Consider the following 59,836-nt stretch of genomic DNA (forward strand, 5'->3'; position numbering starts at 1 on the left):
TTGATGGGACATCAGATCTCCTTTTCTGATGAATCTCTTCTGACAGTGGTCACAGCTGTATGGCCTCACTCCAGTGTGGATGTGTTGATGGGACATCAGTCCGCTTTTCCTGATGAATCTCTTCTCACAGAGGTCACAACTGTATGGCCTCTCTCCAGTGTGGATGCGTTGATGGGACATCAGATCGCCTTTTCTGATGAATCTTTTCTCACAGTGGTCACAGCTGTATGGCCTCTCTCTAGTGTGGATGCATTGATGGTCTTTGCTCATGCAGTCATCATGAGTTTCGTTCCTGTTGATGCTGCTATAGTTCTGTGGGACCAAATCAGGACAGACAGTGAAGGAAATATAGTAACATATTACATCATAATTGTACGACGACGACTCGACTTTTACCTTAAAAATATGAAGTCGTTCAACCCCTAATTTGTACATGCATATTTTGAAACTACAGAGAAATCGGCATTGGCTCGCCACTACCACTGTGCTGATGTCTGTAGAAGTGAGTATTTTCTCTAAACCAACTTAAACCACCAGTTTAGACCATCAGTGTGAACTCAAGTAAAAAAGAATCAAAAGGACTCACCTCTGGTAAAGACGACACCGAGCCGCTCATATGGCTCTTGTCTTCCGCCTCAATGTCCTCCATTTGTGATCTGGCTCTGGTTGAAGCACAACAAAGCAACAAAATCAGAGAGGATTACAACATGTTGCCAGAAAATGTATAAATAAATAAGTTTTCTTTTGAAAAGTCAACATACTTTGTTTCACAACCAGATTGACTGAAAAAGGAAAAAACAAAATTCAAAAACATAGACGCTTCTTCTGGTGGCGATGCGGCGAGGAGAAGACGCATGCTGAAGAGCTAGAGCTGATATCAACCAATTTTAAATTTCTACTTTCCGTCAGAGGGTTTAATACATGTGAAGACGGTGGAAACTAAGCAGCACAGAAGAATAGAGGAAAAAATTCAAGACTAAAGAACACTCCAGGACCCAAAATCAACCAAATGATGATGTCGAACTGACGAGCTAACGAAGCTAACACTAATACAAGCATGGAGACTCCAGCTGGTATAGGGACATACTCATTGATTATAAACGAGATTCGCATCATGAACCAAGATCTTCAGGACAAAATACAACAAATTGGGGCAGATATGACTGCAATTAAAGAGTGTCTGGACTCCCTGAAATGCGATGTTGTCGGCCTCTACAGCAGAATTGAGGAAGCCGAAAACATAGTATCGCAACTCAAAGATGAGAATGCAGTGCTCACTGCCAACACGGCTAAACTGATATAAAATCAATTATACACCCTGACCAAACAGGCTTTGTCAAGGGCAGAACCTCCACTGATAGCTTAAGGCGATTACTACATCTTATTTGGAAGGCCCAACAGTTAAATGTTCCGGTAGCGGCCCTGTCATTGGACGCGGAAAAGGCGTTCGACAAGGTCAGCTGGAATTATCTCTACTACACACTTACAAAACTTGGGTTTAAACAATCTTTTCTAGAAATAATAAAAATGATATACTCAGATTCAAAAGCGATGGTAACAACCAACGGATCGAGATCAACTCAATTCTTAATCGAACGCGGGACCAAACAGGTAAACCCATTGTCACCCCTGCTCTTTATTATAGCACTCCAACCGTTAACCCAAGCCATCAAACAAAATTAAACAAAAAAGTTATAACAATGGGCGGCAATAGACAACAAAATGTTGATTTTTGCAGACGATATACTGCTTCTACTGTCGAACTCTGAGGAATCTCTACCTCCTTTACTTGATTTGATAAATAATTACTCTGAATTATCCGGATACAAGATCAACTGGTCTAAATGTGAAGTAATGCCTCTATCTAAGTTTTGTTATAAAAGCCACATACAAAAGTGGAATTTTCAGTGGGTACCAAAAAAACTTAAATACCTAGGCGTACTGCTGAACCCGGGCCTAGAAAATATTATTCTAAATAACTTTGAACCAGTCATAAATTAGATAAACTTGCTTTTAAAAGGGTGGGACAAACTACAAATATCGCTGTGGGGTAGAGTCCAGGCCATTAAAATGATCATTACACCAAAATTAAATTACCTTTTTACTTTACTGCCACTTAAAATACCACACTCTTTATTTAAGACCCTGGACAAAATGATAAACAACTTTATTTGGGAGGGGATAAAGCCTAAAATGTCTGCCATAAAACTCCAAACTAAAATAGAATACGGAGGATTACGACTACCTAATATGCAACTTTATCAGAAAGCTTTTATAAGTGCACAAATAACATCACTTATGTTAAAGAACCATGATAGTCCTATCTAGGTAAACTTAGAAGGTGAAGTAACTGCTCCATTCAAAGCTTTTGATTATCTTTCACAGCATCCAAATGATGGAGTTAAATCCAATCCAATTATGATCCACACTAAAAACTTTTGGCAGCACTTACGTAAAAAAGTAAATGCTTGTCCCTTCATTCAAGGAAATGCTTCAGTGTGGAATAACCCAAAAATAAAAATAGAGGGGAAAACGATCTTTTGGAGGAGCTGGCATACAAAAGGGATTGATAGTATAAACTGCTTCTTCCAAAATGGTGACTTACTGTCATTGCAACAACTTCAAGAATTACACAATCTACACCGTAAAGATTTTTGGAAGTTCCTATAAATAAGGGACTGCCTCACAAAATTAAAGAAACTGGAGGGAAATATACCCATGGAATCATCAATATACAATATGTTAAATAAACTGAAAAACTTCCCAAGACGAGTAAGTCACATTTATAACTTCCTGATTGAGAAATATTGCAACATTAATACAGGACTTAAAAAGGTATGGGAATCAGAACTAAACAAAAAGTTCCCAGAGGAGCAGTGGAGAATAATAGTCAAACAAATGTTGAAACCCATGAGAGATGCGCGCTCCAAATTGATACAGTTCAAAATTCTGAATCGTTTGTATTGGACACCAGTCAAACTATTTAGAGCTAAGATAAGTAACTCTGATATTTGCTGGTGATGTAAACAAAGTCCAGGAAACTTGCCTCATATGTTCCTCACGTGTCCGATTCTAACTTCTTATTGGCAGAAGGTTATGGGAAAAATCAACAGCATCCTTAATTCAAACTTACTCCTGACACCTGCATTGGGACTCCTTAATTTCTTAGACTACAAGGTTCAAATAGAAACTGAAAAAACACAATGGTTAAAAATAGCACTCACCACAGCAAGACAAGTTATATTAAGACACTGGAAAGGCCAAAACATCCCTACCTATACAGAATGGTATACAGCACTTTCAGAGACCGCCCCTTACGAAAGACTCATTCACAAAATAAATGGCCAGTTTGAGGCATATCAGAGTATGTGGGAATCGTTCTTAAAACTAGAGAGGAAAGATTCGAATACCATGGGTCCAAAATAAATAGATACCATGTGTGTGTATTATTATTATTATTATTATTATTATTATTATTATTATTATTTTATTTTATTTTTTTCTTTGCTTTAGCTCTGACTGGTTGAGAGGGGTGGGGGGTTCGGGAGGATTGGGAGGGGTTCAGGGGAGAAAATGTTAAAAGTTAAGTCCTTCTCTGTATAATTACTTAATGTTGTATTCTTTACAGTGCTGATATTGTCAATATTGGTTTCACTGTATGTTTCATTGTCAAAGGATTTAATAAACATTGAAAAATGAAAAAAAAAAACAGACGCTAAAGTGAAATCGAATACACGTCCTGTACTTTCTTCACTGTGATTAATCAACTTTAATTGTGCAGTTACATGATTATTCATATCTTTAAAGCATGATAACATAAAACACAAAGCTGCCCCCAGATATTTCCTACTCTACAGAAAACAAATTCACCGTTCAACACTGACAGATGTCAAAAACGTCCTTACTGTTATGATCTGTGTTTTCTGTGTAGTTATTTTTGAGGTTTTTCTGTGTTTTAGTTCATTTTCCCCTGTGAGTCTGTCTTCCCTGTTGATTGCTTCCAGCTGTATCCAGTTCCCTGATTACCTTCCCTGTGTATTTAACCCCACCTGTTGTCTTTGTCTGTTGTTGGGTCCTCGTCGTTTGTCTTCGTACCAGCCTGTGTCAGTTAGCCATTCAGTAGAACTGTGAAGTCCTGAGTCGGTTAAACTATAGTAGTCGTCTTAGTAGAACTGTTAAGTCCTAAGTCGGCGTCAGCTCCCGTGTCCAGTCCCGCATCAGTTGCTACCGGTGTTAGCCGTGTGCTAGTTCTCCTGCCGTGCTGCCTGTGTTTGGACTGTCCAGAGTATATTCATTATTAAAATCATCTTCACCATACCTGGGTCTCGGCGTCAATCCTCACCACCACCAACCACTCCATTTGACACTTGCCTTGCAAGGTTGTTGTTTGTTTTGATTTGATTAGTCTGACCGGTGCTTTTGTTTTCCTGGGTAACCAATGACAAGTACAGTTTCAAAGATTCAAATCCGAGAAGTATTTTGGATACAAAAATGGAATCGGCATCGGCTTTATTCAAGTTTTTGCACACAAAAAAGGAATTTGACCTCAGTTCCACTTTGCTCGACATTTTAAATATCAATGTATAAAAGGCAAGAGTAAAATTATTTTTGCAAATACGTACAACTACAGTGGTTTTACAGTGCATGTTGAACTTCACTTCAAAACGTATTAATCCCAAAGGGAAATTAAATGTTGTAATGTTCGAATCTAATCAGGTGTTTTATTATTATTATTATTTTATTTATTTTATGAACATCTTTGTTTCCCTCCATTTGATAAACCAAGGCCTGCTGCGCGGAGCTGTGGGAGCTTCTTCTGGCGGCTTCTATCTGCTCATTAAAAATCCTCCAAACATCAACAAGCTCGTCATCACAGTTGAGAAGATCTGGAACAAGATGGCCGCCCTGAAGACGCCGCCGAGTGTCGGCGCCGCCTCTCGGATCTGACTGCCCGGAGCAGCGGCTGGAGCGTCAGAACGTGGGAATGAAATGAGCGGTGTCCACATTTAATTAGATTTTCATTAATCAATCCATCAATTCACTTTATTTTGGTAAATTGTCAACATTAAACACAGAAACAAAAATAATAATCCATAATTTACTGAAACTGAAGCTCATTCTTGTCTACCCTGTTCATAGCATCCTATATCTTCACAATACACACATTTGCATAACCAAAGATTTTACATTTTAAGGCTCGTTTAAAGGACATAATTTAAAATCATCATTCAATTCATTCCACAGTTTCACACCAATAGCTGAAACACATACCTGGCTCGTCTCTTTTGCACATTCAAATATCAACAAACCTCGCAAATGATATTTATTCTCTCTCAGCTTGGATAATACCAGAAGGAAGACTTTTGTTCACTGCTTTACACATTATTTCCGATATTTTTATTTATGCAATACCTTTAAATTTTAAGGTATTACTTTGAATACAGAGTTTATCAGTTGGTTCACGATATCTACAGCTTTTTCTTTGCAACTTAACTGGTATATTAATGGTTGTTTAACTTGCATTTCCACAGATTTCTGAGCAGTAAGACAAATAAGGCATAACCAAAGAGGAATACATAATATGCAACACTTTAACATTCATTAAATCTTTTATTTTAAACAATATTTCAATAGTTTTTGCAACTTTATTTCTAATATATTCAATATGAGGCTTCCAACTAAGTATATTGTCCATAATAATCCCTAAATATTTTATCTCATAAGCTAATATCAATTTCAACTCCATTCATGCATAACTTTACATTATTATAGATCCAATTACCAGAGAATACCATGAATTTAATTTTCCCTTCATTTGATGACAATTTATTGTAATCAAACCATGTTTTCAACTCAGATAACTCTTTTTCTACTGTTTTTATTATTTCATCCATATTTTTTCCAGGAAAAAAAGAAGTGTGTATAGTCATCAAACATTATGAACTTCAAAATATTGGATACTGCAAAAATATAATAATAAAAAAGGAATAAATAATTCAGGTCCTAGGACTGAACCTTGAGGAAGACCACATTTAACTATTTCAGTCTGTGACTTTGTGTTGTTAATTTGTACATATTGTAATCTATTACTCAAGTAACTAACCACTGATATGTAAATTCTGCACAAATGAAAATAAATCTATTACATGTGTTTTGATATTCATTAATTAATCATTGAATCACCAGATCAGTCATACACTGAATAAGCAGAAAGACCTGAGCTTTTCACATGTTTCAGTTAGAAATATTTTTTTAGCTACTGTTTATCTTTGCTACAAATAATCACTAAAGGAATTCTGTATTATTGAAATGTAGTCATTAAATTGTTTTTTTTATTATTAAAATCACAAATTTCATTACTTGTTTGCAGTGTATTTTAAATGTATTTATAACATTTTATAAATAAGCTTCATTTATTAAATAGAACGTTCAATAATCTCCACGAGATGTTTTTGTGCATCGTCAGCACTGCCGAACGCATCAGTGCATATCGCCTGCATATCGGCATATCGGAACTGCGCGAGAGCGTCTGCAATGACTGACGGTCAGCGTCGCTGGAGCTCCCGCGGTCGCCAGGAGGCCGGAGAGGCGCTGATGAATGTTTTCCATTTTCTCACCATTGAGTGGTTTGTGTTCTCAGACCTCTAGATTGTAAAGGCCAGCGTCCCGCAATTCAGTGCAAAAAGAATGGCCAGTGGCGCAACTACACATTATTCAGGTGGATGCGAAAACATAGATCGGCGCCCCCCACCACCCAACCTCCCGAGGGAAGGATCGTCAGGGTGAAGGAGCGACGCTCTCCTCCCCCCCCCTTACGAGGCAACCGCATAAACAAAACACAAAATTTATTTTTATAATATTTATTAGATTTTTATTTAAAATAAATTGATGAAAAATAAATTGAACTTTGCTTTAAAGTATGTGTACTTTCACATCTTACAAAATTGGGAATTTACTTATGATGAATAGAAAGTGAACACAAAACTAAATGTGAAAATAAAAATAAATAAATAAATAAATGTAATTCAACTTTCACTATGCATATCAGTCAATTCAATATTAACCATGTCAGATTTTCAAATTTAAAGTTGATGAAGACCTCCAACTTAATGCGGGTTTCTAATCCACATTTTGAATGTTAGATTTAGTGTTATAGATGTACTTTGGCACTTTTAGATTGAAATTTTAATTGTTGCTTAAGCTTTGTTGATATTAGCATCCTGAATTTTAAGATGCTATACTTTGACCTTCTTCCAGGTCAGGTTTTTTTCCCTTATGGAGCACTTTTGAAGCATTGTGCCCAAAGACATCAAGATCACCCTTTCAAGAACTTGGATGGCGAGCCCCAGCCCAGAGGACTGAGTGAACCGGTAGATGGTGACCCGACTGGTCACTATATGAAACATTGAAAAAATATTTCACAAACACATTGGAAAGACTAAACAAACTTTGAAAGAACATTTGACAGACATCAAAAAGACTGGGTTATTTCTTTTATTTTTATTTTTTTTTTAAAGCATGCAATTTTTATTTATTTGTACAATGTGGATCCACAAATGTTTATATTAAATTCTACATTTTTTTTATATACATTGTGTGCTCTCCTCTGTTGCTCACACCTAGACTCCCCCGAATTTAGAATCTCCTGATCATCCCCAACTTCCTTTATACTTCTGTAGAGTTGGTATTAGTAAATTAACTTAACTTGCCATCTACTACTAAGGGCATTTAAAGTAACCTTTCTTGTGTGTTACAAAAGCTTCTTTCTAAAATGTTTGGGGAACAAACACCTTCAGCAAATCTTTGAGGGCCACCTGAGGGTCCCATATTTGGCACGGGGAACTGGGAGAGGGGGGAGGGAGAAAAGGAAGCAGTCCACATTTCCTCAGACAGGATACCATGCTCCTCCAAGAGGCATGCATCCTGGAATCTACTGTCTCTAAGGTCCAGCCAAATTTTCCGTTCAAAACACAATGTGACTTTAAAGTCACATTTAAAGTCACATTGTGAAAAGGGAACACACAATGATGACTGGTCAACCTGCAAGAACTAAGTTCACTTGCAGCTATTGTTGCCACTGGCGAGTAATAAGTTGATTTCTAAGGCGATTTTGGCATAATCTGGACTGTGAGTAGATTAAGATGGCTAGTTGTAGTGGGGGATGTTCAGAAGATGAAAATATGGACACAGGTTGGGCTTTAGTAGAAAATAGAAAAGGGGGGGAGGGAAAGACAAGAGTAAAAAAGGACTAAATGTAGGCAAAAGATCTTTGGAAGATGAGGAAGAAAGTGTTGAGGTAAGGAAGAAAAAAATTGAAGAATTTAAAGTTATATTAAAATTTAGAACTGGACAAGATATGATTGGGGTGAATCCGATCAGTTTATCAAATGGACTAAAGAAAGTTATCGGAGATGTGGAACTAAAGTTTTAAGGGATGGGAGCCTTCTTATTATCTGTAAGAATGTTGAACAAAAGAATAAGGCATTAAAACTCCAAATGGTATGTAAAAAACAAGTGGTGGAAAGGAAGGTAGTGGGGGAAGAAAGAGGAACAAAAGGAGTAATATCAGTGATCCCAATTGGAGAAAACTTGGAAGAACTAAAGAAAACAATAAAAGGAGGAGAGATTTCAGGCATAAAACGATTGCAGGCTTTTGGAAATGGGGAAAGATGTGGAGGTGAACGTGGAGAGAATGCAGTTAAATGTTGTAATTGTGGAGGTAATCATGCTGCAGCTTATGCAGGATGTGTGGTAAGGAAAGAAGCAACTGAAGTTCAGAAAATTAAAACTGATTAAAAAAAAATTACTTATGCTGAGGCGGTGAAAGAGTTGAAAAGTACGGAAATGCTACCAAACCACAGTTAGAAAGGAAAAAGGAGACAGATAATACTCAAAATAATGTCACGTTATAAAAACTTATTCCATCCATCCATCCATCCATTTTCTTACACCCTTGTCCCTCAGTGGGGTCGGGAGGGTTGCTGGTAAAAACTTATTCCTTTTCTGGGATATATCATTAACTGTTCAGAGCAAGCAAGAACTAAAACTGAAAAAACAAAAATTATAGTAAAGGCAGCAGCAAAATTCTTTAATGTCAAAGATCTGTCATGGGAAAAAATTCAGGATGAACTTAGATATGGAGAAGGATCGTCTGAAAATGAAACTTCGCAAATCAATACATAATTCTAATACTACAATGGAACGCTCGAAGTTTAATAGCTAACCGACAGGAATTTAAAGGGTTCATTAACAAATTAAATACAAAACCAGACATAATATGTATTCAAGAAACATGGCTTAACTCATCATTGCAATTTAGTATTCATGGTTATGCAGTCTTACGTAAAGATAGAATAAATGGAAGTGGAGGAGGATGCGCTATATTTATAAAGGAAAACATAAAATTTATTCAAATGCAAAAAAATACGGATCTTGAATTTAATGCGGTTAAAGTTTGGACAAATAATGGAATTATTAAAATAATACTAGAGCTCAGAAGAAAACAACTAGCCATAAACTATTGAGCAAATGTTAAAGGACACAAAGAAAATTATCCTCCAAATGCTATGCTACAACCTTGTCAAGAAAAAGTAAAAAATAAGAGAATTAATAGTTTTGGATGGATTATAAATAATGATATAAGTAAGATAGGAATAAATCATTATTTAATTAGTCCTGTGAGTATTCCTGAGACTTCACCTTGGTTAAGTGGAAAACCTGAAGTTGATTTATGCTTATTGGGAAAAGGCAGACAAATAGAAAAAAAAAGGTGGAAAGGTATATAAATAAAGAATATGCTGAATATTTACCAGTATATACAGATGCTTCTAAAATGATAAATGATAAAATTGGAATAGCATTTATAATTCCGGACTTAAATATTATGAAAAATAAAAGAATAACAGATAGATTGACAGTTTATACAGGTGAGCTAATGGCTATATTAATGGCTCTAGAATGGAATGAGGAAACAAGAAAGAAATATTGATTTGTTCAGATTCAAGTAGTGCATTAAGAAGTATTTTAGAACAGAATTCAGAAACAAGACAAGATATCATATTGAATATTAATCAATCAATTTTTAGAATTAAAAAATATGGGTCCAGGGTTAAGTTAATTTGGATTCCTGCTCATATTGGAATAGTAGGAAATGAGTTGGCGGATAAATTTGCTAAGAGCGCAGCAAAAAGGGATAGTGTTGAGGTAAATATCAAAATAAGCAAAAATGAGATCAAAAGCATAAGCAAAATATATATTAAAAAGAAATGGCAGGAATTATGGGATAGAGAAGAAAAGGCAAGATTTTATTATAGCATTAAAAGAAAAGTAGAGGAATGTAGGGAAGGTAATAGGAATAAAAAAGAAGAGGATGTTATATCCAGATTAAGGTTTGGGCATACTGGGCAAAATAGTACTCTGAAAATAATTAATAAACATAGTACAGGTTTGTGTAGTTATTGTGGAGAGTCCGAAACAGTGCAGCATATTTTTCTAGAATGTAAAAAGTATAATCGGGAAAGAGAGGTGTTAATCAGAGAGTTAAATAGAAATAAAAATAATTTAGATATTAAAAATTTGCTGCAAAGATCGTCTGAGGATGTAGCATTTAACAGCATTTTTAGTTTTCTTAGGAAGTCAGGTATTATGGGAAGATTATATTGATAGGACATCTAATCTATACTCCAGTCTGCAGTGTTACTGTACTTAAGTACAATTTTCGTGTATCTGTACTTTACTTAAGTAGATTTAATAATGGATACTTTCTACTTTTACTCCACTACATTTTACAGTAAGTATCTGTACTTTCTACTTCACTACATTTCTACAAAACTGTCGCGTTACTCGTTACATCCAAGTCGCGTTGTGCTTTTTTCCGTTATAATGTGAAGTTCAGGGATTTAAGGTGGCGCCGTAAAATCCGAGCAATAACGTGACGTAGTGTCTGTTGTCACCCATCGGCTCCACCTTTACTCGCACGCGGAGCTCCAGACATGCGCAGTGGTTTCCTCTGAGCGTCAGTAATATAATAGCGCTGCATAAATCATACAATAAAATCAGCAGCGCTTCGCTTTCACAGACGGCGGGACTTTGTCCAATTTTTAACATCACTTGGAAGGAAAGCTTTAAGAAAGGTAAGCTCCGTGGACGTGATGCTAGCAAAGCTAGCTGTATTGACTGAGACGTGTTGCATCTGCGATGAAAAAAAGTTGTCACTCATGCACTGAATTACTGTGTGGAGGTGTTGACTGAGGTGTTGCATATATGGGACAACGCTGTGACCAAAGTGCAATATAGTAATATGACATTCATGGACGATCCGATTCTTCTGGACGGATCTTGACTAAGTCCTATAGTGCTGAAGCCTCACTGAGAGCCGTTCTTTGTTCTTGTAATGCTCTGCGTACACTGCAGTAGCTATTTTATTTCATTAAAATATCTTTATATTTAATTGGCAAATAAATAAAACAAGAACGCAGAGCATGCTCATTGCTCTTTGTTTTCGTCACCTGTCATGGTGGCAGACAGTCGCCTCCTTCTGCTTGGTTACTTCTTGCTTATTGGGCCTTGGACAGTGTTCATAGTTGAGTGTTGTTAATTGCTATGTTTAATGGTGCAGACAATTATTATTTCTGACATTGGCAATATGGGCAACCGCCCAGGGTTTTATTTTTTTAGGGATGGCAGGAGACCTCTGTGKATTGTGGCACAGAGATGAAAGCAAAACAGAATGAAGAAGAGTTTGAATTGTCACTGGTTAAATTTATTTCAGCTCTAAGTATTTAATATCTAGGTGTTTTTATGGGAAAGTGAATCTTTCAGATCAATTTGAGAAGCAATTTTGATAGGTGCACTTAGTGTTATTGTCATGTAGCGCAGGGTGCTGGTTTTGATTTGGTCTTGGGTTCGGTGGTCTAGACTAAAACTCTGCTACGAGGCTCCTTGGTTCCATGTCCTCCTCTGCCAGTTGGATTTCTTTCAAAATAAATGTGTGGCAAAAAAAGTGAAGTTCATGCTATGTTAGGACAGGAGACAAGATGTTTCCATCCCTGAAATTATGATGCATAGAATCACATATCTAAGTCTAAACTATGTTACAGAGTAAACTAAAAAAAAACATGCTTTATCTGTGGCATTGTTCATTAAAATGGCACATTACTGATGTATTAAAATTAAATACGATTGGTACACTTAATGATATTAGCGATTAGACAATGCATACAGCAAGTACTTTTACTTTTAATACTTAAGTATTTTTAAAAGCCAGTACTTTTTTACTTTTACTTAAGTAAAATGTTAATGTGGTACTTTGACTTTTACTTAAGTACATTTTTGTCTGTGTATTTGTACTTTTACTTAAGTAAATTTTTTGAGTACTTTCTCCACCACTGCCAGTCTGGAAGGTGGCGGTAATGCACCTATGAGTTGTTTGCCAACCGCCACAAAACAAAAAGAAGAAGAAGAAGAAGCTATTGTTGCCATGCATCCAAAAATGCAGAAATGCGTTTTCTGGACACCACTTATGGAAATCCATGCTTTGTTGCAAAGCTCTGTTTGCTGAAAACAAAACTGTATTTCCTATTAGCTTGACATGTTATGTAATTTTTTTTATCTGTATCATTTTCTTTCCACTTCACATACTTGCACTCATTTGTACATTCAGTTCCAATTAAATACACGGAAGTTTGAGGATGTAACGTGACAAAATATCAAAAAATTCAACATCTGATCAACACAGACAGAACGATAACCAAGAACGTGAACAAGGGCGCCCTCTGGAGTCACAAACTCGGAATTTTTATGTGACAGCGGAACCATTAACACGGTCAACCTTTTCCGGGGGTTTTTCTGCGCTGCACAAAACAATGTCCACAACCAGGTGAGCTCAAACATGACTTGGAGCTCCCTCGGCCTTAGCCTGATAGATAGTTGCTGGTTATTTCTGGCTCTGTGTTTCCTTGTAGCTTTTAGCGTTCACAAAGCCTCAGCCCAGCTACCGAGAGAGTACCGGAAGTCCAGTCTGTTCACACTGTTTCAGGATCTGATTCGTTACGGAAAAACCAAACAGAACCTGCACCGTGCAGAGTGGCTGCGAGTGTTTGACGTCCCGAAACGGTAACAAATTATCTACATAGATAGTTAGATAGATAGATAGATTTTTTTTAATTTAGAAAAAAAAGTGTGTTAATTGTTTATTTACTATAAATAACAGAACTGTTTGGGTTGACATTAGCTCAATGAAACCACTACCTAAACCTGATTCGTTCATACAGGTGGTTTTGGCACTTTTATGCCATCTCTGTTTGCTGGAATGTTTTCCTTCTCCTGTTGTCTTTCAACTTAATCTACCAGCTCCAGTCTTACCCACCATGGCTGACTGGGATGTTGGAGATTTTAACTGGTGTACCCAGTTCTTTTGGCCAAGGTAAACTAGCTCTTATCTGTTAGGAGTTTTTATTTCCTGTCCGATCCTCGCTGATGGGGGTGTGTTCTCTCTGCAGCTCCGCAGCTGTCCACGGTCCTGGTGCAGCTGCTGCTGTGTGTCCACTCCCTCAGGAGGCTGCTGGAGTGTCTGTTTGTCAGTGTGTTTTCTGATGGAGCCATGCATCTGGTGCAGTATTTGTTTGGCCTGGGCTATTACATTGTGCTGGGATTGACTGTGCTTTGCTCGGATCTCACGGCAAAAGGTTAGATTCTCTACTAATACTGTCATGTGCCTTTCTGCTATGGTGATGTAAATGCTTATGCTGCTTGTTTAGGTCATGGGACTCTCCTCTCTTGCTCGGATTGGATTCGTGCGGCCGGATTTGTTCTCTTCATCGCGGCCTCTCTCCTGCAGCATCACTCTATGGTCCTGCTGGCCGAGCTTCGCAAAGGAAAGTCAGGTCAGTTTATCAGCGACGGAGTTTATTTAACTCTACCAACTACTGACACATCTAAACAGACTGAAGAAACTTTAGGTGAGGGTAAAACACAATTATTATATTTACTTTGCCCTTTAATTAAAAATTTTCATCTCAATATCAATATCTTAATACATTTTCATTTCTTTTCAAATGTTCTCCAGCCTTCATTACACAAAGTGCTCATTGCAAAATATATTTTTAACTTATTGAAATATTGTTTACTTAAACAAAGAATAGTGAGGTACACATTTTCACTTCATGCTGTCAGCTATATCACAAAAATTGCTGCCTTGATACACACGGGTGAAAGTAAGGGGGTACGGCAGGGTACTGCGTACCCCTAAAATATTTAGTGGGGGTATGCAGTACCCTCAAGAGAGGAGCGGCTCTCTGCTGTAAAACATGAATGGATTCACTGTGCAGCCGTGAGTTCACCCACTAATCAGCCGTGACTGATTAGTTTTTCAAGAACAATCTGAAACAGACTTAATCAGTTAATGAATACCTTTTTTCTCATCTCATATTGTTTCTGAACTCTTCGTGCTTTGCTACAGCAGCGGTGCAATACGTCGATCGCGAAAGGTTTTGAGTCGATCTCGGAGGTAGGTGACAAACTGAACGCCGTCAGGACGCTGAGACCAGCACATCCTTCTCTGGATCACTTAAAACGTTCCTAACTTTATGAAAGAACAGCAACAAAAAAATCAACAAAACATGTTCAAATTAATGACCCAACGAACAAACTCAGTAATTATTGTTTCAACAAGGTGTTGCGCAATTCTGTGCATTTCGGTTCCATTATCAAAATAACTAGCAGAGCAAGAGTTTAAAATGAACTAATCAACCACCTCTGTGTTCATGAGAGGTTTATTAATGGTCGCAAAATAAATATCAAGCCTGCAAACCTAATATCGTAATGGACTGAATGTTATATTTTTAACGTAATCTCGGGTCGGCCTGTGGAGCGCAGGAGGTCGCCATGGCAACGGGTGTGCTTAAATGACAGAGACGGAGAGTAAAAAGGTAGGAGTGGTTTAGAGTTGATCACCTGATCAAGTTGCTTTACCTTTGTTTACCTTTGCTGTGGTGCATCACAGCCGCTGTAATTTCTAAACGTACAATAAACGACAAACTTGGACTAATTACCTCGTTCTTTGTGAGTATGTCATTTACAACAAACATCAAACATGGTATATTTTTCATTAAGTATTTAACAAACAAATGGCTTATACCGCAATAATTATGTGAAATTAAATTAATTGTCTAATATAAAAAAAATAGTTTGGTGCTTTGAGCTCAGAGTCTGAGAGGTTTTTCTTTTATCAAACAATTTTGTTTTTGCCTCTTATTTAGTGGAAATATTGATGTTGATTATACTTTCTCCAAAATTATAACCTTTTTCAACCTTTATAGCTTCACTGTTGAAAATGAGACGCTAACATTCACAAATGACATTGAAATAAAATCCAGACATGGAAAACTGGGATGCACTCCATGCCATAGTGTTCAGAATTTAGGTCTCATAGCATCTCAAGGTGTCAACATTGCAGCCAGTGGGCTGAGGGAAATGCAGCTTTATTTTGTAGCAATTCAAGAGCTACACAACTTTTATCGCTTTGCAAAAAATTAATCAGCACAGAAACTCCAAAGCACACAAAGAAGTTATATATATATGTATATATATATAAATCCTTTTTTTTGTCATAGTACCCCCAAGAATTTAAAACTACTTTCACCCCTGTTGATACATGTGAAATACAGACTAGTGGATTTCTTAGAGATAGCAGGATCAGTTTGTAAAGGGCGCATGTGAAGCACTTTTAAAGGTTCAATTACTTTAACGGTTTACATCGAAGGGTCAGAATCAGAAAAATCACCAGAAAATGCTGATCTAAGTCAATAAAAGTGCAAGAACGTTTAGCAAAAGAGACGCAGAATACTGTAGCGCTGAGAGAAAACGACTTTGGCAGAGGACACGATTATTAATGATTTAAGTGGGTTCGGGGAAAAAGCAAACAAAATATGTATTAAGATATTGATATTAAGATGAAAAATCTGAAATAAAATTTGATGAAAGGGCAAATAATAAAAAAGACAGAATTATTGAAGTTAAAATAGACACACGACTTAGTTGTCACAAAAAAGTGTAGAAAGCAGCAAAAAGAGCAGCGCAGCCACCATTACTAATACGAACGAGAAGAATGTTCTGCTGCAACTGCTGTGAAAAACCTAAATGCATTCTTTGACCTGTTTGCTTCTCCTTTTAGGACGAGTGGAGACTCTGGCTCACCGGGTCCCAGAGGGGGGCTGGTTCGAACTGGTTTCGTGTCCACATTACTTCGCCGAACTGCTCATTTACGTCTCGCTGGGCTTCGCTCTCGGCGGGTTCTCTTTCACCTGGTGGCTGGTGGTCCTTTACGTGCTCTTCAACCAGGCACTGTCTGGACAGCTTTGTCATGACCTTTACGTCAGCAAGTACGAGTCGTACCCAAAGCACAGAAGAGCATTTATACCGTTTGTGCTCTGAGCTCTGTGCAACTGTAAATAGACTGCAAATTGTGATACGAGATTCAAAAAATGGACCTTAAATTAGTGTTGTTGTAACTGTCAGAACTTGTTTTATGGTACGCCAACATGTCTTTGCTTGTTACAACATTCCATCTTGTTATAGTTGAAGTTCAAACTTATGTATAAAGATGTATAACAACTGCCATCGATGTGAAGTGTTTTACATTAACATAATAAAACACCAAAGAATGGTAAAATATTAAAATGACAGGGAAAAAAAAAATTCCTCTCATACATATATAGAAGCATGGGTTTGGATCCTCGCTGATGTGCTGGGAGAATTGATCCCATAGTTCTAGGGGGGACTATTGTGAAGTTTTTAGCACCAGTCTGGACAGCGGTACAGAGCTGACCACTAGAAACACCAATGAAAGTTTGCAAAATAGTTTTTAGGAGACATAATGGTTTGATTGTGTACAAAAATAAATAACCCAAAATATTACACAGTAACGAAGGCACTAAAATACACCACAAACAAAGAAGATGGGGTGTAGTCTGAAGCTGGCTGCTGTTGCTTTGGCACTGGGGGTAAATAAGTTTGCTTATTCTGAAGCACTTCCAGAAAGTTTTGTCCAGGTTGGCTGTCCAGTCGGAGGCCACTGAAAACCTCTTAGTGGCACAAAAATACCAAACGCCGTAAGAGAATTTCAAGAGTGCCGCTTATGCATGTTGATGAGGTGGAATTTTACATTTCAGATCGAACAAAGAAAGAACTGTTTAAATAAGAGTGATTTTAGAAAATAATGCAAAAGGATACAACAAAGTTATTTTCTAGAGGCGATTGAATGCTAACAGTGTCTTCAGACTCCTTGAAAATTACACCTACATCAGAGAGCTGTTGGCTCATTTTCGCCTGGCGTTCATGTGAAACTGGTGAGTAAACGGAGCTCTCCGTATCGCATGTCAGTGGCTACTGGAGCTGAACAAACATTTACGCAGTCATGGTAGTTTTGATCATTCTCAGACTAAAGCGTCAGACACTCGAAGGAGTCTTTACATTCATAAGGGGTGGACCATGTGCACTTCAAATTATATCAGATTATTGTGTTTTTTTATTTTACTTTTGCTGTGGCTATGAAAGTATTTAGGATTGCATCAGAGTCATTTACCTACAAATCTGACAGTACCTACAATCAGAGAATTTTATAGCAAGACAGTTATCAAAAGGATATTTCACTGGAATATTCAGTAGTCCAACTGTCCATTAACAATTCCTAAATATTCATTGGATACCACTGATGATATGCTTTGAAAATTGTTCCAGTGCTATTTTAAAGGTAAATAATGAAACTTTTAATGCAAAGCTGACGGTTTTAATTGACTTTTAGTGCAGGTTTTAAAGCAACTTTGCATTCTAATGTCATTATCCACAGAATAACGCATAATTTACACTTTTAATGCAACTTTGAATTAAGTGTCATTATTTATAGAATGCCACTTCATGGCACCAGTCATAAACATTCATAAGACTCTTTCATGTTCATGACAGGTGCTATGTCAGTCTTATGAACACCCCTTCAAATAAAGTGCTATCAAATAAACACTGATATAATTTAAGATGACTTCAATTGCTCTTTTTCCCTCAATCGTATGTACTACAAATATAAGTAACAGAAACGGTAAGAAAAAATTTCAAATTAAGTAAGTAAAACATACTTTTTCCAGTACCTCTATGCTTTTCTTTATTATTTTTTTTTCTTTACTGAGACGTAGGGCTAATTTCCACCCCTCTGTTTTCATTGTTGCAGCTAAAGTGGAACTAGTTGAAAGTTTTAGTTTTTTATTCTAACCTAAGATACCAGACGCCGTCACAAGACGAGGCCTGTTTCGGACAGGAAGGCTGTTCAGCAGGTGATTACAACTACGGAGAGTGTCAGTGGTCCCGGCAAACATCAATGATATTGTCAGACCTTTTGCCCAGAACAAAAACAAAAGACTCTCCTGTCCTTCAGCTGCAACTGTTAATCTTTCTTCTATCTAGCTAAAAGTATAGAAGTAGCCACACCCCTTCCAACTGACTCAAGGAACAGTTTTTCAGCTCAGACGTTAAACAACTGAACTGACTATGATGCACTTTATCAAAACTTAACACAATTTAATTTGCTACACTTACCAATGATTTGTTACAGTTGGTAAATAAAAAACATTATTTAGTATTACGTGATTAGATCAAGTTGGCCCAGACCTTGCTCAGGAATAGCAGTTTCAAGGTGTGAGTGTTTTTAATAGTAACACACCTTGAGTGTTACAGAGAGGCCGAGACTTTTGGAGACTGGGTTAGGTTCTTTTTCAAAGAAAACATTCACGTACAGGCTAAATTATGCATGAAGTACCATTATTGGATATCACTGGACTGTTCAACCTTCCACCAGACTGAATGGGCCATCTTGAAAAAAGAACTGTGCAGAGAAGTGTTATGAAAGAGACCACAAACAGTCCTGGGTCACGCTGACCGTAAAGTGTGCTAAAGTTATGCATGTGGCAGGGTTGCTTCTCGTTCAATGTAGTGGGCTCATATGTAGAATATTGACTTTGTTACTAATATTGTTAGCCAGCCGACACTAATTAATACGTAGCTTTTATTTGAACTTAGATTCACTAAATTTCCACGACAAATCCCCTTTAACTTTGAGCTAATGCCGACAATTAAACTGTCCAATCGCCGAATTCTCCACTCAGGTCGTCATCACATACGTAGAGCGTCATTATTTTTCGCTGTCCAATCAGGTGTTGGCTCTGTTAACTCAATGCTGGAGCGACATTACAACTTCTCTCTTGAGTTGGCCCAGTTGGTTTCATCGTGACGTGTAACACCGGGTACTGAATAGTTTGTAAAAATGAAGTTTGCTTGTTTTGTTTAGGGCAAAATGAAGTGAATTCGGGGTAGAAGATAGTCTTACAGCTCGTGTTGGGTCGCTTCCGGTAGCAATAATGCCTGTGTTGTTGGGAAGAGGAGATGGAGGAGCTAACAGAAGTCTGCTGTTTCCGCTCGCCGCCGTGTTGCTGCTGTCGGTCGGAGTTGCTGCCATTCAGGAGGAGCAGAAAGCGGTGCAGGAACAGCCGCAAAATGAGGTAAAAATGTACATTATAACGCCCAGTTAGACATTTTTGTCGTGATAGGCGGAGAGCTTCTCTGAAACAGATAGCTCCTGTGAGTTAGCGCGTGCTAACCAATAAACACCAGCGTTTTCCGGGTGTTGTGCTTCCGGAGTGACCAATTTGATATAGTTTTTGACTGCTTTTATGTCAACAAAGCTGTCAAAGTGCTTATAAACTGGGGTTATGGTCGGTTTAATATACTTCCACCGGTACCGACAGTTTCGCGAGTTTTGTTTCCCCATTCATGTTGTCATGTGACCTGGTTTGGGAAGCAGTGTGGATTTTTTTCTATAAGCGCTGTAACCTGACTGCTGTGTTTTGTTTCACAGAAAGCCACTAGTCCCCATCCAGTGGGGCCGATCGTTACTGAGAATGGCTCCATCAAAGGAAACCTGGGTTTCATCCACGCCTTCGTGGCCTCTTTCTCCGTCATCATCGTCTCAGAGTTGGGAGACAAGACGTTTTTCATCGCAGCCATCATGGCCATGCGTTACAACCGCCTCACCGTGCTGGCAGGGGCAATGCTGGCTCTGGGGGTTATGACTTGTCTGTCAGGTTTGCATCAGCCTCTTTTTTTGTTTTCTTTTTTTGTTTTGTTTTGTCTTTCCCCACCTGGACAACTATTTCATATTGCTTTCTGAAATGTAATAAAATTCTTCCTTCCTCCTCTCTTCAGTGTTGTTCGGCTACGCCACCACAATCATCCCTCGAATCTACACCTACTACGTGTCCACTGCACTGTTTGCCATCTTTGGGGTGCGCATGTTGAGAGAGGGGCTGAAAATGAGTCCAGATGAAGGGCAGGAAGAGCTCGAGGAGGTCCAAGCAGAGATCAAGAAGAAAGACGAGGAAGTGGGTCCCATTTGCCTATTCAAAGAGCATGCAAATTTTTCCTGAATTATCCACGTTCTGTCGAAAATGATGTTCCCGGAAAAGTGCCTTGTTTTCTCCTTTGTGACTCAACCTTAATTTAGAAGCTTTGCATATCATAAAGATAATTTCTTTCTGCCGTCCATGAGATTCCAGAGCAAAGAGAACAGAGCAGACATTGCACCATTGTGTGAAAGCACAGCGGCAGCAAAAACAGGGTCTTGATAATATTTCACAACAAAAAGAAAATAATTGGAGTTACCCATTAAAACAATCTGTAGTTCCTTTATATTACTGACTGGCACAATCAGTAATGCGCATCTGGAATCTGCTTCTGCGTGCGGCCCTTTACTGCTGTTTTGATCTCAGCTCAGGCAGCACATGAAACCAGAAATTTACTATTGACTCCGGTGCAGATGTGGAGCAACAACAGTGTTCACATGCTCCAAAAAATGGAACTGAATTTCTCATGTTTTTTTTCCGCTGTGTGTGTGTGCGTGTGTGTGTTCTCTAATTTCTTTATTTCCATCTGCAGCTCCAGCGCTCCAAGCTGGCCAACGGCGCTCCGGACGTGGAGGCAGGAGCAGGAACCACCCAACCTCAGTCGAAGTGGCACAGACTGATCTCACCGATCTTCATCCAAGCTTTCACCCTCACCTTCCTGGCAGAATGGGGGGACCGCTCACAGCTGGCCACCATCATTCTAGCTGCCAGAGAGGTTTGTTACGCTGCAGTAGGTGACCGATTACTGCTTTGATTCCCCATTTCATTTTTTATTCTTCTTTTTTTTTATGCTTAATTGCTAGGATCCATTTGGAATTGCAGTAGGTGGGACAATCGGCCACTGTTTGTGTACAGGACTGGCTGTGCTTGGAGGGCGAATGATTGCTCAGAAGATTTCTGTGAGGACAGGTGAGATGTTTTGTGTTAACTTTTATCCTGTTGGAAATGCCTAAAAGGGTGCGAGGAATCAATTTATTATTTTTAAAAAATCTTCAAATGGTTTGTGTCCAATTTCCTCACTTATATCATTCTATTAAACGAAAAACACAAATCTGGGAATTGAAAAAAAAAATTTTTTTTAATGTAGATTATGTCATCAATTAACTAATTAATTCACCCTTGGATATTAAGAATTAACCTCGTTTTGAGTTTTTGTTCGCTGCTCATTTACTTTATTTGGATTAAAAAAAAATTAAAAGAACCAAATTGCAGCGCTTCAGCTTTTTGATGCATCCAACTCTAGATTCTCAGAAGTGAATGAGAACCTGGGTCCATAAAAAAAAAAAAAGAAAAAAATCTTATGGTGTATAGTTTCAATTCATTGTTGATTTCTGTTTTAAAAACTGTCGGCCTGAAACTGTTTTTTTTTTTTGTTTCCACAGTTACCATCATCGGAGGGATTGTATTTCTGGCGTTCGCCTTGTCTGCCCTTTTCATCAAGCCAGAATCTGGATTGTAATTGGTGGACAAAAACTGTTCATTCTGTAAATGCGTGTAAGATATGGCCAACTCGCTGGAAAGAGACTTTAATTCAGATTCAGTATTTGGAGTCTATTTCTGAGTCCCAGCAGCTTTTTGTCCATGTTGACTTTTGAGGTTATTTCCGTCGTAGACGTCCAAGAATCATTTAACGGTAGAAAAGCGGACTTTCTAATAAAAACGGAAAACGTCCATCTTAGCACCTCGTACAGCCTGCTTTTCCTAGGAAAGCATTTGTTCCGCTTCTGTTCGTGACTCGGGTGAATTAGGAAACTAGGAGTGCATTCCTCCACAAGTTCAAACACGTACACATCACGGCAACGGGAAGAGCAGCTGCTCGCTTTCTGCGAGACGTTCTACCTTTCATCAAAGAGCTTCGGATCAATCTCGGAACAGGAACCCCTATTTTAATGTTTTTTGTTTTTTTTGGAGCAACAGAATCATTGAGTTACTGCGGCTGCAGCCTGAAGAGGAACTGTAGTTGCTCGCTCTTAAGAGCTTCATTCACTTCTGAAGGAGTGTTGAAGAAACCCTACACTTGACCTGATAGCGGACCTCTTAACTTTACACAAAGTTAAACTGAACCTGACATGCAGTCCTTTTCTCAACTTTGCAGGCTCGTTGTAGGCACTTTCAGTTTGCATGGTACAGTACTGACCTAGTGGACCTCCTTTACTCTGATCAGTAAAAATAAAGTCATGGAGTATCGGGGTCAGTGGTTCTCATCTAGATATCAAAGCTTTACTGTACCATGTTATGCAAAAAAAAAAAACAACATTGTTGGAGAAACAGTTTGGTTGCTTTTAAATGTTTAGTTTTTATTTTTTTGTTCTAACCTGTTCTCTTATTTTTGACTTCCACTAAGATGATGCGTTTTTTCTCTCTCTATGCTTTACACCACATTAGAATTGGACACAGTGCAAAGAGTAACAGCGGCAGTAGTGGCAAATGCTAGTATTGATGCCTGCTCCAGTTTAAGACGTTTTAATTCGTACAGTCAGAGTATTTTCCATTGTACTGTAGAGAGAGACCGACCCAAACCACTTTAATACCTCTTTTATCTAAGCACAGTTTTTGTACGGTTTTTACATGTTTGGTTTTATTTCTAAACAAACAAAAAAGCTTCACTGTTTCTTAAGGTACATTGTTTTCTGAATAGTTCAGTGGAGATGAACAGGTTGAGTTATTCATGCTGAAGAATGGCCAGTCGGCTTTTCTTGTGTCATGAAGTCCGTGTAACGGAGGAGAAACACAAACTCATCAGGTAAAGAATCAGCGACTCACATCTTGGACACCTACAAATCATATGAAGCTCAACATCGAGGTGTTGCTTCATCAACACCATGTAGTTTTACCCCTTTTCATTTAAAGTTGTGTATTTATTTAGCTTCATTTACTTTAGTTGTGTGGGCTGTACACTAAGTGGGAGAAATTTCTGTATGTGGGGTGTGATGCTTTTTCTTCTTTTTTTTCGTTTAACTGAACGGGTTTAAGTTGTGCTGTCAATATTTGACAGGCTTTGACCCAGCTGTGAAACACTTCAGTTTGATTTGATGAAATGTCTATAAACTTGGGATTAATAAAAAAAGTGTCTTGTTTCTGGGTGGTAGAACCACCTCTGGAAAAATCTCAAAATTTCACAAAAGGTGTTCAAGGCTTTGTGATGGGGCCAGTACTTATATATATATATATATATACATATATACAACACACATAAACCATGTAAATGGTGCAATAATGCTCACCTGTTCTTATACTGAATACAAATGTCATTGCCCAATTGTTGCTAGGTTGAGTTTGATATAATTTAACCTCATGATCCTGAGTCCTGAAAGAAACCATTTCTAATATTCTTACATCTACATAACTTCATTTACAAACCAATAATAGGTTTGTGGTGCTCAGAACAACACAGCTGAAACCTGGACTCAAAGACTTGATACATTTCCCATCTAACCTTTGTTACTTTAGTTGGATACTTTGTGTCCCTGTAGAGTTGCAGAAAAGTGTGGAAAAAATGGCTTTCATTATAATGATCTGTCCACTGATTAGCCTGACTACCAGCTTTGCTTATAATGGTACCCATTCTAGGAATATTTCAGATCGAGACAAAAAAGAAAAATACACAAATATGTCTAAATGCTTTTCTCTGCAATAATTTGGAATGATGAAGTGCACACTTTAACCAGTTCCAGAGTTTCACCCTTTTAGATATCAGCTAAATTACAGCCATCTTTTTGTTCACCCAGTTGTGCCAATCAGAGCTGCTAAAGCAATACTGAATAGAAGTTCTTGTTTATGAAGGTTTATTTACTAGTTTATTACAAATGTCTTATTTTTAAAATGTCCCAATAATCTTTTCTAAATTAGATATTTTACAGTTTTTTATTAATCCGGCTATTGGGGAGCAAAAGAAGGGATACAAGTGATAAGTAATATAAATATAAAGCAGATAAAGTGTTTTGTTTAGAAAATAAAAATACAAACGTTACAAGTTACAGGCAGCTAATTGAAAGACTGCATACAGATAGATGACCTGGTTTTACTATTTTATTTCAGACAATTATTCAATATAATTATAAGGAGACAAAATGTAATAAATCTGTACAGATTGTTAAACCCCATGGTGAACAGCAGGTGGCAGTAGTGTCCCAGTAGAAAGTTGTTTGCTGTAAGTAATCTTTTTTGTAACGAGACAAAATGTTTTTTGCATCATAGTAGACTGGTAAGCAACTGGTAAAATGGGGAGTTGTGAAAAAGGCCATTTACAAATTCAGTTTTGTAATAATGTCGGCCTCTTGAATGTAGAGAGAAACAAACAGGTTATGCAATTTAATTGTGGTATTTTAACTCAGGAAAATTCATGGAAAAAAAAAAACTTATGAGGCACAAGGCCTTGAAAAACATTCCTGCCCTTTAGTCACATCGCAACCACAAATTTAAATCTTTACTGTCAGGATTTGATATGATGGACCCAAACTAAGTAGTCTGTAACTGGACACGTACGTAGTCCTCTGACTTTTACAACAAACAAAACTGAAAAGTGTGGCATGCATTTGTATTTTATCTTTAAACTGTTGCTTTTTTGGAAAGCTTGTCCTGCTAAGAAAACACCGACAAGCAGTACAGTGGTCTTCATTTAGTGACGTAATGCATCCAGATAAACATAAGGTAAGGTAAAGTAATTTTATTTATATAGCACATTTTCAGCAACAAGGCAATTCAAAGTGCTTTACATGAGTTAAAAGGAAATACAGACAAAATAACAAACCAAAGGAAAGAAAAAAGAGGAAAGAAAACTAATCTAATGTTCTAAAGTATGTTAAAGTGCTCCAGTTCAGGGTTGCCAAGTATCTAATTCCATTTCTAAATAGTGAGGACTCTACAGTTTCTGATAAAATGAGCAAAAGAGTGACTGATCCAATTACTTTTCTGGGTTAAAGTGAGTACTCCACAATTCTGTGTTCTAAATCCTTTTCTGGAATAAAAGAACTATAAAGCAACACTTTCTAAAACGGGTGTGACGTTCAACTTGACTGAACCGAGCTGGGCGTTCACAGCCAACATCAGTGTCTGACCTCACGCATACAAGTGTTGAAGAACGGTCGAAACTAAATCCTATATGGTAAGAAAATGGCTCTCAATTATGTTTAAATCTGCATAAAGTTGGACCAGAAAAATTAGCTTTGCCGTTTTAACGTATATAGTAGGACTTCAGGAGATGCTTTGTGGTTCCAAATGAAATGTTGGAAGAGAGGTTAAGCACTTTGTAGCCATTTACCTCAACGCTCCGGATGGCAGAAGAGGCCGCAGAGCTGTGAGTTTCACACCATCTGCTAGTGAATAAGATCAGATGGTGAGGAGGTTGTCGGGATCAAGCCAACACAGTCAGAGCGATTCCGGGAACCCGGGAGGGAGGAGTCAGCGAAGGAGTTTGATCCGTCCCTGCAGCGTGAGTCGAGTCCACATGTCTTCTCCGGTCCCCGATGACGACTCGCCCCGAGCTGAACGCGTTCCAAACGCTGACCACACCGCGAACGAAACCACGATATCCTGGGGGGAAAAGACACCGATGCCAACGACAAAGCAGAAGTGGGTCTTTGTGTTTGTTGTGTAAAGAAAAAAGATTTGGTAGTTGGGAGGGAAAAAGCAATGTGGATAAAGTTAAAATGCTTGGCTGCCTCTGGAAAACTACAGCGCAAAAGGACCAGGGCAAGTTAAGAGGTTAAGGCACATAAATAATTTATGATTTTTATGCCCTGGTGAGTGTTTCTGTGTGTGTGCCAACGCAAGCTTCGAATCCGTTCCGACCCAAAACGTTGAGTCTAATGTTGCATGGTCGGAAAAGTCATGTCTCACACCAACAGTTGAAGAAATGTTGGCTTTATTTTCTTTGAAGGCTTGATTTTTGACAGCAATGCTGTACATCTGAAAGATATATGAAGAATTGTCGAATTGAATTGCCATTTAAAATTGGATCCATCCATTTCTCCACAGAGCAGCTGCCTGCTGAAATGAAGCATCCCCACAGTATTTGTAAAAATAATGAACAAAGATCACAAGGCAGATTTCCCTTTTAGATATATAGATATATATGTATATATTTTTCTTTTTCTTATATAGATATATATTTTTTTAAAGATATGTAGAACAGAACATGTTGAAGAATTACACAGCCTGAGATGAGAGATTGAAAGATCTTCAGAAAAGAGGCAAGACAAATAAATTAAGCTATGAATGAGGACAAATCTCACTGCTGCTTTCATTGAGCTTCATTGTGGTAGTAGGTAGTTTCCATTTCATGAGCAACATCTCACAAATTTGCAGTCTTCACTGTTTGGATGTTAAACATAACTTAAAAAAAAGAAAAAAAAAAGACAAATGTGACTCAGACGGTTGAAGGAAACTGTGTGGAAAGTAAAGGTCAAAGATTGAAAAAACTTTAAAAACAAGAAACAAAATCCAAACAGCAACGGCACTGTCTGCTATGCAGACGCACAAACATCCCCGCGGGAGAGAGCAAGTTGGGAAACATCAGCCACTGAGCATTTAAGAGCTTTTTTTTGTCTTAGACTTCTTGGGGGGAAAAAAAACCCCCAGTATATTCAAAGCTGCAAAGAACAACTATGCATTTCATGCATCATATAAAATATCAGGTCTTTCTTTTTCTGTATATTTACATCATATATTACACGATATTCTGTACAGTTAAACTGCCATCTACACCACATTCATAAAAATATTTTCTGACCCATAATTATTTTGACACAGAAAAACAAAAAGAGCAAAAATAATAATACAATATATTCAAACTGCCTGATCTGTTTGAAGATGCAGACAGTAAAATCTTTAACTCCAGTTAGTCGCAGCGAGTCCAGTCCTGGTTCTCTGCTGAACTCATCCCATCTGGAGGTTTTTCTTCTTTGTTGGTTTTTTTTTTTACAAACAGAAGAGATCCTTGTGAGAGGCCAGGCTGCAAAGTCAGTCTCTTCTCTGACTCAGAGGCAGGATCCTCCTCAGTGTTTTCTGCAGAACTTAAAATGACACTTGTGTCAAAAGACCTGCGTGTCTTAGTTTGGCTGATCTTACGTCAGTCAGCTACTGAGGCTGAGTGGACGGGCGGTCAGACAGACCGTCTGACCGGTGAGCAGCCAGCTGCTGCTGCTGTTTCTGTTGCTGCTGCGCCGCAGCAGCGAAGGTGCTGTGCTGCTGCAGAGGGAACGCCGCCTGGAGGATGAGCTGGGCCGACTGGTTCCCATGAAGGAGCCGAGGAGCCTGCAGAGCAACATTTAGATCAGTGAGAGAGGAAACTTTTTGTCAACATTGAATGCAAGAAACAAAATTATTCTTACGCCTTAAAGAATGACGGTGTTAAGCATGTTCCTAAACCTGAAGTTTAGGGAAGTTTATGACCATAAAATGTAATGTTTTGGCTTTTTCTTCCTACAAAGAGAAAGTAGGAAATGATAGTGACATTTTACTTAAATTTTCTAAAAGTGAAGTTTATATCAGTCCCCTTTCTTCTGATATCCCTAATCATAAATCAGTGCAACCAGTGGCCTTCAGAAGTCACCTAATTAGTGAAAACAATTCACCAACTGAACCATATTTACATTTCACAAGCTGAAATATCTGTAAAAAAATAAATAAAATTGGGCAACACATACATTGTATAGAGTAATCAATAGCTTTTTTGCTTTTGAAGACTGAGTTTTTTGAAAATCAGGATTTTTGTTTTAACAATACACAACTTTTGTTGCCATGTTTCAGAGTGATGTCGACACGCCTAGGGCCGCCATCTTGTTTTGACGAACGTGTTTTACAGGTTTGAATTATTTGGACTCTGAACTCTGGTCAACTCACAGGAGGAATGATTGAAATAAAAGCCAATTTATGAAAATATTTTCTCTCATTTGTATTGTTAAGACCTTATACATCAACAATTAAAATCTGAAATCAAATTAGGTATAAAAAAATCTTAATCTTTTCAAAGAAAAATTCTAAACTACCCTCCAACATTCTGAGGTTATGAATAGTTTGGCACAAGATTCTCTATTTCTGAGATAATTTAAAACACAAATATAGGTGCAGCCCTCTGTTCATGTCATCCGAGCTAAAGTGTGAAATTAGCCCCTGAAAGAGAAACTGCCAGTGATTCCGGTGGTGCTGCAGTGTGTACCTGCAGAAACTGTGGCTGCTGCGTGGCCAGAGGAGCCTGACCTGCCTGCAGCGCTGAAACCTGGTTCTGCACCTGAACCTGCTGCTGCTGCTCCTGCTGCTGAGAAATGCTGATGGTCTGAGTTTGGCCCTGCTGGGGAGCGAAGGCCGTCACCACCTGACCCATGAACATGGATGTGGGGACCATGACCGCCCCCATTGGGATCTGTCCTGTGACCAGCTTAGTCAGCAGCTGAGGAGCTGTGGGAAACCTGTGAGGTGAGAGCACATCAGCTAGCGTTAGCTACAAGAAAACAGAGTCAGAATGATGCTCCTTGGCTGTCGCCACAGCAGCTAGACACGATCGTGACGACTGAGCTCTGAAGAAGCACCTTATTTGAGCAGAACGGTCCTGTGCAAATGTTGCCACGGTAGGGTTGCTGGGTCCGGTGTTTTGCGCCAGGCTTGTGGAAATCTGAACCATGTTAGCTGGACTCTGCTGTGGTATCATCATAGTGTTGTAGATGGAGCCGGGGAGAGGATTCTGTTGAGGCTGCAGAGTTAGTGTTGAGCGCTGAGACAGAAAAAAAACAAAAAGAAAAAGCAATCAAATCAGTGATGAGGTAGAAATAAGTTGATGGAAAATTCTTCAACGGTCATGGAAAGAGAACAGGATATCTGCAAATTTAAGACTTTTAATGCCAACTTAAAATGTATTTAAGACCAATAAAAAAATCTATAAATATGGGGGATTTCATGAGGTACTTGCTGCATTACAATCAAGCAAAAACTGTGAACCCGGCTCAGTGCTTCTCACACTTCATGTAGCTCTCCACAGCTTTAACCCCCACAGTGCCTGCCTTAAAAGCTTCTTTGCACCTATTCTCGTATGGCTGACTTCTGCTGCCTATCCAGAGTCAAAAACAAACATCATCCAGTCAGCTGCTGCTAAGTTTAAGTTTACACATTTAATTACTAAAATTTCTTAGTGTATCTGACCTGTGACAGCACTGTGCTCTGGTCCCTCAGAAGTGTCTGCTGCTGGGACTGGGTTTGGGTTTGGACCGCCTGCTGCTGTGCCAAGTTGTTCTGTAGAGCTGCTGGAGGGACCACCTGGCCTTGCATGCTCAGTGTCGCCCCCTGCTGGCCAGCAGTGCCATGAGGCGTATGAGCCGAGCTGAGGTTCAGTCCTTCATCCCCTTTCTGTTGGAACATCTGACACAAACATTTCAAATTCAGATAGAAAAGTGAAAATAAAAAGTGAAACAATAATTCCACACATCCAAACAGAAACGGAAACAATGACGTCGTATTTAATACAACTTGAAAACAGCAGCTGAGCAGCACCTGCAGACTCTGCCCCTGGACCCGCTCTAGCTCCACCTGTATCTGCCGCAGCTCATCCAGCTGCCGCTGAATGTTGTCCTCGATCATCCTGGTCTTCTTCTCCAGCTGCTCCTTCAGGTGCTGCATGGCTTCCAGCTGGTTGGAGTACTGCACCGACTGTCAAAGAGAAAACCCACGTAAATATGGCATAGAGACTACGCTACTAGCTGTCCACTGGGGACGCAGGAAGTTTGTGGTCACAGTTGTTAAAAAAAATGCTGTACATATCAAGTATGACTTAAAAGAAATTTGATTTCGCAATGTGATGCCTTGAATTTGGGTCTCTGTCTCTTTAAAAAACTCCTGCTCTTTCCGAAACTCCACCTTCAGGAAGTCATCACACTGAACCTGCTGCTGCTGCTCCTGCTGCTGAGAAATGCTGATGGTCTGAGTTTGGCCCTGCTGGGGAGCGAAGGCCGTCACCACCTGACCCATGAACATGGATGTGGGGACCATCCATGTTCGGTTAACCCTTTTATGTTTTTACCAGCCACATAGTGACATTTTGTAGCACAATCAAATAGCTTGTTATAAAAATGCTGTACATATCAAGTATGACTTAAAAGAAATTTGATTTCGCAATGTGATGCCTTGAATTTGGGTCTCTGTCTCTTTAAAAAACTCCTGCTCTTTCCGAAACTCCACCTTCAGGAAGTCATCACACTGAACCTGCTGCTGCTGCTCCTGCTGCTGAGAAATGCTGATGGTCTGAGTTTGGCCCTGCTGGGGAGCGAAGGCCGTCACCACCTGACCCATGAACATGGATGTGGGGACCATCCATGTTCGGTTAACCCTTTTATGTTTTTACCAGCGTTGCTCAGAGAAGACGCTCACATAATGAGCTCAGCAGATGTGCAGTTCCACCCGATGTTTGCTAATTGCTGCTGGCTAGTCTGAAGGAGCTGAGTGGGGGAAACAGGAGGGAAGAGCTGCTCTGTGAGGTCGAAGCTTAAGAGCAGTGCCTCGAAGGCGGAGCTAGATCCACTCCGGCGTTTTGCACAGCTGAATGGTTGCCATGGGAGATTAAAGGATTTCTCAAACAGAATCAAAGCAACACTCCATGTATGTTTATGACAAGGGATTAACATTATAACATGATGTAAATCTAAAAAAAAATAATTTTTACATAATCCTGCCCCTTTCTAATTTCAACAAAGTCCCACCATTAGTATCAATACTTTTTCAAGGCACTAACTCATTTAATTCACACACTTTTCATTGGCAACAAATTGTGATGTGAGAAGCTGACAGAGCGCTGATGGACCAGAAGGAATATTCATCAGTCTGACGAACAGCAGCAAGGAGCGCTTAAGTCCTGAGAAGTTTCTTACTTGGTTGTTTTGTAGCTGTTGCTGAGGCTGCTGTTGAGACTGTTGTGAAATCATGGAGGGGGCCCCGTTCTGGCCCGTGTTTTGGGAGCTCATCGACTGCTGGAGAAACGACACGAGACAATTCGAAAAGATAAAAGTCTTGGCACTCAGGTCAGAGGAAGGCCAAGCTAACAGCGAACCCATGCACCAGAGTGTTGGCTATCCTTCCTGCTGACCTGGCTGCTGACTGATGATCTCCGCTGCGATGTCATTTCCACGGCAGAGACAGACTGTCGGCCTGGTGTACTTCTATCTCCCTGCATCTTCATCTGCGAAGCTGAGGCAGAAATATGATCAGGATAAAACCGAAAACGACCCCTGTGGGTATCTTCATCGATGATAAAAGAAAAGGCGTACAGGCCGGGTCGGAGACGGCAGTGTGGGAGGATTTGCGCGAGCTGCGCGACGAGGCCGATGGGGTCCGGCTGCGGTTGAAACGCTCCAGAGCTTCTTTTAGGCTGGAGGCGTTGAGCTGCGACTCGGAGCCTGAGTCCTGGGACTGGCGAGTCGAGGAGTCACCAGAGGTTAAATACTCAACTTTTATTATTTAAAGAATAATGAAGAAACACGTCGAGCAAACGTCTCACCTTGTCAGCTGTGACCTCAGGGGGAGAGTCTTCGATTCCGAGCTCTCGCCGTTGTTCTGCTCGTACTTCAGCGTAGCTGCAGAGGAGAGACGCTGGATGAAATGAATGTATTCATAACCGCTCAACTTATTCAGTTTTTGCCACGTCACAGCCACAAATGTTATCGTTTTATTTGACAACATAGTGAATAATTGTGGAGGGGAAAGAAAAATGATGCGTATTCTCTTTTTTCCACCCCAAATAAAAATATGAAAAGTTGTTATTTAGGGTCATTGTTCTGCTGGAATATTGTATAACAAAAAGTACAAGTTCCACTGGCAGATTATTTCACTTTTAGTAAGACATTTTTCTCATGTTGTAAGTGAAATAATCTGTCAGTGGATTAAGGAATTATTGACTTAAAACAAGCTCCTACATCTTGTTAAAAAGTTACCTGTAAGTTTTATTACTAATTTATTTGAAACTAGACCAAAAATATTTTGGATTGCGTTGTTTTAAATTTAATCTGTGGGTTTTATAAAGTGCCTTTTAACATTATTTGTTGTGAATGGGAGCAACATAGACTAATTACACGTATTTTATTAAAATATATTTTTATATATTTTTCTCATTGTTATTTTCTAATTGTTGTTGCAAATCATCAATTCAGATACTTCAAAGAGTTACTGAAGATGGTGACGGCTGTTGGCCAGAGAGGTCTCCTGCAGCAGTCTGTACTGCACTGAATCTGAAGACGCCTCTGACTGAAGATGCTCTGCCTTCCCAAGGCAGTCTTGTGAAGAGGTTTAATTAATTTTATAAGTAAAAATACTTTAAAAAACATTCCACTTCACAATTACGCAGTAAATTTCTGATTATAACTTCACAAAACAGGATAAACGTTGAGCTGCGCTACTGTTGCAAGTTACCATATTAAGCATATTAATAAACCATTATGCACCGACACATATATACCTGACAACAGTGTGTGTGCAGACGATAAACTCAGGCCTGGAGTTCCACTGATGGTATGTGATGTAGTAATGGGTCTGCAGCCAAATCCACTGCTGCCCTTTGGTGAGGAACCTGTAGTAGCACGACTTGCCTTTCCCATATTGCATCACTGAATGGAAACAGAGAGATGAAATTTGATGACAGGAAGTGATCAGGATACTTCGGTGATTGGATGCAGCGGAGCGCTTACAGTGTTCGTGACATTTGGCCAGCGTCTCCAGGTCGTCTACGTGGTAGTAGTCGTAACCTGAAGTACCCAGGACTTCGAATGGGAGGTATCCGATGATGGGCGGGGCTCTGGGCAAACCAATGCAGCAGAAGTGTTAATGGGAATTTAACCTAAATACAGCAAAACCAAACACTCGGTCCAACAACTCACTATTGTCAGAGGTCATTATTCACCAACAAACGTTTGTGGAAGCTGAGGTACACTAGAGAGTGTTGCATTTCATTTTGGCCTTCAAGAAGCTGTGAAATTATTCAAAACTAACAAAGTTTTACAAGAACACACAACAGATCAGGGGGCTGTCATTATTTGCTGAACAAAGAAGTCCAAATGGAGAAACTGCGAGACAAAATGAAGATGTTGTGAACCTTTTTTGACGGGTAATAAATCCCTTATAACGAGATATCATAAATGAACCGTTCCTCCTAAATGTAAGGACATCTATTTTAAACATTTATCCTTCAAATCATTTTACTCATTTATTTCACGTAGACCAAGGCAACGTGTGTAAAACAGAAAAGGAGTTTAGCAGAAAACTAAATTGAATACTATAGCTAGATTCAAACTCAAATGTTGAGCTGTAGATCCATGAATAAGTGAGGTAGAACTGGGTAAACATCACTTTGTAGCAATATGCATTTGTGACTCAACCTCTATAACTAGGATGACTTAACATTATTTCAAGTATTTTGTAAATAATTTCTTCCTCCTTTTCAAAGTTGATACTACAAATAACTATGTAAAAATTTAATCTCAGCTTTTATCTCTCACATAGCATGGGGTATATGGTCAATTGTGACTGCAGCCTGTGTTTCTTTTTTTTATTTAATTTACTTCAAATAAACTAAAACATCACTGCATGTTTACCATTTGCTGATGTGCAATTCTGATGTGCAACAGTTGGCTTTAGTTGGTTCAAAAAGCATCTTTCAACCACATTGTTGGGTTAAGACAAACATGAATGCTTTTGGGCAGCAATCTGCCAGAAACCCTCCACAGAAGGGTTCACACTTACTGACCATCATTCCATCAAGTGCAGTAGATGAGAAGCACCTGGCTGTATGGAGTTTTCCCCACAGGGCTCCTATATTTTGTCTCTAAACTGAATGAATAATGAGAGTCTGGGATCTGTTCTGTGTTTTTGTACATTTGAGGACAGATTTAAATAATGTTAGCAGCTTTTAAGGACAGGATCTTCTTTATTATAAAGCTCGTTTTTTGGCAAACAGACCAAGAGGAGCCAGCATGAGGTCACACAGCCTGAATTGTGAGCAGTTGCGGTGAGGCTTTTGTGCATCATCGGAACTGCGTGAATCACTCTGGGAAAATACTCGTGACTGATTGAAGGTCAGGCTGTCCCTACTGTTCTTTTACAGATTTAATTGCGTTCTCTGGAAACACAACATGTGCATTATATATATTAAAAGATGGAGGCCAGAGTTTGTAAGCTAGGGTGTAAAAGTACCCCATGCATGTGATAAACAATGACAAAACAACAAAAACTAGGTTAAAACTAGTTTGAACATAAATAAAAATAAAAAAAAGTTTAAATATTTATACCTGTGGTCCAAGAAGAGAAATTTCCACTCTAAGCTATGCCTGGAGGTGAATTCTTCATTAGGCTCCTCAACAGTGCACATCTCCTGTTAGAGTGAAGAATAAATCAGCGCGTTCAGAGCCTTTCATAAGCACAAGTAGGTCAGAACATATCCAAGATTTAAAATAAATTTATGGTGGAAATAATACAAAAAAAGAGGAACACCCAATAAAACATGAGGATGCTCCAATTAGTCTTAAAAAGCTTTTTGTTAAAACATTTTTTCTTGAATTGGACTGTAGCTGTGGCTAAATGTCATTATAGTCAGAGCTCCACAAACAGTAAGCAGAGCTCTTACAAAAATAATAAGGCGCCAATTATGAAATGGGCTATTTTAGGAAACGAGACAGGCAATAACTGCACTTAGTCATGTTTTGAAATCAAATACGTCGAAATGTAATGATGCTCTCCTAAAACAACTGTGGAAAAACTAAAAAGTCGTCATGTCAACAATAAATCACTTTTTTATCCTGCAAAAAAAATCTTTTCACAATAACAATAAACAATACTGTAATTGTTCATCTCTACTACCGTCCACAACAAAGGGACAAAACTTGATGTTACACTAACTGTGCTTAATTTCCTCACATTTACACCCATGCTGTGTTTCCATCACATCAAAACAGACAGGAAGTTAAAGAAAATAATAAAAAAAATAGACAAGCTGTGAAAAGAGCTTTCAAAACATTGTTAAATAACTAATGCGCAACCCGTTGTTACTACAACAAGAAACCATTTCAAAAGTCTGAATCATTTTAGTTTTTCAAACATCGTTTAAAAAAAAAATTGAAGAAAACCTTTAAAAAAAATGTAGGAGCTTGTTGTAGTTTTAACAAGAGAGGAATGTGCATAAACTAAAAAGACATAAGCACAGGTGCAGTTGAGCATCGGTTTTCCTGCACGGCAGATGCTAAACTGTTCCCTACAGAAACGCTCAATAAAATCACACACATCTCAGACTTCTTCTGGATTCCCCTGCAGTGACTAAAGCAATAATCTGAATGTGGGTCAAGCAGAAGAAACGACAACAATCTTCACCTTGAGGAACTGTGGTTTGGCCAGCCTTACAGTCGCAATCAGGCACACTCTGTCCTCAAATGTAGCGTGAAGCGATCGCTGGATCACCCCGTCAAAACCGTTCCTGTTACAGTTAGGCACTGTTTACAAAAGGAGGAAAAAGTTCAAAGCAAAAGAAAAATTTAATTGGAAGAAAAAAAAAAAAAAAAACAGACACTGACTGTAAGCAACGCATTTTACCATTATTCAGGGATTTGAAGTTTCCTATGAATTTGACAAATTCATACACGGGAGGCTCCTTGGGGTCGATTGTCCCTCGAAGCATATGGCAACAGAACTCAAGCTGATTCTTTGCTGTGAAAAAAAAAAAACAAACAAAAAAAAAACAATATTTTAAAAACTATACTTTTCCAAGTAAAATGAAGAATACTGAAAGCTAAATCTGCTAGCTTACTTTTCAGATACTCTGGCGTTAGAGTCTCTCCCTCTGTGACATGTGAGGACAGAGCCTTGTACACGTCGGAGTGCTCCCCAGAGGGCAGAAAGTTTAAAAGGTTCTGATCCACAAGATCAGACTGAAACACACAACACGCGACTTTGTAAAAATGTGTGACGAAGCAACCGAGTGTGATCAAGTGAGGAGCTTAAAAGCTATTTGAGTGTGTAAAGAGACGGAACTCACAGGTAAGTGTTCGAGAAGAGATGTTACGTTCTCCGAAACGTAGATTATGTTCCCGTCAGTCATTATAGCGAGGAAAAACCCATCCAGGGCCTGGAGGATAAAGTGTTCCTTTATTTAACAAATGCCTTTTTTATTGCAAGGAAAGTTAAACAAGCAGGGGGGGGAAAAAAAGAGAGAAAAAAAAAAATCAGCTTCACCTCCAGCATCAGCTGAGTGAACTCTTCATTACTAAGAAACGGAGGCTTCCAGTCTTGTCTGATCTCTGTTGATTCTGACTGAGCAGCGATTTCTGTTCAGGAGACAAAAAAACCACAAAACTTAGCGAAAGCGCCCGGCTCAAGAGTTTTTTTTTTTCCCTCTCTCACCGTTTCTTACCTTTGTGTTTGTGCAGGAAGTCGATGCTTTTCTGCAAGATAGTGGACTTGTCCATCTTGCGGGTGTTGCCTGGCAACATGGTGCCCAGCTCCTTAATGAGGACATTGAACTGGTCTCTGCGCTTCTTCTCGGACTTGTTACGGGACTCACTGTTGGATTGAGACGAATGACAGATGTTGGATTCATTTGACTGCTGTTTAGAATAAGAGTCAACTCTGGTTATGTAGTTGTGATCTGTACTATATGCTAAATAACGCTGTGTCTAAGACGATTTATCGTAAAATCCGAGTTAAAAAGTTAGAAATCACACTCCTACATTGTTCATTAGACCTCAACTCTTATTAGACAGGATCATCTGTTTTATTGTTTCAGAGAGCTAATCTCTCCTGATCTTGATTCAGTTTTGCATGCAACTGTCACAGCAGGTTCCACTGTCAGGGATTTTTTTTTCTTAACTTGAGGGATAAAAAAAAAAAAAAAAAAGTAAAATCACAAAAGCTACATTGTGTGTTCAGTCAAAATGATATTTAACATCAGAAGCAGCATGAGTGTGTTGGTGAGAATGACAAAATGAACTCCATAACAACTACTAGTAAAAATATTTTTCTATGCCAATAGAAAAATATTTGGGGAATTTGCTCAACTATCACCATAAAAATGTTTTATACTGTTACTCACATGTAGACCTGTCACGATAACAAATTTTGCTGGACGATTAATTGTCTAAAAAATTATTGCGATAAACGCTAATATTGTTTCAAGACCTTCTGACACTGATTTAATGGAAATGACTAATAATGTATGCGATTTCCTGCCATAGATATACACTTTATTTTCAAAATAACAAGTAACACTGGAACTGATAAACTAAATAAACAAAACAACCAAAAACAAAAATAAAATGGATTCTCAGTTTCCATTAACAAAAAACGCACTTGAATAAAAACTAAACAACATAAAGCCAAAGTGGAAATAAATACTGCATTCAACCAAAAGAGTGCAGATTATGAAGTCTGTATACTATATTGCCCTTCAGTAATCACTACATTTAAATAGAGAAGATGAGCACATCCGACTACCTAATGCAATAGTTCACACTACACGATTTTTTAACTCTATTTTTCCCTTACGACAATCTTAGATCGTTGGCCGATCTAAGATCGTCGCTGGTGATTTGTAACTGATCATCCTGCAGTGTGTGGTGTGTTATGGTAGATCGTCGTGGCCGCTCCAATCTAAATCACGGGTTTTCCCTGACTGGGAGCTTAACACTGAATGCGACAGGTAGCCAATCAGAAAGCGCAGATTCTCCTCCGTGCTTTCTGGGGGGAAATTAAGGAGGGAAATCCCAAACAACTGACACGGCGCAACCCGAAGTCCAGCGGACATTGGAGATGATATGTGGAAACAACATTAATATTTATTCAACATTTCGTGCAAAGAATATAGAAATGACAAGGAGAGGAGTTGGAGCCAAATTGCTACCGCAGTTGATAAACCCGGTAAGTTTTCAGCTGTTCTTCGTTAACGTGACAAATAGGTTATAACGATTTTCATTCAGTCAGGACTTAACGCTGAATCTAGCCACATGCATCACAGGTAGATTCTAGTAAAGCATTGATTAATGCCTGGTTTTAAAATTAGTTAACTGGACTTGTAGCCATTATTTTGTGCCCATGTGGCTGGACACCACACGGCACGACGAACCCGATCGAACCGTTATACCTGGGATTTCTGTCTCTCAGGTTTTGAAAATGGGCTGACAACTCTTGTAGTGTGCGCTGGACATTACACTAAGGAAATGAGGAATGGAGGGTCAGTGGAGAGCACCGGAGCTGAGCCTTTTTTCATTCAGTGTCATCAATAGAAAGAAAAAAAGGCAGGAAGAGATGATAAAGCCGATAATTAAAATGAGGTCGATAGGTTTAATTTATCGTGCGATTAATTGATTTATCGTTTATCGCGACAGGCCTATTCACATGTAGCAAAGATAGGTGTGGGCTATTCCACTATTTTCGTGGTGCCATTTATTTTATTTTTGTAAACTAAAATGTTTTTACACAAGCAAGATAGTTTTAGGCAATGCCCTTCCAATCTTTAGTATGCCGATGTATTTATGAAATGTCAATCGTGTTTGAGCAAGGTCGCCAAAACACTTTATGTTTATTGTTCTCTGTACTTAGCTATGTTTCTTTTCTTTAACCGCTATGCTTTTAAGTTCAAAATTGTGATAGCAATTTTATTGTTAAAATAAATAAATAAATTTTAAAAAAAGGGTGACCCCTCTCCAACAGAAGGCTGAGGCAACTATAGTGAGTCCAGGGTTTCCCCCAGAAAACTTGCTAAGCCCAATTGTCGGGGTGCTGAGGCGGTCCACCGTGTTTTTGTATTAAAGGATTTTAAGTTAACAGGACATGTAAAATATGTCCTGTTGAATGATTACTGAGCTGATTCATTTGAGCTCAGTAATCATTGAGTTATTGTATGTCTTCCAATAACTATGTTATTGGAAGACATAACATAGTTATCGTCTTCCAATAACATAGTTATTGGAAGACATACACTAATGCACCAGGTAACCAAGGAACACATACATAAACTTTATCAGCACAGACACAGAGCCACACGCTGGGCAGCGTGTTCGGATATAGACACATATGTCGCACATAATTCTTTGTTCACAAAGATATATCATCCTCACTGCACAGAGCACGCTCAACGTGCACCTCGAGAAGCACAGCTATGGGTTACATTAGCGGTTCTCATTGGGCTAAGAAGAGCTAATGTGGTGGCTTTTAAACTTGACTCATACCTTGATGAAGAATTCTCCAAAAAACCCGAGTCCTCACAGGATGTTGATATAAATGTCTATACGTGTAAGCCTGTGTCCCGTTTGAGTGAAATCAGGCGCGCGTGATCTGCGCCAAGGTAAACTTCAGAGATCAAATGCCGGCAGCCCGCTAGGCACCCAATGCGCTGAGGTGCCAGTGGTGTGATTGGTTCGCTTCCTGCCCTGTTCAATGCATCATCTATAAACCGATCTTTCAGGAACGATTCAACCAGTGAATCACTCAGACAATATATATATATNAGTGCTCTTTTGTTTTGGACATGTTTCTGACCCCAAAGTGAGGCCAGTTGTTACCCTTTTTTTTAAATAAAAAAAAACAAAAAAAAACAAGCAACGCTTAGCCTGGCAGGGGAGAGGGCAAGTATAGCCTGGCGGCCCGCCAGGCTTATAATACACTGGGGGAAACCCTGTTGTGATAGAGGTTATTACCGTTTGGCTTTGTCCTTTTCATCTTCTTCCATTAACCCATCAAAAATGCTGCTGTCATCTCTAAACAGAGGACAACAAAACAGCACTATTTACAAACAACAGGAACCTACATAACAAGAAGGGGCGCACCGATTGAGGTTTTCCGGTCGATCTCCGATCTTTCAAAAGCCAGACCTGCAGATTTTTTTTGTCAAAAACGTTGCTAAATATAACAAAGTTTCTAAGTTGGTAACATAGTGGAGACATTTTTTTTAACCGTTCACGGAGAGACGTGACCTGCTGGGCGGGTCTGTGAGTCAGCAGTCTCTCATGGTAGAGCTACGGGGGACGGTGGCTGACAGCAGTGGCTGACTTTCAGACCTCAGCTAAGATGTGTAAGATTGGTGGACGATCAGCAGAGCTCCCAAAATTAAGGAAGTCTGGGCCAATTTATCAACCAACCGATTTATCGGTGCACCCCCTTTAAATTACAGTGGAGGCACAACAACGCAAAAGTATCATCATTAATAAGATTTTAGTTTTCCACTGTAGATATAGGATAACTGAATATGTCTGAGAATTACACGCATTAATGACAAAAAATACATAAGTAGAAAAAATACTCATCTTCACAAGGCAGGTGGAGATCAGAGTTTATGAACAAAATGATTAGATTTAAACACTTGTTTTTTTTACTAATAACTAGAAGAGAGCTACACAGCACAAAGTTGATACAAGCCATCCACAAAGCCTGCAGCACAAAAAGATTTTTTGTAAAATGAATCAGCTCAGTAATCATTCGACACAGATAAACACTTAAGTCACAATCAGGTATTCTGATGACACAAAAAGCATGTGGATCTCAGTACGGTTTAGGAGGCAACTATCTGTAACACCAGCTGGGAAAATCAGCATATTTTTATATAATCAACAGGGAAATAAAATATTTTTTGAAGAACTTGACGTGTTTTCATCTGTTCGAGTTGGCACAGTTTGAAACTGCAGTACTGCAGACATCTAGAGTTTCATCCTCTCCCCTCCCTTGGCGACGATACCGCATTGATGATTCAATATAACGTGTAGCTTTAACTTTTACCAAGTGCCAACTTGTTCCTTCCAATTATTTTTCTCCCTTATTTAGATCATAATAAGGAGTTCTAAAATCCAGTTTGTGACGCCACAGTGTACCATGTCTGGACTGCTCATTAGTAAAGAAACAAATGTATAGAATATCCATCTCACCGGTTAATGCTTGAGGTCATTTTGTAACCTGTTCAGGGTTGCAGATTCGGCGTGTAGTCTTTTAATCGTGAGGTAGACATTTGTGAATGAACCTTTAAAACAAAATGAGAGAGAAATAACCTTTTAAACACCAAAACCATTAGGAAATATAGCACGGTTAGGCAAAGCAGAATCCAATCCTCACCAAAAATAAAGCCAGTCGTGCGAGAGGCAAGTGTGTCTGGATGAGTGGAGGATCTCGGTGGGTGGGCTGCAGCAGCGGTTGATGTTGGACTTGAGTCTTGGAGGCGAGCTGAAAGTTGGTAAAAGGTCTTCAGTCAAATGGGTTTCTGGTCTCCTTTGGATGCAAGTGTTGTACATGGCAGCAACATCTGTGTCTGTGAGACAAACGGAGAACAACGGAGGATCAGGTATGAGCTTCAGGACACCTCAGCTGGCGACAATCTACCTTCACTGATACATTACAGTAGAAGGTTGAATGCGACAACTGGAAGAAATATACGCAATTTATAAACAGTTTCACACTAAAATTAATTCTGAAAGCGAGCTGAATGATTTGAGACCTTGATTAAATGACGTGTAGGCTACAGCAATACACCTTAACTCGACTCCCAAAGATTAATGAATTTTTGCTGTAACGCAGCAGCAATCAGTAATGTTGGGTTTGTAACATTACCGATTTACAGAGGCAGTAACAAATAAAATTCCACTGGCTGACTTACTACTTCCTCATATTTGTTAATAGATATTTGAAAGTAATATGAGAATGGAGTTGCTACCATGAAAGCAAGCAAAAATAACACGATCAGGGAAAATATATTACAAAAACAATCCAAGTTTTCATAGAGGAAGAGATTTTTTTGAGGCATAAAGTTGAGTAAAGTTTCTATTTGATTAAAAATGGCATTAAAAATGTATATATAATTTTCAAGAATATATACATTATATTGAGCAGWGCTTTTACTTTACAGCTCTACGTCATAAGGGAATAGTATGAGCAGTAACATAATGTAGGTCTTGGTATGAAATTCTTTAGATTGACAGAAGCAGCAGTTTTCTGTTGACAACCAAGATGTTAGGTTGACCTTTGACCTTCTAAACACCTAAAACCTGTCGATTTCTGCATGTTGCGTTTACACCAAGCATTGAGAAGTATTTTAAATGTGTATATGAATAGTTTTGTGTGTTTTCCAGCTGTTTCACTTTAATAATTATTTGGTCAGCAAATAATTGCTGACCAGATAATTAGTCAGCAATTATTTAAAAGCATTTGATTGGTGTAATGTCAGTAAAGAGTTTTCTGCTGATTATTCAGATATATAAATGCTTAACATGACTTTATTTGGTAACACTTTATTTGAAGGGGGGTGAAAAAGACAATAAATCATTACTGTTTAAACTTCACCTTTAATAATATAAAGTTATATAATTTTTAAAGTGCAATCAGCAATACTTTTATAACAAATTTATATTAGTAATGATTTCTTGGTTAATGTCAAGTTGTCATAAAGACATTTTGAATAATGTCAACTTTGTATTAAAAGTGTCATAATTTACCAAATGACGCTTTATGACAACAGTCATAAATATTCATAAAGGCTTATTCATGTTCATGACAGGTGCTATGTCATGTTTATGAAAGTGTCATGTCAGTCTTATTCACCGGCCTTCAAATAAAGTGTTACCCTTTATTTTTATTCAAGTGTAAAGAGAAACATACAAAATATCATTTTTAAAATTGTTTAATAATTTTTCAAGAGGTGCCTGTCATGTCCTATGAAAAACATAATTCTTTGTTGAATCAAAAATAATCCTAAATCTAAATTAGCAATATATTGCAATTCTTGTATAAAAGCAGAAGATGTGACGTTGGTCCTTAAAAGTTGGTGGAAAACAGAGAAGTTTACCAAGAGTGCAGCCATGAGTTTATGGAGGCCATACATGACACAGAAATAAAAACATGTATGACTCATACATCAACCAGGCTGCTGGCCATTAGGTTACTCCATGTTTTTATCTGCAGAGCAATGCTTTAATAGCAGGAACTAATTCTGTCCATGACTCATGAGGAGGCTGTGGCTAAAAGAAATGATTTTTAACAACTATGCATTAGTAAGCTGCAGAAGAGTCCCAACAATCCACTTTTGAACCATTTTAGCTTTTAAAAAAATATTTAAAAAATCTTGAATTGACTCTCACAGCATTCAACAATTTTTAATTATAAAATGTTTTTGTTCAAGAATCAGTGAGAGTAAGTAATCACAAAGGAAAACAGCAATGAGCAATGTATTTTGTGGTATTTCTGTTTAAATGATGATATGTGTCACGATAAGTTATACCAGCTGATTCTTAAGATTATTTTTCTAGTCAAATAATTTACATATTTTTTCCCCCATTCTAATAAATTTTGATTGGCTGAATTAATAAATGGACATAAAATGTAGCATCTACAGTACTTTCTATCTTGCTTTAATAGAAACTAAAATGTTTGATTTCATGCAGTAGTTCATAAAATCAAAAATCGTTTCACACCCTTGCAGGTTTAAATTTGAAAGTGAAATTTAAAAAGTGAATTTATGAATTAACAAGAGGGGATTTTTTCCCCCCCTTAATCCTTTAACTGACATGAAACCGTGTTTGATGATCTGAAACATTTAAGTACTAACAAAATAAATCTATAAGGGAATTTTCCAGATCACTGTAAAAGAAGGAAAAGTGACAAGGGAAGGCAAGTGCGTAATCACAAGCTTCAGCTATGCAGAGGTATTTTACTGCACACGCCATGACTCTTGGCACAGATCGCAAGAGTCTTATCTCGGATAACTGCTTTGTCAACACAAATGGCCAACTACACTTCAGTACAACTATAACAAGAAGTGAAGAGTGGTAGTAAAAGCTTTTTATAAACTTCGGTTCTCCTGACAAACAAAAGCAGGCAGCTGTTTGCTCTCAACTCCACAGAGTCAAGATTATAGATCACAAGAGATTAGGGGGGGGGGGGGGAATCAGAAAAATACCACATGTGGGAAAATTATATAAAATCAGCATTATGAGAAAAAATTAAGTGAATGTTAAAACATTTTCACAGCAATATCTTCACTGCCAAGTGAGTGTTGTGCAACCGGGAGAGCGAGGCTTGTATAACCATGACGTCATCTGTGATTCACTGACCTGCTGGCCCATTGACCTACTTTCCTCCTCCTCCTCTTCCTCCTCCGAACTAACTTAATTACAGCTCCACAGGCAACACCTTCTACTTTTCAGCAAAGAAAATAAATAAATAAAAAATCCTGGCACGCTGTCAACACAAAAGCCTTAGAAGTGCAACACATTACCTTGCGAGTACCTCAGGCATTCTGCATCGCGTGCCGTCGTTAAAACCGTACGACATACAAAAGGACTTCCTGGTGCCTCACCACTAGCAGATGGTCAGGTAAGTGATGTAGATGTGCTGACTGATAACACATCGACGATCAAGTGATTCCAAGATAAAGAGAAGAATGTAAAGTATTCATCACCCTGAAACACAATGACTGGTTTATCTTTTTTGTCCCTTTTTTTTTGGTGCTTATAGAGCGATGTGGGATGCTTCAAGTGTGTTTGCGCATATGTGGGTGTGTGCAAGCCTGCTCCGATTTAGGGCAGCAGAGCTCTAAGGATATGAGTCACTGAAGTGGATCTATGGTGCCTCTCGTCACGCACCGCACCACACCCAGCGCCAGCAACCGTGCCAACGGGCAACACCACGGCAACCGAGTAAAAATATCATGGATGAATGCCTCTGCAGCTGATACTCCCTCTGTCATGCAACAAAAACATGAACAGAACGCAGGGATCCACTCTGTCACCGACTTGAGTCACTAGATGTGAAACACTGGGACAAGTCCTGCAAACACATGCTTCTGTTCGGACACGGAGCAAGTCATTCTGCATCTTTTAGTAGAAACAAATCATTTTTACCAATATTGTTACAAAGTGTCTTTCTCTGCAAGAGGAAGTGGAGTCAATGTCAATGGCGTACATTACAAAGAAGTTATAACTTTAACAGATGAGAAATGTTTTCAAAATTCAAAACGGCTCTCTCCCAAAACACCACATTATTTTCACTTTTGTTTACAAATCAGCATTTGAGGGTTATTGAGATGCGTCTTTCATGTAATTCCAATATTCAGAAAAATCTGTAATGCCAAAAGGTAACTTCAAAATCATTAAATAATTGTTAACGTGTATCAAAAATTAAACAGGACATAAAGGTATTAAATTTAAACCCTATTGGAATTGGTCAGTAATTCATTAAATGCATATTTATAAATAGATGAAGATGTCTAAAATGCATTTGAAGTCACGTATACTAGTTATTTAAGGATTTAATAAATTACTTCATGATTTTGAGAATTGAAATTAACTATCAAACAATTGGTTTGTCAAATAGTCAGTAGCATCTGATTGGATAAACCTTTACAATAACTTCACTTTAGACAAATAATCTATAGCAGCTTTAGCTTTGGTCACCAACTCTGTAAGGCAGCCTGATGGATACAGTGATATTGAGCACATTACTATGAATAATTAAATAGTGACATAAATACGTTTTTTGTAAAGCATAACATTTTATGTAGCTACATCTTTCCAACTAATTTATTTACAGTATGCATTTGTTTCATAGTCAAGAAACATTTTGATGCAGTATTAAAGTATTACTTTAAATGTCTAATTAAATCAATTGTTGAATTTTTAAACCTAAAAAAGAAATAAAAAAATAGAATGTTTTTAAGTTAAAAGTTGAATTTCAGAAAGACCTGTTTTTTTTAGTAGCACAGGAACTCATCTCTATGATCAATGTCACTCGACGATACCCGAGACCCGGGCTTTGTGGACCATCAGTGAACCCAGAAATAATTGAAAAACAGTCCAGCTCCTAAAACGCAAAAACCCGACACGTGCTGATAAACATCTTCCTCCAAACAGTTGTATTAGGCCCTAACATGGATGATGGATGGATAATTAACATGGATAATTAACCATGAGAATTCACGATTACGAAAACATTTTACTAATACAATACTTTACTAATGTGGTTATCCCTATTATCTCTACAAGTCCACATATCACTATTTTAACCAGATAACTAAAGATGTGATTCCCTCACTCTTTGGGAATACATCCAACAATACTTTGATAAGGCTTTTTTTTCTTGCTTTATGAGCAAACAAATACACAACTTTACCCACTGTCCTGCTGAATTGTGACACTAGCCTACATGTTAACACAGGGCAGCCAGCTGTGTTTACACTCACTGCACACACCTCCACAAAATACAAGAGCAGGCTTTGTTTTACGTTTTGACTCAGCAACACACAGACAAGAATGGTTCAGGAGCCAGCAGTGGTGGCTGGCGAACGCCCCTCGACTGCTGCTGGCTGCCAGTCTCCAAGGAGCGGGGGCCTCCGCCAGGGGCCTCATCCTGATGCCAAGTAGGTCAGTGGGGTTCAGAAAGATGACAGGCTCCAGGGAGGGGGAGGCGATTATGACTGCAGGTTGAGGACCACATGACACTATAATCAGAATAAAACTTCATTTTTAACCACCAAGCTAAAGCAGACAAACACAGACGGATCCCGACCAGAGAAGTAATCAGTACGGCGTAAACATGAGGAGCTTTTCAATCAATAAACACCTTCGTCTTTATTTTCCCCGCGTGAATAGATATTCCTCTGTGGTTTCCCACAAAGCACGTAACAACATTTTATTAGTCTCAGTGTATTAGGGTTCCAGGTCATGCTCACACTCACCCGTTTATAGACTGCAGCTCAAAGTAGAACATGTAGTGTTACACAGTGTTCCGTCTTAAAGTCAACATCATTCATACTTTAAATGATTTGTTGCCGTCACTGTGGAAACTTTTTTAAAAGACATAAGGAAAAACAAAATTTTGATTTTTAAATTACGACTTACTATAACTAGTCATGTATTTTCTAAACTTAGTATTGTATTGCTTTTATATTGTTACAGGGTTCTCCTCAGTGTATTATAAGCCTGGCTGGCCACCAGGCTTTACTTCTGCCCCCACCAGGCTAAACACTGCTTATTTATTTAATCTTTGCATTTTTAAGACTTTATAGTTGGTGTACAGGTGTTAATCTTCCAATAACACATAATTATCAAGTGATATTTTATAATTTCTTGTCAACTTTAAACGTTTTTTAACTCACATTTAATCAATATAGTCAGAATGTAATTATTGAGTAAAAAAAGAAAAGTTGGAATGTTTAACGGTTCAAACAAATTTTTGCAACAATAACCAAACTATATTTCATTTTAGCCCAATTTAGCAGTATGTTGACTCAGTGGATCTCTTAGGAAACGTTCGCATGTCATTACCTTGCAAAAATAATGGCACAATTCATTTTTTATTTATTTATTTTTGCCTAAATAATTTTTAGCAAAAAATGACTTAGGCCATTATTTTTTGAAACGTGGTGATGTGCTGGTTGATTGGGTCTTACTTGTACTACATTTACCCAGACTGCCACCATGTGAATCATTATCCTCCTCATGTAGTATGCATACTTTGCAGTTTTGTGGCAAATTTCCACTTTGGTCGAATTTGTATTTATTACAGAACGTGTAGCCTGATATTAGATTACCTAAATCATGTCCCATGACAGATGGAGTCCTAAATCTCAAAACAACAGAACAACTTGCTGTTGTCTGGTGAAATCAGCTAGCTTCTTCACCAACTCGAGAAAATGCCCATACAACGAACCTTTAAGACACACACAAACTAAAACTGCAAAAGAATAAAATGTGCAGGACAAAAATGACCAGCACCACCTGAAGTCTAGCTCTTTTTTTAGTAGCCTGACAAACTTTTTTTTAAATAGCTTTTTACATATTTTTGCACTTCATGCGACTTTATTTTAGAGACATTGTCACTTACACTAAAAACAGCCAACTTTAAATCTTCTTCACAAACACTGTAATACATGCGGCTTAATAATACCAGAAAAAAATGACCAAGAAAAGATTTTTGAGTTTTCAGCCAGGCTAAGTCAAGCTGAAAGTTTTTTGTTTTTTTTTACTTTTATTATTAAATTGTAAATTTTAAATTACAAACTAATTTCACAGTACAATACTAACATTTACTCATAAGTACAGAGATTACTGCTGTTGAAAGCAGCTCCTCTTGAAGTTTTAGCTAGTAAGAAGAAGACTTCCCTGTACCAAGCATTTTGTAAAAGGTAAGCAGCCAATCTGATATGTAGGAAGACTGAAATAAATTAATCAAATCTCTTCTGATCAGGGACTGTTGAGCTCAAGTATTCAAAACCACTTCATTTAACTGTAAAAGAAACACATTGTCCAAAGTCCTGGCTTGAATTTGAAGGAAAATCTTATGACGGAAGCTAAAGATTAGGGTGATGGAAAAGAGGCATTCCACTCTTAAAGACTTAAGAGCTCATTGGAAAAGATGAGATGTCATAAATACCAGAGGAAACGTGCAGGAAGCTCATCGAGAATCATAAAAAGCGCTTGATCTCAGTAGCGGCTTTCCCACTGATCATGAAAAGGATTATTGACGTCTTTTTTTTTTCTTCCTAAAAATCATACTTTTCAACATTTTGTTTCTCATCAGAAAAACTTCTTGCCTGAATGAAAATAACTTTAAATGTAAAGCCCTTTAAATTGACTCACACCCTGGCGAAAGGTGATTGTTGTTTACTGTAAACACAAAAAGTCTGCGTCCTTCACCCTTCAAGTTTAATATCTCTCAGTTAGACAAGAAATCCTACGAATTAATACAAATAAATAAATAATGCTGCATAAACTTATCTGACCAATATGAGCAAAAGTTAGCAAACGCTTGACTGGGATTGACAAGATCAGGGTGACATTTGGTGGGATGCATTATAGACATCTGAGGAATAATTTCTATTAAGAGTAAAAAAAATTAATAAAATGTCCGCACACAATCCGACCTCTGGAAAAGTCTGTTTTTAAATTCATTGTTATCAAAAACGCTGCTGACTTTTTCCTGCCCTTTTATTAATATTTTGAATAAAGTTCAATGTAAAAGATCTGTTATCAGTGTCACGCCTCAAAGTTCAAGGTCAAGCTCACTTTGTTGGCTAGAATGAATGTAGCTATAACACAAAGAAAGCACAGTGCATGGACTTTTGCTAAAACATTGTCAGAAAGTGTAGCTAATGCTTTTTAAGTTAGTTTCGCTTCTGGCATTAAAACTTTATTCTAAAAGGCACTTTGCATTATTTCAGAAAGATATTGATTTATGATTCAGCTCTAAAGCAGGACATGTGACCCTGAAGCATAAATGATCAACTCTGACATACTTTAAAGGTAGACGTGTCACAATACATTTTGATGGATGACACATTTATTGTTGTAATGGAAAGTGTATGTTTTTAGATTATTTTCAAGTAATCTATTGATAATAATGACATAATTATAATAATGTATCTCAAAAACAAACTTTACTTCTGTATAGAACACTTAATACTGGATCTGGAAGATATTTTAAATGTATATATAAACAACAACCAAAAACAACGAAAAAGGACACACGCACAATCAAAACTATGAATAAAAATTGCCCTTCAACACATGTACTAATCATCAGAAAGTAAATGATTATGCTCATTTTAATTTATTACAACAGGCTTACATTAAAGTATTGGAACCGTCTTTGTCTGAACTTTATGAGAGGATAGCGAAAGCAAAACTTGTCAACAGCTGAAACAGAGAGGCGATTCTAGTTAAACACGATCGTCCGCATTATTTCAGCATAATGCGCGATCACAGAACACCGATCCATTTTCCTGCTTCATTTCACGACCAAACATTTGGAGCTCTGGTGACTCAGGCAACATCGCTCTCGGATTCATATTCATCAATTTCGCGACGACAGATTGTGGAGCAAAAATAGAACACAATGAAACATGGATGAAGAGCAACTCTGTCACAAGCGCTTGACAGATTGCAGTTCAAACAGCTTAATTAGCTCAGGCTGAGGGTCTCTGGAAATAAACTCCTTCCACAACAGCACATCCTGCAAGCAGCAGCACAATTCAGTGGGATTTTGTTTATTAGCCAACTCCTTCATCTCATGACAGAGTATTGTTGTCAGTTTTATTCAAGGGCTATATATACCAGAGCAGGGGTAGACGGATAACTGAATCAGAACCAAAACATCTGGGTCATCTTGAGGCCTTTGCAGCAGTGCAAATGCAGAAGCATCCGATTCACACGTGTGAATAACATCCATTCAAAGCTAATCTGCTTCCAAACTTTGCAAGGTTTCTCCCAGAAAACTTGCTAAGCCTGGTGGTTGGATGACAGGGCGGTGATTCATCCAGCGGCCCGTCGTGTTTTTGAGTTAAAAAACGTTTAAAGTTGACAGGAAAAATTAAAATTTCACTTGATAATTATCTGCTATTGAAAGATTGGAAGATTAACACCTGGACACCAATAATAAAGTCTTAAAAAATGCAAACATTTTAATAATGCTTAAGTAAATAGGCAATGTATATAGGCAATGCCTGGTGGGGGCACAAGTACAGCCTGGAAGCCCGCCAGGTTTATAAAACACTTGGGAAAACCCAGAACATTTACCGTATTTTCCGCACTATAAGGCACACCGGATTATAAGGCACACCTTCAATGAATGGCCTATTTTAAAACTTTTTTCATATACAAGGCGCACCGCATTATAAGGCGCATAGAATAGACGCTGCAGTTACGGTTGCCACCCGTCCCGTATTGAACCTATGCGGGACGCAATTTGTTCCGTACTCTACAAATATGGATGTGTAATAATAGAGAAATGGTCCCCGAGTACTTTATATAGTAGTCTGCCCCAGTCATTGTTTCACTCACGGTGTTGGTGTTGTGATATTGTGCCCAACTGCTTTCTGGGTAACACAGACCAACCGACACACTGCCGCCGCAGTCTCTGTCTCTCTTCCCTCGCACCCCAGGCTCTAAATGTATAGGGGCTGGTCCCTTGGTAACCCTAGTCGAAGCACCCCGGATGAATATCTAAAGCCACTTTGTTGACATAAAGAATGTCAACAAAACAGTCCAACTTGGGTCGGCGAGGAGAGCCTTCCGCGACTGGGCCGGGGCGTGGCCGGACGATGGTCACCCTTCTCCATTCGCACACAGCATGTTCGTGGAGAACGTGGTCCTAAATGACCTGCAGACGACCTGATTATCAGGTCGGTAGGTAGATAGGTCAGTCAAACTTTATTAACAAACCAGCGTTCTGACAACTATCCCAGCATGCACCGCACGCTTCTTCTTCTACAGGCGAAAATGAAGTCGGCTGCTGCTTACCGTAGTTGATGGACCTTTTGTGGCTCAATATCAGTCCATATATAAGGCGCACTGGATTATAAGGCGAACTGTCGGCTTTTGAGGAAATTGAAGGTTTTTAGGTGTGCCTTATAGTGCGGAAAATACGGTATATTATTCCTTTAGGTGCTTAATCACAGGGGCTCCTAAGACTTGAAATAAGTTTTTACTATTGTAGCTTGTGTTTTTCTTTTTTTAAAACAGAACAAAGTATTACTACTTGAAAATGTGAAAAAGTAATGCTGAAACACAACAGTCCAAAAATGGTTTCATTAAGTTAAGTGTTTACTTGACGAGATACAGAAATTTGCTCAGTTAAAAAAATAAAATAAAAAGACCTTTGCCAACATTGTAGTAAGCTTTTTTCCATTAATAACTCCTCAGTGTCAAGATACAAATTTTTTTTTTCAAATGTCCATTGTTGGAAGTAATGATCCAAACATATTTTAGAGAAAATATGAACCCACTTTGTATGTGATATTGAAAAATTTATCTAAACTGCTTAAATGGTGTCAAAAATTAGAAAGTTAAAAGACACAACACACAACATGGCAGATTTAAATAAAATTGTATTAATTTATTTAAACAGCTTCTTTCACCACTGGATTGCTGATGTAGAAGCAAAAGAGCCCTCCCCCCTGTTTTCTTCAGCAGAGAAGAAATAAGTGCTGACAAAGTTATTAAGCCAGACTTGTTATGTCTTGGAGATCAAGAAGATTCCCTTAGTTCTCAGGAAAAGGTCAGCCTAACACAAACAATCCCTTCCGTGTGACAAAGGGATTTCTCTGCAGCTAAAGTACTTGTCACACTACAAATTCCTCTCAGAGTTTGAGGGCATACAAGACAGGAATGACTAGGATGGTTAAACTAAAAGTCTATTTGCAAACTCAATTTATAACAATATTCTGAAGGTTAATACTTTATTTGAAAGTACTCTATATTAAAAGAGTCATTTCTCTCTACTCCCATTTTATTTTTAATCTGTGCTGGCCCAACATATAAGCAAACTAAGCAGTTGCATTAAGGTTTGAAATGTTTTTATGACAGTGACACAGTGGTAATGAAAACAAGTCATGTGATAATTTTTTAAACAATTTCTCTAAGTATTTAATACGTCCACCAATTAGTCTGCTCCAGGCTGGTAGCCTTTGTTTTTTCATTTTGATTTTAAGCTACTTTGCCTTTTTTTTTCCCTTTTAAGGGATACAACAAATAAAATATTTGTAATAGATGTTATAGGCTCTCTGGCTGCACATTGGCGCAGTTGGTAGAGTTGTTGCCTTGCAGCAAGAAGGTTCTGGGTTTGATTCCCGGCCCCGGTCTTTCTGCATGGAGTTTGCATGTTCTCCCTGTGCATGCGTGGGTTTTCTCCGGGAACTCCGGTTTCCTCCCACAGTCCAAAAACATGACTGTTAGGTTAATTGGCCTCTCCAAATTGTCCCTAGGTGTGAGTGTGTGTGTGCATGGCTGTGTGTCTCTGTGTTGCCCTGTGACAGACTGGCAACCTGTCCAGGGTGTACCCCGCCTCTTGCCCGGAACGTTAGCTGGAGATGGGCACCAGCAACCCTCCCGACCCCACTAAGGGACAACGGTGTAAAGAAAATGGATGGATGGTTATAGGCTCTCTGATGGAGTTTTGAATCCAACAGAAAAAAGGAGGGAATTGCAAGATTAACCACATTTATGGCTTAACCAATGGTTCTCAATCTTGGTCTTCAGGAGCCACTATTCTGTATGTTTCAGATGTTTCCAAGCTGTCGCACACCTGACTTAAATGAATGGGGGATTAATAGGCTTGTGCAGCACTTCATAACATGTGGAGATGTTAATGAAGTTATTTGACTCAGGTGCGCTGGATGCTGGAGCAAAAAGTGTCTAAAACATGAAGGACAATGGGACCTGAGGACCAGCATAGGGAACTTCTTCATTAAAGCAATCTGTCAGTAACCTTTTAATTGTTCTCAAAAAATAAATTGAAGTATATTAACACGACTGATGCATTTAGAGACTGGTGGACATTCTTGTTTTGAGTCATTTGTTGAGTAAGGTGATACAATTCTGATTTTTAGTATTGAAATAGTGCACTTTCCAATAGATTCAAGCAATTAGTTTTCAGTTGTAAATGAAAGTAATTATGCTCGACATATAAACTTTTAACACGGGTAACATGAAGGGGATGTTCGTAACGTGGAGGTAATTGATGGTAGTTGAAAGTCCCCTCCTGTTTGGGGACCCAGATAGTTTTGGACCGGCCGTGGATACCCCCATTCATTAGCAGGGGATCTTTAAAATCAAGGACCATACAAGAAACAGCTGCGTTGACAGGTTAAATAGCCTTGGCGACTAAAGTAATGTGATCATTTACTGTCTGTTGGAAAAACCTATGACTTTTAGGTGCAAAGAAAACAAAGCAGCTGTATATTAATTAACGTGAAGGGAAACGGGCATGCCTGTAAAAACCGAGTAAAATGTAAATATTATTAAACTGGACTGCTGGTTATGTAGTCGCAGAGCTAATTGAAGCCTGGTCTGCATGAAAGTTTCCGATAAAGTATCCGTCCATGCCCTGAAGCCGGCCGGCAAAACCGGGAAGAGACTGCTGGAAGGCTGCTGTCGCCACCTAGCTTACCGGCTAACGACATTTACAGCAACAAAACAATAGCTCCATAGTTTATAACACTGCGATAAATGGCACTCACAAGTAAATAATATTAAAGTAAAATAGTGAAAGAGACCTTTTTACAAGCGGCGAGTAACTTTAACATGAAATATATTGCTTGCATTTAACTAGTACGCCAAAAGGTGCTGTATGCCAGTTAACCCAGTTTTAGCCGAAGCTAGCTGGCTAACATGCAGCATTAGATAAGAATGTGGGTCACCGGGCCTTCAGCCGGTCTCCGCTTCTAAACGGGAACAAGCTGGACTCTCTCTTTTTAGTCCGCTCAAGCTTGCTAAAAGTGTACGTGGAGCCCGTCGATATAGAAGCGGCGGTCCCGGAGCAGCTTCGTTGATAAAACGGTGACACTTACCTCCGTGGAGTCCGGTCTTTCATCGGGATATTCCTGCACCCAGTGGCGCTGCTGGCGGTTGACTGCGCAGACTGAGGAGGCAGACTGACTGGAGTTGGAACTGGAGCCAAAACGGCCTGCCGGCTGCCGCTGTTCTCCAGAAAACACACACACGCCTCTGCGAACACCGGCACACTGCATGCACTTTTAATTAAACTGCTTACACCTTCGTCACAATCTCTCTAAAATTACATCAGTTGTAATTTTAGAGAGATTTTGAATGAAACCATTTGTAGACAATTAAAAAAATATTTCGCTAATTTCTCTTTCTTGTTTCTTTTTCTTTATTACTTTATTACTTTCTTTCCCCTTTCTTTCCTTCTCTCTCCTCCTTTCTCATCGCCATTCACAGTGAAAAATTTCTGTAGCAGACAAAAATGCACAAAGTAGATATTTTATCATACTGCGTGTAGATTCTGTTATTTCTGGATATATGCAAGCTTCTAATAATTCATTTAACTTTAACAAAGTAGGTTAGCGTCTGTAGGTGTCTTGGCAATTAAACTGTTGTATTTTTAGTGTTTCCCCATCTTCAGCGTGGTACCATCACCATGGCAACAGACAAAGCGAGGAGAGTCGCAGTACTCTGTTTGACCATATATTTAAGTGGATATGGGAATATGGCGCTATTTTTTAGAAGGTTTTAGAAACCAAAGAGCCGACGTGACTCTTTCCTTACTTTTTAAAATTTTTTAATAATACTTACACTTACAGCAAGAATCTTGGAGAGAAAAAACAACTAAATGTTAACTGTGCTGTCGCCACCATAACTCACTATGTGTACAGACAAGATGTCTGCAAAACCACAGCTTTAGCTGTAGTATTTCATAGCTTAAAAAGTTCTATTTCAGTATCATGACCGAAGCACCGTTTCCCACTTGTTTCTGTGTCCCTTTTGTGGCAACCCACAGAGGTGGTAAATTATTTTGACTATGTTTCTTAGTAGGTCAAGAATTTTGGTGCTTTCCCATAAAAGTCATGTCAACAGATCCTTCCACCTGAGCGATTAAACTTTGCAGCGACTTGCCTGCATCTGTCAGTTTAAGTGCACCGCCAAGTCTTGATGGGTCTTTTTTTTTCTTGTGCTCTTCTTACTTTCAAATGGAGGATTGTGCAATTGTAGGGGTATGGTTTTACAGCCTAACTCTGCTTTACCCTTTATTCTGACATGTTGTGGTTTTTGTTCATGGTCATGTTTTCACCAATGTCCAATATCTCTGAAGCCTTTACAGGACATTTGCATACTGAGATAATTCACATATAGGTGGATTACATTTACTTATCATGCAAATTTAGGAATATGCCCGCCACACTTTTCAGATTTTTAAACCCAACTATTATTTCCCTTCTACTGCATAATTTTGCACTACTTTGTAATGGTCTCTCACATAACAACCTCAAACACATTGACAATACAATACATACATGTATACAAAACAAGTTTATGGTTATAATGTGACCTAAAGATCACATGGTAATTTTACAAGGCACTCCCAGTCCTTAATTTTCAGAAAGATATTAATGGACTTCTTTTAGATATTAGCTCCACTATGCTGCACAATACTCTTTTAGTCATGTGCTAAACTTCAGCCTTTCAAAATGCAGAATATATTAATTGAACTTCAAAATATGTTGTTTTAGTTGACAAGACTAACAGAAGGTATTTATTTTCACTGCAAACAAGTATTTTCAATTGCAGCATAGTCACAGTACTAGAAATAATGTTAAAATATGACAAGTCATGTCCACTTTAATGAACAGATGATGCATTGTGATTGTCTCAAAACAAAACTTACAGAACATTTTTTGTCTAACTGGACTTGCAGTAGTTGGCCAGTAGATGCCAGCGTAGGGCGTATATCTTCAGGACACCACACACCCAAGAAAACCTTTTTTTTCCGCATTGTCCAGTGACCACAGCTCCATAATTTTTAATATAAATTATTAAACTTTCATTAACATCCTGGTTTGTTTCCTTCATTGTAGGCCTCCAAGGCAAACCAGTATAATCCACCAAGAGGAAATGACTAAAACAATGCTATTTTTGTGGCTAAAAAAACAATAGTTACGTGAACCACATCGCAGTGGAATTAGTCTATTTAGCTAATACATACAAACCTCCAATTACCTCCATCATTTCCCGGGTCCCAAAGCAAACAAACAAACAAACAAACAAAAAAAACAACAACAAAACATTCATTTCAGATTTTGAAGAATAAAACCATAAAATTATTGTTTCCTTATAGGTCATTTATAAAATGAAATCCTAATTGTTAAATAACATTAAAGATGTTATTTTCTGGCAAACTATCGTTGCGTTCAGATTGTTGGGTTTTTCATAGACTAATTTTAAAGACATTCCCCAAATTCAACTAACAAAGTCCTTGATTGTCTGAAAACAATCAAGGATTGATTCATACATTTGGGCATTTATGAAGAATTATATTCAAGAGGTGTTGAATAATTTTAGCCACTGCAGTACTCATTTAGAGTTGAATTTGGATAAAAATCTGTGTAATATTACTCATACTTATAATAGTAAACAACTGAACACTTTTGAAAATTGTCAGTAAACTTAGTTTGCAGAGGGTGTTGAATGATTTTAGCCACAACTCTGTTGGCGATCTCACCAATAAGCAATCTTTTACTGTAAATATAACACACATTGATAGTGGAACGATGGCGGCATCTACTGCTGGTAATAATAACTGCGTATTTAACTTATAAAGTCTGTAAATAATGTTAAAACACACAAATGAGGGAGCTGTGGTGGTGCAGGGGCAAAGCACAACCCATGTATTGAGACCTTAGTCCTCATGCCGGTGGTTGCAGGTTTGATTCCCAGCCTGGCAACGTTTGTTGCTGCATGTCTTCCCCTCTTTCCTGTCAAAACTACTTTCTAATAAAGGCCACTAGAGCCAACAAAACCTTTAAAAAAACACACACAAATGAACTATTTAGCTAAAGGAGAAGAGACTCCGAACGATTCAAAAGCAAGATACTTTTATGCTAAAGTGTATAGTTTTGTGTATTTTCCTAAAACTTGTTCCAAATAAAAAGACTGATGCTGGAATAATATGTCACGACTCAAACTTGAACAACCTAAATGAATCACGCAAAATAACATCTGGACAAATGAATGGTAGTTTAATTGGTATTCATTGTATAGTTTCAAACATCAATGTACAGCAGAGTCAAAGGGCAGTGGCAGGCGTCCGGATCACTCAGTCATCGTGCAGCGCGGGTCCGTGTCTCTGTACACTCGCAGGCGGAGTTTCTGTAGCATATTCACACACAGAATCAAGTCATAATTAAAAAATAAATAATAATCACCATAGGTAAAACTTCTGACATACATTATTTGCGATGTTACCTTTTTTTTATTTATATTCCAAAGACCGTTTTCCATTTCGTGGCTATAAGAGCAAAAAGAACCTTATAATTTCTGTTATTCAGTGTGCAGCTTTTACTTCCTGTCAGTACCTGACACAAACATACCCGATAGAGGAAGTAGCCTCTGCTTTCAATTCCGCCAGGTCCCTGGAGTTCAGCCTGGATAGACACACACACACACACAAAAAAAGCAGCGGGATTTAACCTCCTGCACAAAATGATGATGGATTTTGTTGACGTAGAAAACATCGTTTCTCCACCAGCAGAGGAAATGGCACATACCCACTTAAACAGTCACTCCAAAGCAGTGTCCATATTCCTCATACACATTTGCTCTCTATCTGCTTTGTGTGAAAGCAAATAGGGATGTGTTCCCCTTTCCAGCAGCACTCGTTTTTAGACCGTAATTACTCTCAGCTTGGAAAACACGACTAATGCAGACTGAACATTACTGACATGACATGACATGACATGACATGACGTGAGCTAAGGATCGGGAAAAGGCATTTAAAGTCCACAGCAGAATGAAGCAAGTGTGCTTCGGTATCAGCATCTGCTGGCTGTGCATGCTGCAGCTCTAAGTTATCATCTGAAACATAACACACCTACTTTTAAAGAAAATTAAAACAAATTAAAAAAAAAAATCAGGACTAGATGTGTTGAGAAGTCGAGCAAATAGAGCAGTTTGCATCTGTGGTTGCATTTGATTTCTGCGTTCAGAACACAAAGTATTTCTCAATTTCATCTAAAGAAGTGGATATCAGATGAGATTTTTTTTGCAATCAAATAAAAACAATAAAAATGAAGTGATGTGAGTGGTACATACGCTCATTACGAGTCCTCTCTCTCTTCTGGGATGGAGCTGAGAAACGAGATGCAGAAGAGGGTGCAACTGAGAGTTCTGACAAACACACGCACACGCGTAGAGAGGCAGACACGCAAACATCAACAACAGTGGAAAAGAGAAGACACCATGGAATGTACACAATTTTCTTTTAGTCAATACTGAAGAGTGTGCAACACAGAAATACAGATGCTTCAGGTCTGCAGTCTAGTCTGCAGGGAAGACCTCATGCTCTATTTGGGGTTTTATACCTTTATACTTATGTTTATTAGAAGGAGGTAAGTGAATGTGTGCATTTTCATGGGATGGCCATAGCTAAACAAAGTGGAATGCCTCTTATGTCTTTGTGAAATTAAGCAGCCCAAAAACTAAAAATAAATTCTTCTTTTTATTTTTTGAGAACCAAATTAATCTCTGATCTGACTTATTTTTTTCTCTCAAATTTCTCAGTGGGAATAAATATGTGTAGCTAAAGCAACTAAACTGTGGGAGGCCTTAAGTGCTGCAGTTGACTAAATGGATATTTATGAAAAGAAACACAAATGCAAAGATGTGTCAGAAATAATTAAACATTTAAAATCACTCTATGGTTAAAACAACACCAGAATCAGAATCAGTATAAGAAGAATTTTATTGTCATTGTCAGAAAGACAATGAAATTGCAGTTCCAGTAATTTCAAATACAAAGGTATTTCTTTCTTTCTTTTTCTTCTTAAAATTGATCAAACTATTGAAATGTAATAACTTCTGTCAGCATTAACTATCAAATCAGGGGATTAGCTAAAACTGCTGTGGTAAAAGATGATTGGGCTAAAGCTGACTTGTAGTGCAGGTTTTATATATATA

At 38.4% G+C, this 59,836-nt stretch overlaps 6 protein-coding genes across 10 annotated transcripts in view; 2 read left to right on the top strand and 4 right to left on the bottom strand.

Moving 5' to 3' along the window:
- LOC103463838 (zinc finger protein 502-like) overlaps positions 1-856 on the bottom strand; it is a 2,799-nt gene extending 1,943 nt beyond the window's left edge. The window contains exons 1-3 of the mRNA XM_008407468.2: positions 762-856; positions 587-662; positions 45-312 (exon numbers count right to left, since the gene is read on the bottom strand). Of these exons, the coding sequence (XP_008405690.1) occupies positions 45-312; positions 587-662; positions 762-856 (439 nt within the window). The remainder of the gene's footprint in view (positions 1-44; positions 313-586; positions 663-761) is intronic.
- Positions 1-4,389, bottom strand: part of kdr (kinase insert domain receptor (a type III receptor tyrosine kinase)) — a 33,996-nt gene extending 29,607 nt beyond the window's left edge. Inside the window, exon 1 of the mRNA XM_008407467.2 lies at positions 4,319-4,389. The gene's annotated coding sequence lies outside the window, so the exon portion shown is untranslated. The remainder of the gene's footprint in view (positions 1-4,318) is intronic.
- Positions 4,390-12,824: 8,435 nt separating this feature from the next.
- Positions 12,825-16,617, top strand: srd5a3 (steroid 5 alpha-reductase 3). Its single transcript, XM_008407464.2, has 5 exons — positions 12,825-13,113; positions 13,272-13,423; positions 13,500-13,685; positions 13,758-13,883; positions 16,172-16,617. Exons 1-5 carry the CDS (start codon positions 12,890-12,892, stop codon positions 16,429-16,431), a joined length of 948 nt encoding a protein of 315 aa, XP_008405686.1. The 5' UTR covers positions 12,825-12,889; the 3' UTR covers positions 16,432-16,617.
- Positions 16,618-19,190: 2,573 nt separating this feature from the next.
- On the top strand, positions 19,191-22,889 carry tmem165 (transmembrane protein 165). Its single transcript, XM_008407463.2, has 6 exons — positions 19,191-19,544; positions 19,901-20,126; positions 20,248-20,423; positions 20,977-21,159; positions 21,248-21,353; positions 21,827-22,889. The coding sequence occupies exons 1-6, from the start codon at positions 19,404-19,406 to the stop codon at positions 21,901-21,903; spliced, it is 909 nt and encodes a 302-aa protein (XP_008405685.1). The 5' UTR covers positions 19,191-19,403; the 3' UTR covers positions 21,904-22,889.
- Positions 22,890-26,671: 3,782 nt separating this feature from the next.
- Positions 26,672-54,863, bottom strand: clocka (clock circadian regulator a). 3 transcript variants are annotated; one of them, XM_008407461.2, is made up of 22 exons: positions 54,715-54,863; positions 41,499-41,691; positions 41,315-41,406; positions 40,094-40,153; positions 36,814-36,962; positions 36,636-36,727; positions 36,439-36,528; positions 36,211-36,331; positions 35,997-36,110; positions 35,778-35,896; positions 34,703-34,785; positions 33,107-33,213; positions 32,878-33,025; positions 31,924-31,999; positions 31,694-31,835; positions 31,513-31,613; positions 31,298-31,393; positions 29,928-30,083; positions 29,580-29,795; positions 28,973-29,154; positions 28,603-28,852; positions 26,672-27,698 (listed from the first exon to the last, which is right to left on the bottom strand). In XM_008407461.2, exons 3-22 carry the CDS (start codon positions 41,332-41,334, stop codon positions 27,522-27,524), a joined length of 2,499 nt encoding a protein of 832 aa, XP_008405683.1. In that variant the 5' UTR covers positions 41,335-41,406; positions 41,499-41,691; positions 54,715-54,863; the 3' UTR covers positions 26,672-27,521. The 3 variants fall into 3 exon arrangements, with proteins under 3 accessions (XP_008405683.1, XP_008405682.1, XP_008405684.1); XM_008407460.2 differs by having other exon boundaries at positions 31,298-31,396; positions 54,715-54,862; XM_008407462.2 differs by lacking the exon at positions 40,094-40,153 and having other exon boundaries at positions 31,298-31,396; positions 54,715-54,862.
- A 3,018-nt stretch (positions 54,864-57,881) lies between these two features.
- The window catches only part of nmu (neuromedin U), a 4,528-nt gene continuing 2,573 nt past the window's right edge, over positions 57,882-59,836 (bottom strand). The window contains exons 6-9 of one of the 3 annotated variants that reach the window (XM_008407456.2): positions 58,973-59,047; positions 58,252-58,305; positions 58,127-58,169; positions 57,882-58,030 (exon numbers count right to left, since the gene is read on the bottom strand). In XM_008407456.2, coding sequence (XP_008405678.1) covers positions 58,134-58,169; positions 58,252-58,305; positions 58,973-59,047 — 165 coding nt within the window. In that variant the 3' untranslated portion in view covers positions 57,882-58,030; positions 58,127-58,133. The remainder of the gene's footprint in view (positions 58,031-58,126; positions 58,170-58,251; positions 58,306-58,972; positions 59,048-59,836) is intronic. The other 2 variants (XM_008407458.2, XM_008407459.2) reach the window with 2 other exon arrangements.

The sequence above is a fragment of the Poecilia reticulata genome, linkage group LG4 (genome assembly GCF_000633615.1).
Source record: "Poecilia reticulata strain Guanapo linkage group LG4, Guppy_female_1.0+MT, whole genome shotgun sequence".
Classification (NCBI taxonomy): Eukaryota; Metazoa; Chordata; class Actinopteri; order Cyprinodontiformes; family Poeciliidae; genus Poecilia; species Poecilia reticulata.

Bases quoted from the DNA above. Each gene is read 5' to 3' on its own strand.
- srd5a3 (XM_008407464.2), top strand. From the start codon at position 12,890: ATGACTTGGAGCTCCCTCGGCCTTAGCCTGATAGATAGTTGCTGGTTA. The intron at 13,114-13,271 runs GTAACAAATTAT...TCGTTCATACAG, and splicing joins GTGTTTGACGTCCCGAAACG to GTGGTTTTGGCACTTTTATG. The intron at 13,884-16,171 runs GTCAGTTTATCA...TTCTCCTTTTAG, and splicing joins GCTTCGCAAAGGAAAGTCAG to GACGAGTGGAGACTCTGGCT.
- tmem165 (XM_008407463.2), top strand. From the start codon at position 19,404: ATGCCTGTGTTGTTGGGAAGAGGAGATGGAGGAGCTAACAGAAGTCTG. The intron at 19,545-19,900 runs GTAAAAATGTAC...TTTGTTTCACAG, and splicing joins AGGAACAGCCGCAAAATGAG to AAAGCCACTAGTCCCCATCC. The intron at 21,160-21,247 runs GTTTGTTACGCT...CTTAATTGCTAG, and splicing joins TCATTCTAGCTGCCAGAGAG to GATCCATTTGGAATTGCAGT.
- clocka (XM_008407460.2), bottom strand. From the start codon at position 41,334: ATGACCTCAAGCATTAACCG. The intron at 29,796-29,927 runs GTGCTGCTCAGC...TGTTTGTGTCAG, and splicing joins TCCAGGGGCAGAGTCTGCAG to ATGTTCCAACAGAAAGGGGA. The intron at 27,699-28,602 runs GTACACACTGCA...GTTGCTCTGCAG, and splicing joins AGCAGCCACAGTTTCTGCAG to GCTCCTCGGCTCCTTCATGG.